The following is a 70,771-nucleotide window of genomic DNA, read 5'->3' as shown; positions in this document are numbered from 1 at the left end:
CCAGAGCGCTTAGCAACGGGCACAACGAAACGTGTCTGTGGGATAGTGACCATTCCCGCCTAGTGCTGGCAATGCGCGAGCACTGCCAAAAGGCAAAGGAAGGCGCTTAGCATCCGGCTTCTGTGCAAAGCTTTCAGACTGCCAGAGGACCGCAGCTGTGGTAAGCCCGCTTGCTCATTTGACGTTACATGTCGCCTGCAAGAACTTCACCCACATCTGGTTTATGCTGCTACCTGTTCTTAGGCGACAACAAGGACACATGTAGCGATATGCTTTTTCCTGCCTCATTTTCCTAGGCCACGCTCTTCTGTGGCTCTTTAGTGCTTGCCAATCTCCTATGTGCGTGCTGCTGGTTCCACCTGACAAGGAGCACAGCCTTCTGACAGCAGCTTTCAACTTGTCTAAGAAAGAGCTTGGCCATTTAGATGTGATGCAAATCTGTGTGTGTCTAAGGTGCAGGTGCAAGCTCCTGACAAAGGTGTTCTCCAGGTTCAGTTTCTCCTTGCCAGACACATTGGAAATGTTTTCCTCTATCATTCGCACCAAGAGTTGCAGATTGCTTAACTCAGGAGCTCTGAGAATGGAACGGCAAGAGGTGTTCCGCTTACGTCATAAACAGTGCTCCAGAGCGCTTAGCAACGGGCACAACGAAATGTGTGTGTGGGATAGTGACCATTCCCTCCTAGTGCTGGCAATGCGCGAGCACTGCCAAAAGGCAAAGGAAGGCTTCTGTGCAAAGCTTTCAGACTGGCAGAGGACCGCAGCTGTGGTAAGCCCGCTTGCTCATTTGACGTTAGATGTCGCCTGCAAGAACTTCACCCGCATCTGGTTTATGCTGCTACCTGTTCTTAGGCGACAACAAGGGAACATGTAGCAAATGCTTTTTCCTGTTTCATTTTGCTAGACCACGCTCTTCTGTGGCTCTTTAGTCTTGCCAAACACCTATGTGCGTGCTGCTGCTTCCATCTGACAAGGAGCACAGCCTTCTGACAGCAGTTTTCATCTTGTCTAAGAAAGAGCTTGGCCATTTAGATGTGATGCAAATCTGTGTGTGTGTAAGGTGCAGGTGCAAGCTCGTGACAAAAGTGTTCTCCAGGTTCAGTTTCTCCTTGCCAGACACATTGGAAATGTTTTCGTCTGGCATTCGCACCCAAAGTCTCAGTTTGATTAACTCAGGAGCTCTGAGAATGGAACGGCAAGAGGTGTTCCGCTTACGTCATACAGTGCTCCAGAGCGCTTAGCAACGGGCACAACGAAACGTGTCTGTGGGATAGTGACCATTCCCGCCTAGTGCTGGCAATGCGCGAGCACTGCCAAAAGGCAAAGGAAGGCGCTTAGCATCCGGCTTCTGTGCAAAGCTTTCAGACTGCCAGAGGACCGCAGCTGTGGTAAGCCCGCTTGCTCATTTGACGTTAGATGTCGCCTGCAAGAACTTCACCCGCATCTGGTTTATGCTGCTACCTGTTCTTAGGCGACAACAAGGGCACATGTAGCGATATGCTTTTTCCTGCCTCATTTTCCTAGACCACGCTCTTCTGTGGCTCTTTAGTGCTTGCCAATCTCCTATGTGCGTGCTGCTGCTTCCACCTGACAAGGAGCACAGCCTTCTGACAGCAGCTTTCAACTTGCCGAAGAAAGAGCTTGGCCATTTAGATGTGATGCAAATCTGTGTGTGTGTAAGGTGCAGGTGCAAGCTCCTGACAAAGGTGTTCTCCAGCTTCAGTTTCTATCTGCCAGACGCATTGGAAATGTTTTCCTCTATCATTTGCACCAAGAGTTGCAGATTGCTTAACTCAGGAGCTCTGAGAATGGAACAGCAAGAGGTGTTCCGCTTACGTCATAAACAGTGCTCCAGAGCGCTTAGCAACGGGGACAACGAAACGTGTGTGTGGGATAGTGACCATTCCCGCCTAGTGCTGGCAATGCGCGAGCACTGCCAAAAGGCAAAGGAAGGCGCTTAGCATCTGGCTTGTGCGCAAAGCTTTCAGACTGGCAGAGGACCGCAGCTGTGGTAAGCCCGCTTGCTCATTTGACGGTAGATGTCGCCTGCAAGAACTTCACCCGCATCTGGTCTATGCTGCTACCTGTTCTTAGGCCACAACAAGGACACATGTAGCAAATGCTTTTTCCTGTTTCATTTTGCTAGACCACGCTCTTCTGTGGCTCTTTAGTGCTTGCCAAACACCTATGTGCGTGCTGCTGCTTCCATCTGACAAGGAGCACAGCCTTCTGACAGCAGCTTTCAACTTGTCTAAGAAAGAGCTTGGCCATTTAGATTTGATGCAAGTCTCTGTGTCTCTAAGGTGCAGGTGCAAGCTCCTGATAAAAGTGTTCTCCAGGTTCACTTTCTATCTGCCAGACGCATTGGAAATGTTTTCCTCTATCATTCGCACCAAGAGTCGCAGATTACTTAACTCAGGGGCTCTGAGAATGGAACGGCAAGAGGTGTTCCGCTTACGTCATAAACAGTGCTCCAGAGCGCTTAGCAACGGGCACAACGAAACGTGTGTGTGGGATAGTGACCATTCCCGCCTAGTGCTGGCAATGCACGAGCACTGCCAAAAGGCAAAGGAAGGCGCTTAGCATCCGGCTTGTGCGCAAAGCTTTCAGTCTGCCAGAGGACCGCAGCTGTGGTAAGCCCGCTTGCTCATTTGACATTAGATGTCGCCTGCAAGAACTTCACCCGCATCTGGTCTATGCTGCTACCTGTTCTTAGGCCACAACAAGGACACATGTAGCAAATGCTTTTTCCTGTTTCATTTTGCTAGACCACGCTCTTCTGTGGCTCTTTAGTCTTGCCAAACACCTATGTGCGTGCTGCTGCTTCCATCTGACAAGGAGCACAGCCTTCTGACAGCAGCTTTCATCTTGTCTAAGAAAGAGCTTGGCCATTTAGATGTGATGCAAATCTGTGTGTGTGTAAGGTGCAGGTGCAAGCTCCTGACAAAGGTGTTCTCCAGGTTCAGTTTCTCCTTGCCAGACACATTGGAAATGTTTTCGTCTGGCATTCGCACCAGAAGTCTCAGTTTGATTAACTCAGGAGCTCTGAGAATGGAACGGCAAGAGGTGTTCCGCTTACGTCATAAACAGTGCTCCAGAGCGCTTAGCAACGGGCACAACGAAACGTGTGTGTGGGATAGTGACCATTCCCGCCTAGTGCTGGCAATGCGCGAGCACTGCCAAAAGGCAAAGGAAGGCGCTTAGCATCCGGCTTCTGTGCAAAGCTTTCAGACTGGCAGAGGACCGCAGCTGTGGTAAGCCCGCTTGCTCATTTGACGTTAGATGTCGCCTGCAAGAACTTCACCCGCATCTGGTTTATGCTGCTACCTGTTCTTAGGTGACAACAAGGGCACATGTAGCGATATGCTTTTTCCTGTTTCATTTTGCTAGACCACGCTCTTCTGTGGCTCTTTAGTGCTTGCCAAACTCCTATGTGCGTGCCGCTGCTTCCATCTGATAAGGAGCACAGCCTTCTGACAGTAGCTTTCAACTTGCCTAAGAAAGAGCTTGGCCATTTAGATGTGATGCAAATCTGTGTGTGTGTAAGGTGCAGGTGCAAGCTCCTGACAAAGGTGTTCTCCAGGTTCAGTTTCTCCTTGCCAGACACATTGGAAATGTTTTCGTCTGGCATTCGCACCCAAAGTCTCAGTTTGATTAACTCAGGAGCTCTGAGAATGGAACGGCAAGAGGTGTTCCGCTTACGTCATAAACAGTGCTCCAGAGCGCTTAGCAACGGGCACAACGAAACGTGTCTGTGGGATAGTGACCATTCCCGCCTAGTGCTGGCAATGCGCGAGCACTGCCAAAAGGCAAAGGAAGGCGCTTAGCATCCGGCTTCTGTGCAAAGCTTTCAGACTGCCAGAGGACCGCAGCTGTGGTAAGCCCGCTTGCTCATTTGACGTTACATGTCGCCTGCAAGAACTTCACCCACATCTGGTTTATGCTGCTACCTGTTCTTAGGCGACAACAAGGACACATGTAGCGATATGCTTTTTCCTGCCTCATTTTCCTAGGCCACGCTCTTCTGTGGCTCTTTAGTGCTTGCCAATCTCCTATGTGCGTGCTGCTGGTTCCACCTGACAAGGAGCACAGCCTTCTGACAGCAGCTTTCAACTTGTCTAAGAAAGAGCTTGGCCATTTAGATGTGATGCAAATCTGTGTGTGTCTAAGGTGCAGGTGCAAGCTCCTGACAAAGGTGTTCTCCAGGTTCAGTTTCTATCTGCCAGACGCATTGGAAATGTTTTCCTCTATCATTCGCACCAAGAGTTGCAGATTGCTTAACTCAGGAGCTCTGAGAATGGAACGGCAAGTGGTGTTCCGCTTACGTCATAAACAGTGCTCCAGAGTGCTTAGCAACGGGGACAACGAAACGTGTGTGTGGGATAGTGACCATTCCCGCCTAGTGCTGGCAATGCACGAGCACTGCCAAAAGGCAAAGGAAGGCGCTTAGCATCCGGCTTGTGCGCAAAGCATTCAGTCTGCCAGAGGACCGCCGCTGTGGTAAGCCCGCTTGCTCATTTGACATTAGATGTCGCCTGCAAGAACTTCACCCGCATCTGGTTTATGCTGCTACCTGTTGTTAGGCGACAACAAGGGCACATGTAGCGATATGCTTTTTCCTGCCTCATTTTCCTAGGCCACGCTCTTCTGTGGCTCTTTAGTGCTTGCCAAACTCCTATGTGCGTGCTGCTGCTTCCACCTGACAAGGAGCACAGCCTTCTGACAGCAGCTTTCAACTTGCCGAAGAAAGAGCTTGGCCATTTAGATGTGATGCAAATCTGTGTGTGTCTAAGGTGCAGGTGCAAGCTCCTGACAAAGGTGTTCTCCAGGTTCAGTTTCTATCTGCCAGACGCATTGGAAATGTTTTCCTCTATCATTCGCACCAAGAGTTGCAGATTGCTTAACTCAGGAGCTCTGAGAATGGAACGGCAAGAGGTGTTCCGCTTACGTCATAAACAGTGTTCCAAAGTGCTTAGCAACGGGGAAACGAAACGTGCGTGTGGGGTAGTGACCATTCCCGCCTAGTGCTGGCAATGCACGAGCACTGCCAAAAGGCAAAGGAAGGCGCTTAGCATCCGGCTTCTGTGCAAAGCTTTCAGACTGGCAGAGGACCGCAGCTGTGGTAAGCCCGCTTGCTCATTTGACGTTACATGTCGCCTGCAAGAACTTCACCCGCATCTGTTTTATGCTGCAACCTGTTCTTAGGCGACAACAAGGGCACATGTAGCGATATGCTTTTTCCTGCCTCATTTTGCTAGACCACGCTCTTCTGTGGCTCTTTAGTGCTTGCCAAACTCCTATGTGCGTGCCGCTGCTTCCATATGATAAGGAGCACAGCCTTCTGACAGCAGCTTTCAACTTGTCTAAGAAAGAGCTTGGCCATTTAGATGTGATGCAAATCTGTGTGTGTGTAAGGTGCAGGTGCAAGTTCCTGACAAAGGTGTTCTCCAGGTTCAGTTTCTATCTGCCAGACGCATTTGAAATGTTTTCCTCTATCATTCACACCATAAGTCTCAGTTTGATTAACTCAGGAGCTCTGAGAAGGGAACGGCAAGTGGTGTTCCGCTTATGTCATAAACAGTGCTCCAGAGCGCTTAGCAACGGGCACAACGAAACGTGTGTGTGGGATAGTGACCATTCCCGCCTAGTGCTGGCAATGCGCGAGCACTGCCAAAAGGCAAAGGAAGGCGTTTAGCATCCGGATTCTGTGCAAAGCTTTCAGACTGGCAGAGGACCGCAGCTGTGGTAAGCCCGCTTGCTCATTTGACGTTACATGTCGCCTGCAAGAACTTCACCCGCATCTGGTTTATGCTGCTACCTGGTCTTAGGCCACAACAAGGGCACATGTAGCGATATGCTTTTTCCTGCCTCATTTTCCTAGGCCACGCTCTTCTGTGGCTCTTTAGTGCTTGCCAATCTCCTATGTGCGTGCTGCTGCTTCCACCTGACAAGGAGCACAGCCTTCTGACAGCAGCTTTCAACTTGCCGAAGAAAGAGCTTGGCCATTTAGATGTGATGCAAATCTGTGTGTGTCTAAGGTGCAGGTGCAAGCTCCTGACAAAGGTGTTCTCCAGGTTCAGTTTCTATCTGCCAGACGCATTTGAAATGTTTTCCTCTATCATTCGCACCAAGAGTTGCAGATTGCTTAACTCAGGAGCTCTGAGAATGGAACGGCAAGTGGTGTTCCGCTTACGTCATAAACAGTGCTCCAGAGTGCTTAGCAACGGGGACAACGAAACGTGTGTGTGGGATAGTGACCTTTCCCGCCTACTGCTGGCAATGCGCGAGCACTGCCAAAAGGCAAAGGAAGGCGCTTAGCATCCGGCTTGTGTGCAAAGCTTTCAGACTGCCAGAGGACCGCCGCTGTGGTAAGCCCGCTTGCTCATTTGACGTTAGATGTCGCCTGCAAGAACTTCACCCGCATCTGGTTTATGCTGCTACCTGTTCTTAGGCGACATCAAGGGCACATGTAGCAAATGCTTTTTCCTGTTTCATTTTGCTAGACCACGCTCTTCTGTGGCTCTTTAGTGCTTGCCAAACACCTATGTGTGTGCTGCTGCTTCCATCTGACAAGGAGCACAGCCTTCTGACAGCAGCTTTCAACTTGTCTAAGAAAGAGCTTGGCCATTTAGATGTGATGCAAATCTGTGTGTGTGTAAGGTGCAGGTGCAAGCTCCTGACAAAGGTGTTCTCCAGGTTCAGTTTCTCCTTGCCAGACACATTGGAAATGTTTTCGTCTGGCATTCGCACCAAAAGTCTCAGTTTGATTAACTCAGGAGCTCTGAGAATGGAACGGCAAGAGGTGTTCCGCTTACGTCATAAACAGTGCTCCAGAGCGCTTAGCAACGGGCACAACGAAACGTGTGTGTGGGATAGTGACCATTCCCGCCTAGTGCTGGCAATGCACGAGCACTGCCAAAAGGCAAAGGAAGGCGCTTAGCATCTGGCTTGTGCGCAAAGCTTTCAGACTGGCAGAGGACCGCAGCTGTGGTAAGCCCGCTTGCTCATTTGACGTTAGATGTCGCCTGCAAGAACTTCACCCGCATCTGGTCTATGCTGCTACCTGTTCTTAGGCCACAACAAGGACACATGTAGCAAATGCTTTTTCCTGTTTCATTTTGCTAGACCACGCTCTTCTGTGGCTCTTTAGTCTTGCCAAACTCCTATGTGCGTGCTGCTGCTTCCATCTGACAAGGAGCACAGCCTTCTGACAGCAGCTTTCATCTTGTCTAAGAAAGAGCTTGGCCATTTAGATGTGATGCAAATCTGTGTGTGTGTAAGGTGCAGGTGCAAGCTCCTGACAAAGGTGTTCTCCAGGTTCAGTTTCTCCTTGCCAGACACATTGGAAATATTTTCGTCTGGCATTCGCACCAAAAGTCTCAGTTTGATTAACTCAGGAGCTCTGAGAATGGAACGGCAAGAGGTGTTCCGCTTACGTCATAAACAGTGCTCCAGAGTGCTTAGCAACGGGGACAACGAAACGCGTCTGTGGGATAGTGACCATTCCCGCCTAGTGCTGGCAATGCACGAGCACTGCCAAAAGGCAAAGGAAGGCGCTTTGCATCTGGCTTGTGCGCAAAGCTTTCAGACTGCCAGAGGACTGCAGCTGTGGTAAGCCCGCTTGCTCATTTGACGTTAGATGTCGCCTGCAAGAACTTCACCCGAATCTGGTTTATGCTGCTACCTGTTGTTAGGCGACAACAAGGGCACATGTAGCGATATGCTTTCTCCTGCCTCAGTTTCCTAGGCCACGCTCTTCTGTGGCTCTTTAGTGCTTGCCAATCTCCTATGTGCATGCTGCTGCTTCCACCTGAGAAGGAGCACAGCCTTCTGACAGCAGCTTTCAACTTGTCTAAGAAAGAGCTTGGCCATTTAGATGTGATGCAAATCTGTGTGTGTCTAAGGTGCAGGTGCAAGCTCCTGATAAATGTGTTCTCCAGGTTCAGTTTCTATCTGCCAGACGCATTGGAAATGTTTTCCTCTATCATTCGCACCAAGAGTTGCAGCTTGATTAACTCAGGAGCTCTGAGAATGGAACGGCAAGTGGTGTTCCGCTTACGTCATAAACAGTGCTCCAGAGCGCTTAGCAACGGGCACAACGAAACGTGTGTGTGGGATAGTGACCATTCCCGCCTAGTGCTGGCAATGCGCGAGCACTGCCAAAAGGCAAAGGAAGGCGTTTAGCATCCGGATTCTGTGCAAAGCTTTCAGACTGGCAGAGGACCGCAGCTGTGGTAAGCCCGCTTGCTCATTTGACGTTACATGTCGCCTGCAAGAACTTCACCCGCATCTGGTTTATGCTGCTACCTGGTCTTAGGCCACAACAAGGGCACATGTAGCGATATGCTTTTTCCTGCCTCATTTTCCTAGGCCACGCTCTTCTGTGGCTCTTTAGTGCTTGCCAATCTCCTATGTGCGTGCTGCTGCTTCCACCTGACAAGGAGCACAGCCTTCTGACAGCAGCTTTCAACTTGTCTAAGAAAGAGCTTGGCCATTTAGATGTGATGCAAATCTGTGTGTGTCTAAGGTGCAGGTGCAAGCTCCTGACAAAGGTGTTCTCCAGGTTCAGTTTCTATCTGCCAGACGCATTTGAAATGTTTTCCTCTATCATTCGCACCAAGAGTTGCAGATTGCTTAACTCAGGAGCTCTGAGAATGGAACGGCAAGAGGTGTTCCGCTTACGTCATAAACAGTGCTCCAGAGTGCTTAGCAACGGGGACAACGAAACGTGTGTGTGGGATAGTGACCTTTCCCGCCTACTGCTGGCAATGCGCGAGCACTGCCAAAAGGCAAAGGAAGGCGCTTAGCATCCGGCTTGTGTGCAAAGCTTTCAGACTGCCAGAGGACCGCCGCTGTGGTAAGCCCGCTTGCTCATTTGACGTTAGATGTCGCCTGCAAGAACTTCACCTGCATCTGGTTTATGCTGCTACCTGTTCTTAGGCGACAACAAGGGCACATGTAGCAAATGCTTTTTCCTGTTTCATTTTGCTAGACCATGCTCTTCTGTGGCTCTTTAGTGCTTGCCAAACACCTATGTGTGTGCTGCTGCTTCCATCTGACAAGGAGCACAGCCTTCTGACAGCAGCTTTCAACTTGCCGAAGAAAGAGCTTGGCCATTTAGATGTGATGCAAATCTGTGTGTGTCTAAGGTGCAGGTGCAAGCTCCTGACAAAGGTGTTCTCCAGGTTCAGTTTCTATCTGCCAGACGCATTGGAAATGTTTTCCTCTATCATTCGCACCAAGAGTTGCAGATTGCTTAACTCAGGAGCTCTGAGAATGGAACGGCAAGAGGTGTTCCGCTTACGTCATAAACAGTGTTCCAAAGTGCTTAGCAACGGGGAAACGAAACGTGCGTGTGGGATAGTGACCATTCCCGCCTAGTGCTGGCAATGCACGAGCACTGCCAAAAGGCAAAGGAAGGCGCTTAGCATCCGGCTTCTGTGCAAAGCTTTCAGACTGGCAGAGGACCGCAGCTGTGGTAAGCCCGCTTGCTCATTTGACGTTACATGTCGCCTGCAAGAACTTCACCCGCATCTGTTTTATGCTGCAACCTGTTCTTAGGCGACAACAAGGGCACATGTAGCGATATGCTTTTTCCTGCCTCATTTTGCTAGACCACGCTCTTCTGTGGCTCTTTAGTGCTTGCCAAACTCCTATGTGCGTGCCGCTGCTTCCATATGATAAGGAGCACAGCCTTCTGACAGCAGCTTTCAACTTGTCTAAGAAAGAGCTTGGCCATTTAGATGTGATGCAAATCTGTGTGTGTGTAAGGTGCAGGTGCAAGTTCCTGACAAAGGTGTTCTCCAGGTTCAGTTTCTATCTGCCAGACGCATTTGAAATGTTTTCCTCTATCATTCACACCATAAGTCTCAGTTTGATTAACTCAGGAGCTCTGAGAAGGGAACGGCAAGTGGTGTTCCGCTTATGTCATAAACAGTGCTCCAGAGCGCTTAGCAACGGGCACAACGAAACGTGTGTGTGGGATAGTGACCATTCCCGCCTAGTGCTGGCAATGCGCGAGCACTGCCAAAAGGCAAAGGAAGGCGTTTAGCATCCGGATTCTGTGCAAAGCTTTCAGACTGGCAGAGGACCGCAGCTGTGGTAAGCCCGCTTGCTCATTTGACGTTACATGTCGCCTGCAAGAACTTCACCCGCATCTGGTTTATGCTGCTACCTGGTCTTAGGCCACAACAAGGGCACATGTAGCGATATGCTTTTTCCTGCCTCATTTTCCTAGGCCACGCTCTTCTGTGGCTCTTTAGTGCTTGCCAATCTCCTATGTGCGTGCTGCTGCTTCCACCTGACAAGGAGCACAGCCTTCTGACAGCAGCTTTCAACTTGCCGAAGAAAGAGCTTGGCCATTTAGATGTGATGCAAATCTGTGTGTGTCTAAGGTGCAGGTGCAAGCTCCTGACAAAGGTGTTCTCCAGGTTCAGTTTCTATCTGCCAGACGCATTTGAAATGTTTTCCTCTATCATTCGCACCAAGAGTTGCAGATTGCTTAACTCAGGAGCTCTGAGAATGGAACGGCAAGTGGTGTTCCGCTTACGTCATAAACAGTGCTCCAGAGTGCTTAGCAACGGGGACAACGAAACGTGTGTGTGGGATAGTGACCTTTCCCGCCTACTGCTGGCAATGCGCGAGCACTGCCAAAAGGCAAAGGAAGGCGCTTAGCATCCGGCTTGTGTGCAAAGCTTTCAGACTGCCAGAGGACCGCCGCTGTGGTAAGCCCGCTTGCTCATTTGACGTTAGATGTCGCCTGCAAGAACTTCACCCGCATCTGGTTTATGCTGCTACCTGTTCTTAGGCGACATCAAGGGCACATGTAGCAAATGCTTTTTCCTGTTTCATTTTGCTAGACCACGCTCTTCTGTGGCTCTTTAGTGCTTGCCAAACACCTATGTGTGTGCTGCTGCTTCCATCTGACAAGGAGCACAGCCTTCTGACAGCAGCTTTCAACTTGTCTAAGAAAGAGCTTGGCCATTTAGATGTGATGCAAATCTGTGTGTGTGTAAGGTGCAGGTGCAAGCTCCTGACAAAGGTGTTCTCCAGGTTCAGTTTCTCCTTGCCAGACACATTGGAAATGTTTTCGTCTGGCATTCGCACCAAAAGTCTCAGTTTGATTAACTCAGGAGCTCTGAGAATGGAACGGCAAGAGGTGTTCCGCTTACGTCATAAACAGTGCTCCAGAGCGCTTAGCAACGGGCACAACGAAACGTGTGTGTGGGATAGTGACCATTCCCGCCTAGTGCTGGCAATGCACGAGCACTGCCAAAAGGCAAAGGAAGGCGCTTAGCATCTGGCTTGTGCGCAAAGCTTTCAGACTGGCAGAGGACCGCAGCTGTGGTAAGCCCGCTTGCTCATTTGACGTTAGATGTCGCCTGCAAGAACTTCACCCGCATCTGGTCTATGCTGCTACCTGTTCTTAGGCCACAACAAGGACACATGTAGCAAATGCTTTTTCCTGTTTCATTTTGCTAGACCACGCTCTTCTGTGGCTCTTTAGTCTTGCCAAACTCCTATGTGCGTGCTGCTGCTTCCATCTGACAAGGAGCACAGCCTTCTGACAGCAGCTTTCATCTTGTCTAAGAAAGAGCTTGGCCATTTAGATGTGATGCAAATCTGTGTGTGTGTAAGGTGCAGGTGCAAGCTCCTGACAAAGGTGTTCTCCAGGTTCAGTTTCTCCTTGCCAGACACATTGGAAATATTTTCGTCTGGCATTCGCACCAAAAGTCTCAGTTTGATTAACTCAGGAGCTCTGAGAATGGAACGGCAAGAGGTGTTCCGCTTACGTCATAAACAGTGCTCCAGAGTGCTTAGCAACGGGGACAACGAAACGTGTCTGTGGGATAGTGAGCATTCCCGCCTAGTGCTGGCAATGCACGAGCACTGCCAAAAGGCAAAGGAAGGCGCTTTGCATCTGGCTTGTGCGCAAAGCTTTCAGACTGCCAGAGGACTGCAGCTGTGGTAAGCCCGCTTGCTCATTTGACGTTAGATGTCGCCTGCAAGAACTTCACCCGAATCTGGTTTATGCTGCTACCTGTTGTTAGGCGACAACAAGGGCACATGTAGCGATATGCTTTCTCCTGCCTCAGTTTCCTAGGCCACGCTCTTCTGTGGCTCTTTAGTGCTTGCCAATCTCCTATGTGCATGCTGCTGCTTCCACCTGAGAAGGAGCACAGCCTTCTGACAGCAGCTTTCAACTTGTCTAAGAAAGAGCTTGGCCATTTAGATGTGATGCAAATCTGTGTGTGTCTAAGGTGCAGGTGCAAGCTCCTGATAAATGTGTTCTCCAGGTTCAGTTTCTATCTGCCAGACGCATTGGAAATGTTTTCCTCTATCATTCGCACCAAGAGTTGCAGCTTGATTAACTCAGGAGCTCTGAGAATGGAACGGCAAGTGGTGTTCCGCTTACGTCATAAACAGTGCTCCAGAGCGCTTAGCAACGGGCACAACGAAACGTGTGTGTGGGATAGTGACCATTCCCGCCTAGTGCTGGCAATGCGCGAGCACTGCCAAAAGGCAAAGGAAGGCGTTTAGCATCCGGATTCTGTGCAAAGCTTTCAGACTGGCAGAGGACCGCAGCTGTGGTAAGCCCGCTTGCTCATTTGACGTTACATGTCGCCTGCAAGAACTTCACCCGCATCTGGTTTATGCTGCTACCTGGTCTTAGGCCACAACAAGGGCACATGTAGCGATATGCTTTTTCCTGCCTCATTTTCCTAGGCCACGCTCTTCTGTGGCTCTTTAGTGCTTGCCAATCTCCTATGTGCGTGCTGCTGCTTCCACCTGACAAGGAGCACAGCCTTCTGACAGCAGCTTTCAACTTGTCTAAGAAAGAGCTTGGCCATTTAGATGTGATGCAAATCTGTGTGTGTCTAAGGTGCAGGTGCAAGCTCCTGACAAAGGTGTTCTCCAGGTTCAGTTTCTATCTGCCAGACGCATTTGAAATGTTTTCCTCTATCATTCGCACCAAGAGTTGCAGATTGCTTAACTCAGGAGCTCTGAGAATGGAACGGCAAGAGGTGTTCCGCTTACGTCATAAACAGTGCTCCAGAGTGCTTAGCAACGGGGACAACGAAACGTGTGTGTGGGATAGTGACCTTTCCCGCCTACTGCTGGCAATGCGCGAGCACTGCCAAAAGGCAAAGGAAGGCGCTTAGCATCCGGCTTGTGTGCAAAGCTTTCAGACTGCCAGAGGACCGCCGCTGTGGTAAGCCCGCTTGCTCATTTGACGTTAGATGTCGCCTGCAAGAACTTCACCTGCATCTGGTTTATGCTGCTACCTGTTCTTAGGCGACAACAAGGGCACATGTAGCAAATGCTTTTTCCTGTTTCATTTTGCTAGACCATGCTCTTCTGTGGCTCTTTAGTGCTTGCCAAACACCTATGTGTGTGCTGCTGCTTCCATCTGACAAGGAGCACAGCCTTCTGACAGCAGCTTTCAACTTGTCTAAGAAAGAGCTTGGCCATTTAGATGTGATGCAAATCTGTGTGTGTGTAAGGTGCAGGTGCAAGCTCCTGACAAAGGTGTTCTCCAGGTTCAGTTTCTCCTTGCCAGACACATTGGAAATGTTTTCGTCTGGCATTTGCACCAAAAGTCTCAGTTTGATTAACTCAGGAGCTCTGAGAATGGAACGGCAAGAGGTGTTCCTCTTACGTCATAAACAGTGCTCCAGAGCGCTTAGCAACGGGCACAACGGAACGTGTCTGTGGGATAGTGAGCATTCCCGCCTAGTGCTGGCAATGCACGAGCACTGCCAAAAGGCAAAGGAAGGCGCTTAGCATCTGGCTTGTGCGCAAAGCTTTCAGACTGCCAGAGGACCGCAGCTGTGGTAAGCCCGCTTGCTCATTTGACGTTAGATGTCGCCTGCAAGAACTTCACCCGCATCTGGTCTATGCTGCTACCTGTTCTTAGGCCACAACAAGGACACATGTAGCAAATGCTTTTTCCTGTTTCATTTTGCTAGACCACGCTCTTCTGTGGCTCTTTAGTCTTGCCAAACTCCTATGTGCGTGCTGCTGCTTCCATCTGACAAGGAGCACAGCCTTCTGACAGCAGCTTTCATCTTGTCTAAGAAAGAGCTTGGCCATTTAGATGTGATGCAAATCTGTGTGTGTGTAAGGTGCAGGTGCAAGCTCCTGACAAAGGTGTTCTCCAGGTTCAGTTTCTCCTTGCCAGACACATTGGAAATGTTTTCCTCTGGCATTCGCACCAAAAGTCTCAGTTTGATTAACTCAGGAGCTCTGAGAATGGAACGGCAAGAGGTGTTCCGCTTACGTCATAAACAGTGCTCCAGAGTGCTTAGCAACGGGGACAACGAAACGTGTGTGTGGGATAGTGACCATTCCCGCCTAGTGCTGGCAATGCACGAGCACTGCCAAAAGGCAAAGGAAGGCGCTTTGCATCTGGCTTGTGCGCAAAGCTTTCAGACTGCCAGAGGACCGCAGCTGTGGTAAGCCCGCTTGCTCATTTGACGTTAGATGTCGCCTGCAAGAACTTCACCTGCATCTGGTTTATGCTGCTACCTGTTGTTAGGCGACAACAAGGGCACATGTAGCGATATGCTTTCTCCTGCCTCATTTTCCTAGGCCACGCTCTTCTGTGGCTCTTTAGTGCTTGCCAATCTCCTATGTGCGTGCTGCTGCTTCCACCTGACAAGGAGCACAGCCTTCTGACAGCAGCTTTCAACTTGTCTAAGAAAGAGCTTGGCCATTTAGATGTGATGCAAATCTGTGTGTGTCTAAGGTGCAGGTGCAAGCTCCTGATAAAAGTGCTCTCCATGTTCACTTTCTATCTGCAAGACGCATTGGAAATGTTTTCCTCTATCATTCGCACCAAGAGTTGCAGATTGATTAACTCAGGAGCTCTGAGAATGGAACGGCAAGTGGTGTTCCGCTTACGTCATAAACAGTGCTCCAGAGTGCTTAGCAACGGGGACAACAAAACGTGTGTGTGGGATAGTGACCATTCCCGCCTAGTGCTGGCAATGCACGAGCACTGCCAAAAGGCAAAGGAAGGCGCTTTGCATCTGGCTTGTGCGCAAAGCTTTCAGACTGCCAGAGGACCGCAGCTGTGGTAAGCCCGCTTGCTCATTTGACGTTAGATGTCGCCTGCAAGAACTTCACCTGCATCTGGTTTATGCTGCTACCTGTTGTTAGGCGACAACAAGGGCACATGTAGCGATATGCTTTCTCCTGCCTCATTTTCCTAGGCCACGCTCTTCTGTGGCTCTTTAGTGCTTGCCAATCTCCTATGTGCGTGCTGCTGCTTCCACCTGAGAAGGAGCACAGCCTTCTGACAGCAGCTTTCAACTTGTCTAAGAAAGAGCTTGGCCATTTAGATGTGATGCAAATCTCTGTGTGTCTAAGGTGCAGGTGCAAGCTCCTGATAAAAGTGTTCTCCAGGTTCAGTTTCTATCTGCCAGACGCATTGGAAATGTTTTCCTCTATCATTCGCACGAAGAGTCGCAGATTACTTAACTCAGGAGCTCTGAGAATGGAACGGCAAGAGGTGTTCCGCTTACGTCATAAACAGTGCTCCAGAGCGCTTAGCAACGGGCACAACGAAACGTGTGTGTGGGATAGTGACCATTCCCGCCTAGTGCTGGCAATGCGCGAGCACTGCCAAAAGGCAAAGGAAGGCGCTTAGCATCCGGCTTCTGTGCAAAGCTTTCAGACTGCCAGAGGACCGCAGCTGTGGTAAGCCCGCTTGCTCATTTGACGTTAGATGTCGCCTGCAAGAACTTCACCCGCATCTGGTTTATGCTGCTACCTGTTCTTAGGCCACAACAAGGGCACATGTAGCGATATGCTTTTTCCTGCCTCATTTTTTTAGGCCACGCTCTTCTGTGGCTCTTTAGTGCTTGCCAAGCTCCTATGTGCGTGCTGCTGCTTCCACCTGACAAGGAGCACAGCCTTCTGACAGCAGGTTTCAACTTGCCGAAGAAAGAGCTTGGCCATTTAGATGTGATGCAAATCTGTGTGTGTCTAAGGTGCAGGTGCAAGCTCCTGACAAAGGTGTTCTCCAGGTTCAGTTTCTATCTGCCAGACGCATTTGAAATGTTTTCCTCTATCATTCGCACCAAGAGTTGCAGATTGCTTAACTCAGGAGCTCTGAGAATGGAACGGCAAGCGGTGTTCCGCTTACGTCATAAACAGTGCTCCAGAGCGCTTAGCAACGGCCACAACGAAACGTGTGTGTGGGATAGTAACCATTCCCGCCTAGTGCTGGCAATGCATGAGCACTGCCAAAAGGCAAAGGAAGGCGCTGTCGTGGTTTAAACCAGTAATTAACAGAAAGGGGAAAAAAAGGAATTATTTATTTCTTGCTGTGAGATATGGATTAAAATAAGAGCAAACCAGGCATAAAACTTAAAGGGAATAAAGAAGAGTTTATTGACAAACTACAAGAATAAGAACACCAGAATAAACTTTTAGAAAAACCTTTTCATTTCTCACTGCTCACTATTCCTTTGTTTACATGACAACAGAGACAAAAACTGTATAATTTTGATGGTTTAAACAGTTCTAATTCTTTCTATAGTCTTTTCCTCAGTTTCTGTAGAGAAACAGAAGTTCCTTTCTGTTAATTTATGGAGTTTGTCACAAGAAAACTATTTTTGTTATAGTTTCTCATTTCTCTGATATCAGCTGCTCAGAGCTACTGTTATTAAAGCCCACCCCTCCCATTCCACATCACTCTGAAAATGTGTTATGGGTCATGAGTTTGAAGATAGCATTTTTAAGGATAAGTTAGTCAAAGGTAAAAAAGTATTCTTCATCTGCTTCTGTGAGCTTCACTAAGAAACAGTTTTTCTCATTGCCTCTCAAGGCTTCAAATTTCTCAGCACTTCACTATACCACAATTACTTCACTTATTACTCAAATTTACACTTTGAACACCTTATTCCTCTCCATACTCTATTATGAATTAAAGGGGTTTTTCTCAAGACTTCATTGTCTATTTCCATAGTTTTAACAGAAAGATATTTCAGCTTAATTAAAGCATCTCCTTAATTCTCTACCTTTCTTGAAGTCTCTTTTCTTTCTTGCCACTAGTAGTTTATAAAGTCTCTTTTCATGTTGATTACTTTCCTTTTCTCTCTCTGGATGAAAAGATTAATCTGCAAGTTTCATCTGGATAAGAAAGAGTTAAAATCTTGCCCAGGCTTTTGTAGATGGTTCTGTGATCTCTGCCGGAGCAGCAGCTGAAGCTGTCTTCGATAGAAGATTCTTCATGGCTGCTCTGCAGTGTAGTTGCTGTCTCAGCCTGCCGCAGGTCCAGAGCTTTTCTTCTTTACTCGGCAGTTTCCTAGTAAATTCTATTACAGCAAAACCTGCAGCTAAGCCAGGAACCGGCCTGGCCCGGCTCAGCCCGGGGCAAGCCCCCGCCGGCCCCCATCTCCCGGCCGGGAGAACGGCAGGCTCAGCCCGGCTCCCCACCCAGGCCGCATGGCCTGGGCAGAGAACAGGAGGCCTGGAGCTCCGCCACCATTTACAGCCAAGAAACAAAGAACAACTACAGACTTCTGGGTGTACACTTTAAGGTGGGGTTCACAAGTTGATTCTACTTTTCAATGGCTAAAACTGCTGTCAATTCTCAGCAATGACCGATAATTGGTCAAGAGAAAAGACTCCCAGGAGACCCCAGCTACTTTAATTTTCTTAAAGGTAAAGGAACTTTATGACAGGCGCTTAGCATCCGGCTTGTGCGCAAAGCTTTCAGTCTGCCAGAGGACCGCAGCTGTGGTAAGCCCGCTTGCTCATTTGATGTTAGATGTCGCCTGCAAGAACTTCACCCGCATCTGGTTTATGCTGCTACCTGTTGTTAGGCGACAACAAGGACACATGTAGCGATATGCTTTTTCCTGCCTCATTTTCCTAGGCCACGCTCTTCTGTGGCTCTTTAGTGCTTGCTAATCTCCTATGTGCGTGCTGCTGCTTCCACCTGACAAGGAGCACAGCCTTCTGACAGCAGCTTTCAACTTGCCGAAGAAAGAGCTTGGCCATTTAGATGTGATGCAAATCTGTGTGTGTCTAAGGTGCAGGTGCAAGCTCCTGACAAAGGTGTTCTCCAGGTTCAGTTTCTATCTGCCAGACGCATTTGAAATGTTTTCCTCTATCATTCGCACCAAGAGTTGCAGATTGCTTAACTCAGGAGCTCTGAGAATGGAACGGCAAGAGGTGTTCCGCTTACGTCATAAACAGTGCTCCAGAGCGCTTAGCAACGGGCACAACGAAACGTGTGTGTGGGATAGTGACCATTCCCGCCTAGTGCTGGCAATGCACGAGCACTGCCAAAAGGCAAAGGAAGGCGCTTAGCATCTGGCTTGTGCGCAAAGCTTTCAGACTGGCAGAGGACCGCAGCTGTGGTAAGCCCGCTTGCTCATTTGACGTTACATGTCGCCTGCAAGAACTTCACTCACATCTGGTTTATGCTGCTACCTGTTGTTAGGCGACAACAAGGGCACATGTAGCGATATGCTTTTTCCTGCCTCATTTTGCTAGACCACGCTCTTCTGTGGCTCTTTAGTGCTTGCCAAACTCCTATGTGAGTGCTGCTGCTTCCATCTGACAAGGAGCACAGCCTTCTGACAGCAGCTTTCAACTTGTCTAAGAAAGAGCTTGGCCATTTAGATGTGATGCAAATCTCTGTGTGTCTAAGGTGCAGGTGCAAGCTACTGATAAAAGTGTTCTCCAGGTTCAGTTTCTATCTGCCAGACGCATTGGAAATGTTTTCCTCTATCATTCGCACCAAGAGTTGCAGATTGATTAACTCAGGAGCTCTGAGAATGGAACGGCAAGAGGTGTTCCGCTTACGTCATAAACAGTGCTCCAGAGCGCTTAGCAACAGGCACAACGAAACGTGTCTCTGGGATAGTGACCATTCCCGCCTAGTGCTGGCAATGCACGAGCACTGCCAAAAGGCAAAGGAAGGCGCTTAGCATCCGGCTTGTGCGCAAAGCTTTCAGTCTGCCAGAGGACCGCCGCTGTGGTAAGCCCGCTTGCTCATTTGACGTTAGATGTCGCCTGCAAGAACTTCAACCGCATCTGGTTTATGCTGCTACCTGTTCTTAGGCCACAACAAGGGCACATGTAGCAAATGCTTTTTCCTGTTTCATTTTGCTAGACCACGCTCTTCTGTGGCTCTTTAGTGCTTGCCAATCTCCTATGTGTGTGCTGCTGCTTCCACCTGACAAGCAGCACAGCCTTCTGACAGCAGCTTTCAACTTGCCGAAGAAAGAGCTTGGCCATTTAGATGTGATGCAAATCTGTGTGTGTGTAAGGTGCAGGTGCAAGCTCCTGACAAAGGTGTTCTCCAGGTTCAGTTTCTATCTGCCAGACGCATTTGAAATGTTTTCCTCTATCATTCGCACCAAGAGTTGCAGATTGATTAACTCAGGAGCTCTGAGAATGGAACGGCAAGTGGTGTTCCGCTTACGTCATAAACAGTGCTCCAGAGTGCTTAGCAACGGGGACAACGAAACGTGTGTGTGGGATAGTGACCATTCCCGCCTAGTGCTGGCAATGCACGAGCACTGCCAAAAGGCAAAGGAAGGCGCTCTAGCATCCGGCTTCTGTGCAAAGCTTTCAGACTGCCAGAGGACCGCAGCTGTGGTAAGCCCGCTTGCTCATTTGACGTTACATGTCGCCTGCAAGAACTTCACCCGCATCTGGTTTATGCTGCTACCTGTTCTTAGGCGACAACAAGGGCACATGTAGCAAATGCTTTTTCCTGTTTCATTTTGCTAGACCACGCTCTTCTGTGGCTCTTTAGTCTTGCCAAACACCTATGTGTGTGCTGCTGCTTCCATCTGACAAGGAGCACAGCCTTCTGACAGCAGCTTTCAACTTGTCTAAGAAAGAGCTTGGCCATTTAGATGTGATGCAAATCTGTGTGTGTGTAAGGTGCAGGTGCAAGCTCCTGACAATGGTGTTCTCCAGGTTCAGTTTCTCCTTGCCAGACACATTGGAAATGTTTTCGTCTGGCATTCGCACCAAAAGTCTCAGTTTGATTAACTCAGGAGCTCTGAGAATGGAACGGCAAGAGGTGTTCCGCTTACGTCATAAACAGTGCTCCAGAGCGCTTAGCAACGGGCACAACGAAACGTGTGTGTGGGATAGTGACCATTCCCGCCTAGTGCTGGCAATGCACGAGCACTGCCAAAAGGCAAAGGAAGGCGCTTTGCATCTGGCTTGTGCGCAAAGCTTTCAGACTGCCAGAGGACCGCAGCTGTGGTAAGCCCGCTTGCTCATTTGACGTTACATGTCGCCTGCAAGAACTTCACCCCCATCTGGTTTATGCTGCTACCTGTTGTTAGGCGACAACAAGTGCACATGTAGCGATATGCTTTTTCCTGCCTCATTTTCCAAGGCCACGCTCTTCTGTGGCTCTTTAGTGCTTGCTAATCTCCTATGTGCGTGCTGCTGCTTCCACCTGACAAGGAGCACAGCCTTCTGACAGCAGCTTTCAACTTGCCGAAGAAAGAGCTTGGCCATTTAGATGTGATGCAACTCTGTGTGTGTCTAAGGTGCAGGTGCAAGCTCCTGACAAAGGTGTTCTCCAGGTTCAGTTTCTATCTGCCAGACGCATTTGAAATATTTTCCTCTATCATTCGCACCAAGAGTTGCAGATTGCTTAACTCAGGAGCTCTGAGAATGGAACGGCAAGTGGTGTTCCGCTTACGTCATAAACAGTGCTCCAGAGTGCTTAGCAACGGGGACAACGAAACGTGTGTGCGGACTAGTGACCATTCCCGCCTAGTGCTGGCAATGCACGAGCACTGCCAAAAGGCAAAGGAAGGCGCTCTAGCATCCGGCTTCTGTGCAAAGCTTTCAGTCTGCCAGAGGACCGCAGCTGTGGTAAGCCCGCTTGCTCATTTGACGTTAGATGTCACCTGCAAGAACTTCACCCGCATCTGGTTTATGCTGCTACCTGTTCTTAGGCGACATCAAGGGCACATGTAGCAAATGCTTTTTCCTGTTTCATTTTGCTAGACCACGCTCTTCTGTGGCTCTTTAGTCTTGCCAAACACCTATGTGTGTGCTGCTGCTTCCATCTGACAAGGAGCACAGCCTTCTGACAGCAGCTTTCATCTTGTCTAAGAAAGAGCTTGGCCATTTAGATGTGATGCAAATCTGTGTGTGTGTAAGGTGCAGGTGCAAGCTCCTGACAAAGGTGTTCTCCAGGTTCAGTTTCTCCTTGCCAGACACATTGGAAATGTTTTCGTCTGGCATTCGCACCAAAAGTCTCAGTTTGATTAACTCAGGAGCTCTGAGAATGGAACGGCAAGAGGTGTTCCGCTTACGTCATAAACAGTGCTCCAGAGTGCTTAGCAACGGGGACAACGAAACGTGTGTGTGGGATAGTGACCTTTCCCGCCTAGTGCTGGCAATGCGCGAGCACTGCCAAAAGGCAAAGGAAGGCGCTTAGCATCCGGCTTGTGCGCAAAGCTTTCAGACTGCCAGAGGACCGCAGCTGTGGTAAGCCCGCTTGCTCATTTGACGTTAGATGTCGCCTGCAAGAACTTCACCCGCATCTGGTTTATGCTGCTACCTGTTCTTAGGCGACAACACGGGCACATGTAGCGATATGCTTTTTCCTGCCTCATTTTGCTAGACCACGCTCTTCTGTGGCTCTTTAGTGCTTGCCAAACTCCTATGTGCGTGCTGCTGCTTCCACCTGACAAGGAGCACAGCCTTCTGACAGCAGCTTTCAACTTGTCTAAGAAAGAGCTTGGCCATTTAGATGTGATGCAAATCTGTGTGTGTGTAAGGTGCAGGTGCAAGCTCCTGACAAAGGTGTTCTCCAGGTTCAGTTTCTCCTTGCCAGACACATTGGAAATGTTTTCGTCTGGCATTCGCACCAAAAGTCTCAGTTTGATTAACTCAGGAGCTCTGAGAATGGAACGGCAAGAGGTGTTCCGCTTACGTCATAAACAGTGCTCCAGAGCGCTTAGCAACGGGGACAACGAAACGTGTGTGTGGGATAGTGACCATTCCCGCCTAGTGCTGGCAATGCGCGAGCACTGCCAAAAGGCAAAGGAAGGCGCTTAGCATCTGGCTTGTGCGCAAAGCTTTCAGACTACCAGAGGACCGCAGCTGTGGTAAGCCCGCTTGCTCATTTGACGTTAGATGTCGCCTGCAAGAACTTCAACCGCATCTGGTTTATGCTGCTACCTGTTCTTAGGCCACAACAAGAACACGTGTAGCAAATGCTTTTTCCTGTTTCATTTTGCTAGACCACGCTCTTCTGTGGCTCTTTAGTGCTTGCCAAACTCCTATGTGTGTGCTGCTGCTTCCATCTGACAAGGAGCACAGCCTTCTGACAGCAGCTTTCAACTTGTCTAAGAAAGAGCTTGGCCATTTAGATGTGATGCAAATCTGTGTGTGTCTAAGGTGCACGTGCAAGCTCCTGACAAAGGTGTTCCCCAGGTACAGTTTCTATCTGCCAGACGCATTGGAAATGTTTTCCTCTATCATTCGCACCAAGAGTTGCAGATTGCTTAACTCAGGAGCTCTGAGAATGGAACGGCAAGTGGTGTTCCGCTTACGTCATAAACAGTGCTCCAGAGTGCTTAGCAACGGGGACAACGAAACGTGTGTGTGGGATAGTGACCTTTCCCGCCTAGTGCTGGCAATGCGCGAGCACTGCCAAAAGGCAAAGGAAGGCGCTTAGCATCCGGCTTGTGCGCAAAGCTTTCAGACTACCAGAGGACCGCAGCTGTGGTAAGCCCGCTTGCTCATTTGACGTTAGATGTCGCCTGCAAGAACTTCACCCGCATCTGGTTTATGCTGCTACCTGTTCTTAGGCGACAACAAGGGCACATGTAGCAAATGCTTTTTCCTGTTTCATTTTGCTAGACCACGCTCTTCTGTGGCTCTTTAGTCTTGCCAAACACCTATGTGTGTGCTGCTGCTTCCATCTGACAAGGAGCACAGCCTTCTGACAGCAGCTTTCAACTTGTCTAAGAAAGAGCTTGGCCATTTAGATGTGATGCAAATCTGTCTGTGTGTAAGGTGCAGGTGCAAGCTCCTGACAAAGGTGTTCTCCAGGTTCAGTTTTTCCTTGCCAGACACATTGGAAATGTTTTCGTCTGGCATTCGCACCAAAAGTCTCAGTTTGATTAACTCAGGAGCTCTGAGAATGGAACGGCAAGAGGTGTTCCGCTTACGTCATAAACAGTGCTCCAGAGCGCTTAGCAACGGGCACAACGAAACGTGTCTGTGGGATAGTGACCATTCCCGCCTAGTGCTGGCAATGCGCGAGCACTGCCAAAAGGCAAAGGAAGGCGCTTAGCATCCGGCTTCTGTGCAAAGCTTTCAGACTGCCAGAGGACCGCAGCTGTGGTAAGCCCGCTTGCTCATTTGACGTTACATGTCGCCAGCAAGAACTTCACCCGCATCTGGTTTATGCTGCTACCTGTTCTTAGGCCACAACAAGGGCACATGTAGCGATATGCTTTTTCCTGCCTCATTTTCCTAGGCCACGCTCTTCTGTGGCTCTTTAGTGCTTGCCAATCTCCTATGTGCGTGCTGCTGCTTCCACCTGACAAGGAGCACAGCCTTCTGACAGCAGCTTTCAACTTGTCTAAGAAAGAGCTTGGCCATTTAGATGTGATGCAAATCTGTGTGTGTCTAAGGTGCAGGTGCAAGCTCCTGACAAAGGTGTTCTCCAGGTTCAGTTTCTATCTGCCAGACGCATTTGAAATGTTTTCCTCTATCATTCGCACCAAGAGTTGCAGATTGCTTAACTCAGGAGCTCTGAGAATGGAACGGCAAGTGGTGTTCCGCTTACGTCATAAACAGTGCTCCAGAGTGCTTAGCAACGGGGACAACGAAACGTGTGTGTGGGATAGTGACCATTCCCGCCTAGTGCTGGCAATGCACGAGCACTGCCAAAAGGCAAAGGGAGGCGCTTAGCATCTGGCTTGTGCGCAAAGCTTTCAGACTGGCAGAGGACCGCAGCTGTGGTAAGCCCGCTTGCTCATTTGACCTTAGATGTCGCCTGCAAGAACTTCACCCGCATCTGGTTTATGCTGCTACCTGTTCTTAGGCGACAACAAGGGCACATGTAGCAAATGCTTTTTCCTGTTTCATTTTGCTAGACCACGCTCTTCTGTGGCTCTTTAGTCTTGCCAAACACCTATGTGTGTGCTGCTGCTTCCATCTGACAAGGAGCACAGCCTTCTGACAGCAGCTTTCAACTTGCCGAAGAAAGAGCTTGGCCATTTAGATGTGATGCAAATCTGTGTGTGTCTAAGGTGCAGGTGCAAGCTCCTGACAAAGGTGTTCTCCAGGTTCAGTTTCTATCTGCCAGACGCATTTGAAATGTTTTCCTCTATCATTTGCACCAAGAGTTGCAGATTGATTAACTCAGGAGCTCTGAGAATGGAACGGCAAGAGGTGTTCCGCTTACGTCATAAACAGTGCTCCAGAGTGCTTAGCAACGGGGACAACGAAACGTGTGTGTGGGATAGTGACCATTCCCGCCTAGTGCTGGCAATGCACGAGCACTGCCAAAAGGCAAAGGAAGGCGCTTTGCATCTGGCTTGTGCGCAAAGCTTTCAGACTGGCAGAGGACCGCAGCTGTGGTAATCCCGCTTGCTCATTTGACGTTAGATGTCGCCTGCAAGAACTTCACCCCCATCTGGTTTATGCTGCTACCTGTTGTTAGGCGACAACAAGGGCACATGTAGCGATATGCTTTCTCCTGCCTCATTTTCCTAGGCCACTCTCTTCTGTGGCTCTTTAGTGCTTGCCAATCTCCTATGTGCGTGCTGCTGCTTCCACCTGAGAAGGAGCACAGCCTTCTGACAGCAGCTTTCAACTTGTCTAAGAAAGAGCTTGGCCATTTAGATGTGATGCAAATCTGTGTGTGTCTAAGGTGCAGGTGCAAGCTCCTGACAAAGGTGTTCTCCAGGTTCAGTTTCTATCTGCCAGACGCATTTGAAATGTTTTCCTCTATCATTCGCACCAAGAGTTGCAGATTGATTAACTCAGGAGCTCTGAGAATGGAACGGCAAGAGGTGTTCCGCTTACGTCATAAACAGTGCTCCAGAGTGCTTAGCAACGGGGACAACGAAACGTGTGTGTGGGATAGTGACCATTCCCGCCTAGTGCTGGCAATGCACGAGCACTGCCAAAAGGCAAAGGAAGGCGCTTAGCATCTGGCTTGTGCGCAAAGCTTTCAGACTGCCAGAGGACCGCAGCTGTGGTAAGCCCGCTTGCTCATTTGACGTTACATGTCGCCTGCAAGAACTTCACCTGCATCTGGTTTATGCTGCTACCTGTTGTTAGGCGACAACAAGGGCACATGTAGCAAATGCTTTTTCCTGTTTCATTTTGCTAGACCACGCTCTTCTGTGGCTCTTTAGTCTTGCCAAACACCTATGTGTGTGCTGCTGCTTCCATCTGACAAGGAGCACAGCCTTCTGACAGCAGCTTTCAACTTGTCTAAGAAAGAGCTTGGCCATTTAGATGTGATGCAAATCTGTGTGTGTGTAAGGTGCAGGTGCAAGCTCCTGACAAAGGTGTTCTCCAGGTTCAGTTTCTCCTTGCCAGACACATTGGAAATGTTTTCGTCTGGCATTCGCACCAAAAGTCTCAGTTTGATTAACTCAGGAGCTCTGAGAATGGAACGGCAAGAGGTGTTCCGCTTACGTCATAAACAGTGCTCCAGAGCGCTTAGCAACGGGCACAACGAAACGTGTCTGTGGGATAGTGACCATTCCCGCCTAGTGCTGGCAATGCGCGAGCACTGCCAAAAGGCAAAGGAAGGCGCTTAGCATCCGGCTTCTGTGCAAAGCTTTCAGACTGCCAGAGGACCGCAGCTGTGGTAAGCCCGCTTGCTCATTTGACGTTAGATGTCGCCTGCAAGAACTTCACCTGCATCTGGTTTATGCTGCTACCTGTTCTTAGGCGACAACAAGGGCACGTGTAGCAAATGCTTTTTCCTGTTTCATTTTGCTAGACCACGCTCTTCTGTGGCTCTTTAGTCTTGCCAAACACCTATGTGTGTGCTGCTGCTTCCATCTGACAAGGAGCACAGCCTTCTGACAGCAGCTTTCAACTTGCCGAAGAAAGAGCTTGGCCATTTAGATGTGATGCAAATCTGTGTGTGTCTAAGGTGCAGGTGCAAGCTCCTGACAAAGGTGTTCTCCAGGTTCAGTTTCTATCTGCCAGACGCATTTGAAATGTTTTCCTCTATCATTCGCACCAAGAGTTGCAGATTGCTTAACTCAGGAGCTCTGAGAATGGAACGGCAAGTGGTGTTCCGCTTACGTCATAAACAGTGCTCCAGAGTGCTTAGCAACGGGGACAACGAAACGTGTGTGTGGGATAGTGACCATTCCCGCCTAGTGCTGGCAATGCACGAGCACTGCCAAAAGGCAAAGGAAGGCGCTTAGCATCCGGCTTGTGCGCAAAGCTTTCAGACTGCCAGAGGACCGCAGCTGTGGTAAGCCCGCTTGCTCATTTGACGTTACATGTCGCCTGCAAGAACTTCACCCGCATCTGGTTTATGCTGCTACCTGTTTTTAGGCCACAACAAGGACACATGTAGCAAATGCTTTTTCCTGTTTCATTTTGCTAGACCACGCTCTTCTGTGGCTCTTTAGTCTTGCCAAACACCTATGTGTGTGCTGCTGCTTCCATCTGACAAGGAGCACAGCCTTCTGACAGCAGCTTTCAACTTGTCTAAGAAAGAGCTTGGCCATTTAGATGTGATGCAAATCTGTGTGTGTCTAAGGTGCAGGTGCAAGCTCCTGACAAAGGTGTTCTCCAGGTTCAGTTTCTATCTGCCAGACGCATTGGAAATGTTTTCCTCTATCATTCGCACCAAGAGTTGCAGATTGCTTAACTCAGGAGCTCTGAGAATGGAACGGCAAGTGGTGTTCCGCTTACGTCATAAACAGTGCTCCAGAGTGCTTAGCAATGGGGACAACGAAACGTGTGTGTGGGATAGTGAGCATTCCCGCCTAGTGCTGGCAATGCACGAGCACTGCCAAAAGGCAAAGGAAGGCGCTTTGCATCTGGCTTGTGCGCAAAGCTTTCAGACTGGCAGAGGACCGCAGCTGTGGTAATCCCGCTTGCTCATTTGACGTTAGATGTCGCCTGCAAGAACTTCACCTGCATCTGGTTTATGCTGCTACCTGTTGTTAGGCGACAACAAGGGCACATGTAGCGATATGCTTTCTCCTGCCTCATTTTCCTAGGCCACTCTCTTCTGTGGCTCTTTAGTGCTTGCCAATCTCCTATGTGCGTGCTGCTGCTTCCACCTGAGAAGGAGCACAGCCTTCTGACAGCAGCTTTCAACTTGTCTAAGAAAGAGCTTGGCCATTTAGATGTGATGCAAATCTGTGTGTGTCTAAGGTGCAGGTGCAAGCTCCTGACAAAGGTGTTCTCCAGGTTCAGTTTCTATCTGCCAGACGCATTTGAAATGTTTTCCTCTATCATTCGCACCAAGAGTTGCAGATTGATTAACTCAGGAGCTCTGAGAATGGAACGGCAAGAGGTGTTCCGCTTACGTCATAAACAGTGCTCCAGAGTGCTTAGCAACGGGGACAACGAAACGTGTGTGTGGGATAGTGACCATTCCCGCCTAGTACTGGCAATGCACGAGCACTGCCAAAAGGCAAAGGAAGGCGCTTTGCATCTGGCTTGTGCGCAAAGCTTTCAGACTGCCAGAGGACCGCAGCTGTGGTAATCCCGCTTGCTCATTTGACGTTTATGTCGCCTGCAAGAACTTCACCTGCATCTGGTTTATGCTGCTACCTGTTCTTAGGCGACATCAAGGGCACATGTAGCAAATGCTTTTTCCTGTTTCATTTTGCTAGACCACGCTCTTCTGTGGCTCTTTAGTCTTGCCAAACTCCTATGTGTGTGCTGCTGCTTCCATCTGACAAGGAGCACAGCCTTCTGACAGCAGCTTTCAACTTGTCTAAGAAAGAGCTTGGCCATTTAGATGAGATGCAAATCTGTGTGTGTGTAAGGTGCAGGTGCAAGCTCCTGACAAAGGTGTTCTCCAGGTTCAGTTTCTATCTGCCAGACGCATTGGAAATGTTTTCCTCTATCATTCGCACCAAGAGTTGCAGATTGCTTAACTCAGGAGCTCTGAGAATGGAACGGCAAGTGGTGTTTCGCTTACGTCATAAACAGTGCTCCAGAGTGCTTAGCAACGGGGACAACGAAACGTGTGTGTGGGATAGTGACCATTCCCGCCTAGTGCTGGCAATGCACGAGCACTGCCAAAAGGCAAAGGAAGGCGCTTAGCATCCGGCTTGTGCGCAAAGCTTTCAGACTGCCAGAGGACCGCAGCTGTGGTAAGCCCGCTTGCTCATTTGACGTTACATGTCGCCTGCAAGAACTTCACCTGCATCTGGTTTATGCTGCTACCTGTTGTTAGGCGACAACAAGGGCACATGTAGCAAATGCTTTTTCCTGTTTCATTTTGCTAGACCACGCTCTTCTGTGGCTCTTTAGTCTTGCCAAACACCTATGTGTGTGCTGCTGCTTCCATCTGACAAGGAGCACAGCCTTCTGACAGCAGCTTTCAACTTGTCTAAGAAAGAGCTTGGCCATTTAGATGTGATGCAAATCTGTGTGTGTGTAAGGTGCAGGTGCAAGCTCCTGACAAAGGTGTTCTCCAGGTTCAGTTTCTCCTTGCCAGACACATTGGAAATGTTTTCGTCTGGCATTCGCACCAAAAGTCTCAGTTTGATTAACTCAGGAGCTCTGAGAATGGAACGGCAAGAGGTGTTCCGCTTACGTCATAAACAGTGCTCCAGAGCGCTTAGCAACGGGCACAACGAAACGTGTCTGTGGGATAGTGACCATTCCCGCCTAGTGCTGGCAATGCGCGAGCACTGCCAAAAGGCAAAGGAAGGCGCTTAGCTTCCGGCTTCTGTGCAAAGCTTTCAGACTGCCAGAGGACCGCAGCTGTGGTAAGCCCGCTTGCTCATTTGACGTTAGATGTCGCCTGCAAGAACTTCACCTGCATCTGGTTTATGCTGCTACCTGTTCTTAGGCCACAACAAGGACACGTGTAGCAAATGCTTTTTCCTGTTTCATTTTGCTAGACCACGCTCTTCTGTGGCTCTTTAGTCTTGCCAAACACCTATGTGTGTGCTGCTGCTTCCATCTGACAAGGAGCACAGCCTTCTGACAGCAGCTTTCAACTTGCCGAAGAAAGAGCTTGGCCATTTAGATGTGATGCAAATCTGTGTGTGTCTAAGGTGCAGGTGCAAGCTCCTGACAAAGGTGTTCTCCAGGTTCAGTTTCTATCTGCCAGACGCATTTGAAATGTTTTCCTCTATCATTCGCACCAAGAGTTGCAGATTGCTTAACTCAGGAGCTCTGAGAATGGAACGGCAAGTGGTGTTCCGCTTACGTCATAAACAGTGCTCCAGAGTGCTTAGCAACGGGGACAACGAAACGTGTGTGTGGGATAGTGACCATTCCCGCCTAGTGCTGGCAATGCACGAGCACTGCCAAAAGGCAAAGGAAGGCGCTTAGCATCCGGCTTGTGCGCAAAGCTTTCAGACTGCCAGAGGACCGCAGCTGTGGTAAGCCCGCTTGCTCATTTGACGTTAGATGTCGCCTGCAAGAACTTCACCCGCATCTGGTTTATGCTGCTACCTGTTTTTAGGCCACAACAAGGACACATGTAGCAAATGCTTTTTCCTGTTTCATTTTGCTAGACCACGCTCTTCTGTGGCTCTTTAGTCTTGCCAAACACCTATGTGTGTGCTGCTGCTTCCATCTGACAAGGAGCACAGCCTTCTGACAGCAGCTTTCAACTTGTCTAAGAAAGAGCTTGGCCATTTAGATGTGATGCAAATCTGTGTGTGTGTAAGGTGCAGGTGCAAGCTCCTGACAAAGGTGTTCTCCAGGTTCAGTTTCTCCTTGCCAGACACATTGGAAATGTTTTCGTCTGGCATTCGCACCAAAAGTCTCAGTTTGATTAACTCAGGAGCTCTGAGAATGGAACGGCAAGAGGTGTTCCGCTTACGTCATAAACAGTGCTCCAGAGCGCTTAGCAACGGGCACAACGAAACGTGTCTGCGGGATAGTGACCATTCCCGCCTAGTGCTGGCAATGCGCGAGCACTGCCAAAAGGCAAAGGAAGGCGCTTAGCATCCGGCTTGTGTGCAAAGCTTTCAGACTGCCAGAGGACCGCAGCTGTGGTAAGCCCGCTTGCTCATTTGACGTTAGATGTCGCCTGCAAGAACTTCACCCGCATCTGGTTTATGCTGCTACCTGTTCTTAGGCCACAACAAGGACACGTGTAGCAAATGCTTTTTCCTGCCTCATTTTGCTAGACCACGCTCTTCTGTGGCTCTTTAGTCTTGCCAAACACCTATGTGTGTGCTGCTGCTTCCATCTGACAAGGAGCACAGCCTTCTGACAGCAGCTTTCAACTTGTCTAAGAAAGAGCTTGGCCATTTAGATGTGATGCAAATCTGTGTGTGTGTAAGGTGCACGTGCAAGCTCCTGACAAAGGTGTTCTCCAGGTTCAGTTTCTATCTGCCAGACGCATTGGAAATGTTTTCCTCTATCATTCGCACCAAGAGTTGCAGATTGCTTAACTCAGGAGCTCTGAGAATGGAACGGCAAGTGGTGTTCCGCTTACGTCATAAACAGTGCTCCAGAGTGCTTAGCAACGGGGACAACGAAACGTGTGTGTGGGATAGTGAGCATTCCCGCCTAGTGCTGGCAATGCACGAGCACTGCCAAAAGGCAAAGGAAGGCGCTTAGCATCTGGCTTGTGCGCAAAGCTTTCAGACTGCCAGAGAACCGCAGCTGTGGTAAGCCCGCTTGCTCATTTGATGTTAGATGTCGCCTGCAAGAACTTCACCCGCATCTGGTTTATGCTGCTACCTGTTGTTAGGCCACAACAAGGGCACATGTAGCAAATGCTTTTTCCTGTTTCATTTTGCTAGACCACGCTCTTCTGTGGCTCTTTAGTCTTGCCAAACACCTATGTGTGTGCTGCTGCTTCCATCTGACAAGGAGCACAGCCTTCTGACAGCAGCTTTCAACTTGTCTAAGAAAGAGCTTGGCCATTTAGATGTGATGCAAATCTGTGTGTGTGTAAGGTGCAGGTGCAAGCTCCTGACAAAGGTGTTCTCCAGGTTCAGTTTCTCCTTGCCAGACACATTGGAAATGTTTTCGTCTGGCATTCGCACCAAAAGTCTCAGTTTGATTAACTCAGGAGCTCTGAGAATGGAACGGCAAGAGGTGTTCCGCTTACGTCATAAACAGTGCTCCAGAGTGCTTAGCAACGGGGACAACGAAACGTGTGTGTGGGATAGTGACCATTCCCGCCTAGTGCTGGCAATGCACGAGCACTGCCAAAAGGCAAAGGAAGGCGCTTAGCATCCGGCTTGTGTGCAAAGCTTTCAGACTGCCAGAGGACCGCAGCTGTGGTAAGCCCGCTTGCTCATTTGACGTTAGATGTCACCTGCAAGAACTTCACCCGCATCTGGTTTATGCTGCTACCTGTTGTTAGGCGACAACAAGGGCACATGTAGCGATATGCTTTTTCCTGCCTCATTTTCCTAGGCCACGCTCTTCTGTGGCTCTTTAGTGCTTGCCAATCTCCTATGTGCGTGCTGCTGCTTCCACCTGACAAGGAGCACAGCCTTCTGACAGCAGCTTTCAACTTGCCGAAGAAAGAGCTTGGCCATTTAGATGTGATGCAAATCTGTGTGTGTCTAAGGTGCAGGTGCAAGCTCCTGACAAAGGTGTTCTCCAGGTTCAGTTTCTATCTGCCAGACACATTGGAAATGTTTTCCTCTATCATTCGCACCAAGAGTTGCAGATTGCTTAACTCAGGAGCTCTGAGAATGGAACGGCAAGTGGTGTTCCGCTTACGTCATAAACAGTGCTCCAGAGTGCTTAGCAACGGGGACAACGAAACGTGTGTGTGGGATAGTGACCTTTCCCGCCTAGTGCTGGCAATGCGCGAGCACTGCCAAAAGGCAAAGGAAGGCGCTTAGCATCCGGCTTGTGCGCAAAGCTTTCAGACTGCCAGAGGACCGCAGCTGTGGTAAGCCCGCTTGCTCATTTGACGTTAGATGTCGCCTGCAAGAACTTCACCCGCATCTGGTTTATGCTGCTACCTGTTCTTAGGCCACAACAAGGACACGTGTAGCAAATGCTTTTTCCTGTTTCATTTTGCTAGACCACGCTCTTCTGTGGCTCTTTAGTCTTGCCAAACACCTATGTGTGTGCTGCTGCTTCCATCTGACAAGGAGCACAGCCTTCTGACAGCAGCTTTCAACTTGTCTAAGAAAGAGCTTGGCCATTTAGATGTGATGCAAATCTGTGTGTGTGTAAGGTGCAGGTGCAAGCTCCTGACAAAGGTGTTCTCCAGGTTCAGTTTCTCCTTGCCAGACACATTGGAAATGTTTTCGTCTGGCATTCGCACCAAAAGTCTCAGTTTGATTAACTCAGGAGCTCTGAGAATGGAACGGCAAGAGGTGTTCCGCTTACGTCATAAACAGTGCTCCAGAGCGCTTAGCAACGGGCACAACGAAACGTGTCTGTGGGATAGTGACCATTCCCGCCTAGTGCTGGCAATGCGCGAGCACTGCCAAAAGGCAAAGGAAGGCGCTTAGCTTCCGGCTTCTGTGCAAAGCTTTCAGACTGCCAGAGGACCGCAGCTGTGGTAAGCCCGCTTGCTCATTTGACGTTAGATGTCGCCTGCAAGAACTTCACCTGCATCTGGTTTATGCTGCTACCTGTTGTTAGGCGACAACAAGGACACGTGTAGCAAATGCTTTTTCCTGTTTCATTTTGCTAGACCACGCTCTTCTGTGGCACTTTAGTCTTGCCAAACACCTATGTGTGTGCTGCTGCTTCCATCTGACAAGGAGCACAGCCTTCTGACAGCAGCTTTCAACTTGCCGAAGAAAGAGCTTGGCCATTTAGATGTGATGCAAATCTGTGTGTGTCTAAGGTGCAGGTGCAAGCTCCTGACAAAGGTGTTCTCCAGGTTCAGTTTCTATCTGCCAGACGCATTGGAAATGTTTTCCTCTATCATTCGCACCAAGAGTTGCAGATTGCTTAACTCAGGAGCTCTGAGAATGGAACGGCAAGTGGTGTTCCGCTTACGTCATAAACAGTGCTCCAGAGTGCTTAGCAACGGGGACAACGAAACGTGTGTGTGGGATAGTGACCATTCCCGCCTAGTGCTGGCAATGCACGAGCACTGCCAAAAGGCAAAGGAAGGCGCTTAGCATCCGGCTTGTGCGCAAAGCTTTCAGACTGCCAGAGGACCGCAGCTGTGGTAAGCCCGCTTGCTCATTTGACGTTAGATGTCGCCTGCAAGAACTTCACCCGCATCTGGTTTATGCTGCTACCTGTTTTTAGGCCACAACAAGGACACATGTAGCAAATGCTTTTTCCTGTTTCATTTTGCTAGACCACGCTCTTCTGTGGCTCTTTAGTCTTGCCAAACACCTATGTGTGTGCTGCTGCTTCCATCTGACAAGGAGCACAGCCTTCTGACAGCAGCTTTCAACTTGTCGAAGAAAGAGCTTGGCCATTTAGATGTGATGCAAATCTGTGTGTGTGTAAGGTGCAGGTGCAAGCTCCTGACAAAGGTGTTCTCCAGGTTCAGTTTCTCCTTGCCAGACACATTGGAAATGTTTTCGTCTGGCATTCGCACCAAAAGTCTCAGTTTGATTAACTCAGGAGCTCTGAGAATGGAACGGCAAGAGGTGTTCCGCTTACGTCATAAACAGTGCTCCAGAGCGCTTAGCAACGGGGACAACGAAACGTGTCTGTGGGATAGTGACCATTCCCGCCTAGTGCTGGCAATGCGCGAGCACTGCCAAAAGGCAAAGGAAGGCGCTTAGCATCCGGCTTCTGTGCAAAGCTTTCAGACTGCCAGAGGACCGCAGCTGTGGTAAGCCCGCTTGCTCATTTGACGTTAGATGTCGCCTGCAAGAACTTCACCCGCATCTGGTTTATGCTGCTACCTGTTCTTAGGCCAGAACAAGGACACGTGTAGCAAATGCTTTTTCCTGCCTCATTTTGCTAGACCACGCTCTTCTGTGGCTCTTTAGTCTTGCCAAACTCCTATGTGTGTGCTGCTGCTTCCATCTGACAAGGAGCACAGCCTTCTGACAGCAGCTTTCAACTTGCCGAAGAAAGAGCTTGGCCATTTAGATGTGATGCAAATCTGTGTGTGTCTAAGGTGCAGGTGCAAGCTCCTGACAAAGGTGTTCTCCAGGTTCAGTTTCTATCTGCCAGACGCATTTGAAATGTTTTCCTCTATCATTCGCACCAAGAGTTGCAGATTGCTTAACTCAGGAGCTCTGAGAATGGAACGGCAAGTGGTGTTCCGCTTACGTCATAAACAGTGCTCCAGAGTGCTTAGCAACGGGGACAACGAAACGTGTGTGTGGGATAGTGACCATTCCCGCCTAGTGCTGGCAATGCACGAGCACTGCCAAAAGGCAAAGGAAGGCGCTTAGCATCCGGCTTGTGCGCAAAGCTTTCAGACTGCCAGAGGACCGCAGCTGTGGTAAGCCCGCTTGCTCATTTGACGTTAGATGTCGCCTGCAAGAACTTCACCCGCATCTGGTTTATGCTGCTACCTGTTTTTAGGCCACAACAAGGACACATGTAGCAAATGCTTTTTCCTGTTTCATTTTGCTAGACCACGCTCTTCTGTGGCTCTTTAGTCTTGCCAAACACCTATGTGTGTGCTGCTGCTTCCATCTGACAAGGAGCACAGCCTTCTGACAGCAGCTTTCAACTTGTCTAAGAAAGAGCTTGGCCATTTAGATGTGATGCAAATCTGTGTGTGTGTAAGGTGCAGGTGCAAGCTCCTGACAAAGGTGTTCTCCAGGTTCAGTTTCTCCTTGCCAGACACATTGGAAATGTTTTCGTCTGGCATTCGCACCAAAAGTCTCAGTTTGATTAACTCAGGAGCTCTGAGAATGGAACGGCAAGAGGTGTTCCGCTTACGTCATAAACAGTGCTCCAGAGTGCTTAGCAACGGGGACAACGAAACGTGTGTGTGGGATAGTGACCATTCCCGCCTAGTGCTGGCAATGCACGAGCACTGCCAAAAGGCAAAGGAAGGCGCTTAGCATCCGGCTTGTGTGCAAAGCTTTCAGACTGCCAGAGGACCGCAGCTGTGGTAAGCCCGCTTGCTCATTTGACGTTAGATGTCACCTGCAAGAACTTCACCCGCATCTGGTTTATGCTGCTACCTGTTGTTAGGCGACAACAAGGGCACATGTAGCGATATGCTTTTTCCTGCCTCATTTTCCTAGGCCACGCTCTTCTGTGGCTCTTTAGTGCTTGCCAATCTCCTATGTGCGTGCTGCTGCTTCCACCTGACAAGGAGCACAGCCTTCTGACAGCAGCTTTCAACTTGCCGAAGAAAGAGCTTGGCCATTTAGATGTGATGCAAATCTGTGTGTGTCTAAGGTGCAGGTGCAAGCTCCTGACAAAGGTGTTCTCCAGGTTCAGTTTCTATCTGCCAGACACATTGGAAATGTTTTCCTCTATCATTCGCACCAAGAGTTGCAGATTGCTTAACTCAGGAGCTCTGAGAATGGAACGGCAAGTGGTGTTCCGCTTACGTCATAAACAGTGCTCCAGAGTGCTTAGCAACGGGGACAACGAAACGTGTGTGTGGGATAGTGACCTTTCCCGCCTAGTGCTGGCAATGCGCGAGCACTGCCAAAAGGCAAAGGAAGGCGCTTAGCATCCGGCTTGTGCGCAAAGCTTTCAGACTGCCAGAGGACCGCAGCTGTGGTAAGCCCGCTTGCTCATTTGACGTTAGATGTCGCCTGCAAGAACTTCACCCGCATCTGGTTTATGCTGCTACCTGTTCTTAGGCCACAACAAGGACACGTGTAGCAAATGCTTTTTCCTGTTTCATTTTGCTAGACCACGCTCTTCTGTGGCTCTTTAGTCTTGCCAAACACCTATGTGTGTGCTGCTGCTTCCATCTGACAAGGAGCACAGCCTTCTGACAGCAGCTTTCAACTTGTCTAAGAAAGAGCTTGGCCATTTAAATGTGATGCAAATCTGTGTGTGTGTAAGGTGCAGGTGCAAGCTCCTGACAAAGGTGTTCTCCAGGTTCAGTTTCTCCTTGCCAGACACATTGGAAATGTTTTCGTCTGGCATTCGCACCAAAAGTCTCAGTTTGATTAACTCAGGAGCTCTGAGAATGGAACGGCAAGAGGTGTTCCGCTTACGTCATAAACAGTGCTCCAGAGCGCTTAGCAACGGGCACAACGAAACGTGTCTGTGGGATAGTGACCATTCCCGCCTAGTGCTGGCAATGCGCGAGCACTGCCAAAAGGCAAAGGAAGGCGCTTAGCTTCCGGCTTCTGTGCAAAGCTTTCAGACTGCCAGAGGACCGCAGCTGTGGTAAGCCCGCTTGCTCATTTGACGTTAGATGTCGCCTGCAAGAACTTCACCTGCATCTGGTTTATGCTGCTACCTGTTGTTAGGCGACAACAAGGACACGTGTAGCAAATGCTTTTTCCTGTTTCATTTTGCTAGACCACGCTCTTCTGTGGCACTTTAGTCTTGCCAAACACCTATGTGTGTGCTGCTGCTTCCATCTGACAAGGAGCACAGCCTTCTGACAGCAGCTTTCAACTTGCCGAAGAAAGAGCTTGGCCATTTAGATGTGATGCAAATCTGTGTGTGTCTAAGGTGCAGGTGCAAGCTCCTGACAAAGGTGTTCTCCAGGTTCAGTTTCTATCTGCCAGACGCATTGGAAATGTTTTCCTCTATCATTCGCACCAAGAGTTGCAGATTGCTTAACTCAGGAGCTCTGAGAATGGAACGGCAAGTGGTGTTCCGCTTACGTCATAAACAGTGCTCCAGAGTGCTTAGCAACGGGGACAACGAAACGTGTGTGTGGGATAGTGACCATTCCCGCCTAGTGCTGGCAATGCACGAGCACTGCCAAAAGGCAAAGGAAGGCGCTTAGCATCCGGCTTGTGCGCAAAGCTTTCAGACTGCCAGAGGACCGCAGCTGTGGTAAGCCCGCTTGCTCATTTGACGTTAGATGTCGCCTGCAAGAACTTCACCCGCATCTGGTTTATGCTGCTACCTGTTTTTAGGCCACAACAAGGACACATGTAGCAAATGCTTTTTCCTGTTTCATTTTGCTAGACCACGCTCTTCTGTGGCTCTTTAGTCTTGCCAAACACCTATGTGTGTGCTGCTGCTTCCATCTGACAAGGAGCACAGCCTTCTGACAGCAGCTTTCAACTTGTCGAAGAAAGAGCTTGGCCATTTAGATGTGATGCAAATCTGTGTGTGTGTAAGGTGCAGGTGCAAGCTCCTGACAAAGGTGTTCTCCAGGTTCAGTTTCTCCTTGCCAGACACATTGGAAATGTTTTCGTCTGGCATTCGCACCAAAAGTCTCAGTTTGATTAACTCAGGAGCTCTGAGAATGGAACGGCAAGAGGTGTTCCGCTTACGTCATAAACAGTGCTCCAGAGCGCTTAGCAACGGGCACAACGAAACGTGTCTGTGGGATAGTGACCATTCCCGCCTAGTGCTGGCAATGCGCGAGCACTGCCAAAAGGCAAAGGAAGGCGCTTAGCATCCGGCTTCTGTGCAAAGCTTTCAGACTGCCAGAGGACCGCAGCTGTGGTAAGCCCGCTTGCTCATTTGACGTTAGATGTCGCCTGCAAGAACTTCACCCGCATCTGGTTTATGCTGCTACCTGTTCTTAGGCCAGAACAAGGACACGTGTAGCAAATGCTTTTTCCTGCCTCATTTTGCTAGACCACGCTCTTCTGTGGCTCTTTAGTCTTGCCAAACTCCTATGTGTGTGCTGCTGCTTCCATCTGACAAGGAGCACAGCCTTCTGACAGCAGCTTTCAACTTGTCTAAGAAAGAGCTTGGCCATTTAGATGTGATGCAAATCTGTGTGTGTGTAAGGTGCACGTGCAAGCTCCTGACAAAGGTGTTCTCCAGGTTCAGTTTCTATCTGCCAGACGCATTGGAAATGTTTTCCTCTATCATTCGCACCAAGAGTTGCAGATTGCTTAACTCAGGAGCTCTGAGAATGGAACGGCAAGTGGTGTTCCGCTTACGTCATAAACAGTGCTCCAGAGTGCTTAGCAACGGGGACAACGAAACGTGTGTGTGGGATAGTGAGCATTCCCGCCTAGTGCTGGCAATGCACGAGCACTGCCAAAAGGCAAAGGAAGGCGCTTAGCATCTGGCTTCTGTGCAAAGCTTTCAGACTGCCAGAGGACCGCAGCTGTGGTAAGCCCGCTTGCTCATTTGACGTTAGATGTCGCCTGCAAGAACTTCACCCGCATCTGGTTTATGCTGCTACCTGTTGTTAGGCGACAACAAGGGCACATGTAGCAAATGCTTTTTCCTGTTTCATTTTGCTAGACCACGCTCTTCTGTGGCTCTTTAGTCTTGCCAAACACCTATGTGTGTGCTGCTGCTTCCATCTGACAAGGAGCACAGCCTTCTGACAGCAGCTTTCAACTTGTCTAAGAAAGAGCTTGGCCATTTAGATGTGATGCAAATCTGTGTGTGTGTAAGGTGCAGGTGCAAGCTCCTGACAAAGGTGTTCTCCAGGTTCAGTTTCTCCTTGCCAGACACATTGGAAATGTTTTCGTCTGGCATTCGCACCAAAAGTCTCAGTTTGATTAACTCAGGAGCTCTGAGAATGGAACGGCAAGAGGTGTTCCGCTTACGTCATAAACAGTGCTCCAGAGTGCTTAGCAACGGGGACAACGAAACGTGTGTGTGGGATAGTGACCATTCCCGCCTAGTGCTGGCAATGCACGAGCACTGCCAAAAGGCAAAGGAAGGCGCTTAGCATCCGGCTTGTGTGCAAAGCTTTCAGACTGGCAGAGGACCGCAGCTGTGGTAAGCCCGCTTGCTCATTTGACGTTAGATGTCACCTGCAAGAACTTCACCCGCATCTGGTTTATGCTGCTACCTGTTGTTAGGCGACAACAAGGGCACATGTAGCGATATGCTTTTTCCTGCCTCATTTTCCTAGGCCACGCTCTTCTGTGGCTCTTTAGTGCTTGCCAATCTCCTATGTGCGTGCTGCTGCTTCCACCTGACAAGGAGCACAGCCTTCTGACAGCAGCTTTCAACTTGCCGAAGAAAGAGCTTGGCCATTTAGATGTGATGCAAATCTGTGTGTGTCTAAGGTGCAGGTGCAAGCTCCTGACAAAGGTGTTCTCCAGGTTCAGTTTCTATCTGCCAGACGCATTTGAAATGTTTTCCTCTATCATTCGCACCAAGAGTTGCAGATTGCTTAACTCAGGAGCTCTGAGAATGGAACGGCAAGTGGTGTTCCGCTTACGTCATAAACAGTGCTCCAGAGTGCTTAGCAACGGGGACAACGAAACGTGTGTGTGGGATAGTGACCTTTCCCGCCTAGTGCTGGCAATGCGCGAGCACTGCCAAAAGGCAAAGGAAGGCGCTTAGCATCCGGCTTGTGCGCAAAGCTTTCAGACTGCCAGAGGACCGCAGCTGTGGTAAGCCCGCTTGCTCATTTGACGTTACATGTCGCCTGCAAGAACTTCACCCGCATCTGGTTTATGCTGCTACCTGTTGTTAGGCGACAACAAGGGCACATGTAGCAAATGCTTTTTCCTGTTTCATTTTGCTAGACCACGCTCTTCTGTGGCTCTTTAGTCTTGCCAAACACCTATGTGTGTGCTGCTGCTTCCATCTGACAAGGAGCACAGCCTTCTGACAGCAGCTTTCAACTTGTCTAAGAAAGAGCTTGGCCATTTAGATGTGATGCAAATCTGTGTGTGTGTAAGGTGCAGGTGCAAGCTCCTGACAAAGGTGTTCTCCAGGTTCAGTTTCTCCTTGCCAGACACATTGGAAATGTTTTCGTCTGGCATTCGCACCAAAAGTCTCAGTTTGATTAACTCAGGAGCTCTGAGAATGGAACGGCAAGTGGTGTTCCGCTTACGTCATAAACAGTGCTCCAGAGCGCTTAGCAACGGGCACAACGAAACGTGTCTGTGGGATAGTGACCATTCCCGCCTAGTGCTGGCAATGCACGAGCACTGCCAAAAGGCAAAGGAAGGCGCTTAGCATCCGGCTTGTGCGCAAAGCTTTCAGACTGGCAGAGGACCGCAGCTGTGGTAAGCCCGCTTGCTCATTTGACGTTAGATGTCGCCTGCAAGAACTTCACCCGCATCTGGTTTATGCTGCTACCTGTTGTTAGGCGACAACAAGGACACGTGTAGCAAATGCTTTTTCCTGTTTCATTTTGCTAGACCACGCTCTTCTGTGGCTCTTTAGTCTTGCCAAACACCTATGTGTGCGCTGCTGCTTCCATCTGACAAGGAGCACAGCCTTCTGACAGCAGCTTTCAACTTGCCGAAGAAAGAGCTTGGCCATTTAGATGTGATGCAAATCTGTGTGTGTCTAAGGTGCAGGTGCAAGCTCCTGACAAAGGTGTTCTCCAGGTTCAGTTTCTCCTTGCCAGACACATTGGAAATGTTTTCGTCTGGCATTCGCACCAAAAGTCTCAGTTTGATTAACTCAGGAGCTCTGAGAATGGAACGGCAAGAGGTGTTCCGCTTACGTCATAAACAGTGCTCCAGAGCGCTTAGCAACGGGCACAACGAAACGTGTCTGTGGGATAGTGACCATTCCCGCCTAGTGCTGGCAATGCGCGAGCACTGCCAAAAGGCAAAGGAAGGCGCTTAGCATCCGGCTTGTGTGCAAAGCTTTCAGACGGGCAGAGGACCGCAGCTGTGGTAAGCCCGCTTGCTCATTTGACGTTACATGTCGCCTGCAAGAACTTCACCCGCATCTGGTTTATGCTGCTACCTGTTGTTAGGCGACAACAAGGGCACATGTAGCGATATGCTTTTTCCTGCCTCATTTTCCTAGGCCACGCTCTTCTGTGGCTCTTTAGTGCTTGCCAATCTCCTATGTGCGTGCTGCTGCTTCCACCTGACAAGGAGCACAGCCTTCTGACAGCAGCTTTCAACTTGTCTAAGAAAGAGCTTGGCCATTTAGATGTGATGCAAATCTGTGTGTGTCTAAGGTGCAGGTGCAAGCTCCTGACAAAGGTGTTCTCCAGGTTCAGTTTCTCCTTGCCAGACACATTGGAAATGTTTTCGTCTGGCATTCGCACCAAAAGTCTCAGTTTGATTAACTCAGGAGCTCTGAGAATGGAACGGCAAGAGGTGTTCCGCTTACGTCATAAACAGTGCTCCAGAGTGCTTAGCAACGGGGACAACGAAACGTGTCTGTGGGATAGTGACCATTCCCGCCTAGTGCTGGCAATGCGCGAGCACTGCCAAAAGGCAAAGGAAGGCGCTTAGCATCCGGCTTCTGTGCAAAGCTTTCAGACTGCCAGAGGACCGCAGCTGTGGTAAGCCCGCTTGCTCATTTGACGTTACATGTCGCCTGCAAGAACTTCACCCGCATCTGGTTTATGCTGCTACCTGTTCTTAGGCGACAACAAGGGCACATGTAGCAAATGCTTCTTCCTGTTTCATTTTGCTAGACCACGCTCTTCTGTGGCTCTTTAGTCTTGCCAAACACCTATGTGTGTGCTGCTGCTTCCATCTGACAAGGAGCACAGCCTTCTGACAGCAGCTTTCAACTTGTCTAAGAAAGAGCTTGGCCATTTAGATGTGATGCAAATCTGTGTGTGTCTAAGGTGCACGTGCAAGCTCCTGACAAAGGTGTTCTCCAGGTTCAGTTTCTATCTGCCAGACGCATTTGAAATGTTTTCCTCTATCATTCGCACCAAGAGTTGCAGATTGCTTAACTCAGGAGCTCTGAGAATGGAACGGCAAGTGGTGTTTCGCTTACGTCATAAACAGTGCTCCAGAGTGCTTAGCAACGGGGACAACGAAACGTGTGTGTGGGATAGTGAGCATTCCCGCCTAGTGCTGGCAATGCACGAGCACTGCCAAAAGGCAAAGGAAGGCGCTTAGAATCTGGCTTGTGCGCAAAGCTTTCAGACTGGCAGAGGACCGCAGCTGTGGTAAGCCCGCTTGCTCATTTGACGTTACATGTCGCCTGCAAGAACTTCACCCGCATCTGGTTTATGCTGCTACCTGTTGTTAGGCAACAACAAGGGCACATGTAGCAAATGCTTTTTCCTGTTTCATTTTGCTAGACCACGCTCTTCTGTGGATCTTTAGTGCTTGCCAAACTCCTCTGTGCCTGCTGCTGCTTCCATCTGACAAGGAGCACAACCTTCTGACAGCAGCTTTCAACTTGCCTAAGAAAGAGCTTGGCCATTTAGATGTGATGCAAATGTGTGTATGGTGCAGGTGCAAGCTCCTGACAAAGGTGTTCTCCAGGTTCAGTTTCTCCCTGCCAGACACATTGGAAATGTTTTTTTCTGGCATTTGCACGAAGAGTCGCAGATTGCTTAACTCAGGAGCTCTGATAATGGAACGGCAAGAGGTGTTCCGCTTTCGTCATAAACAGTGCTCCAGAGCGCTTAGCAACAGGCACAACGAAACGTGTCTGTGGGACAGTGACCATTCACGCCTAGTGCTGGCAAAGCACGAGCACTGCCAAAAGGCAAAGGAAGGCGCTTAGCATCCGGCTTGTGCGCAAAGCTTTCAGACTACCAGAGAACCGCAGCTGTGGTAAGCCCGCTTGCTCATTTGACGTTAGATGTCGCCTGCAAGAACTTCACCCGCATCTGGTTTATGCTGCTACCTGTTGTTAGGCGACAACAAGGGCACTTGTAGCAAATGCTTTTTCCTGCCCCGTTTTGCTAGACCACGCTCTTCTGTGGATCTTTAGTGCTTGCCAAACTCCTCTGTGCCTGCTGCTGCTTCCATCTGACAAGGAGCACAACCTTCTGACAGCAGCTTTCAACTTGCCTAAGAAAGAGCTTGGCCATTTAGATGTGATGCAAATGTGTGTATGGTGCAGGTGCAAGCTCCTGACAAAGGTGTTCTCCAGGTTCAGTTTCTCCCTGCCAGACACATTGGAAATGTTTTTTTCTGGCATTTGCACGAAGAGTCGCAGATTGCTTAACTCAGGAGCTCTGATAATGGAACGGCAAGAGGTGTTCCGCTTTCGTCATAAACAGTGCTCCAGAGCGCTTAGCAACAGGCACAACGAAACGTGTCTGTGGGACAGTGACCATTCACGCCTAGTGCTGGCAAAGCACGAGCACTGCCAAAAGGCAAAGGAAGGCGCTTAGCATCCGGCTTGTGCGCAAAGCTTTCAGACTGCCAGAGGACCGCAGCTGTGGTAAGCCCGCTTGCTCATTTGACGTTACATGTCGCCTGCAAGAACTTCACCCGCATCTGGTTTATGCTGCTACCTGTTCTTAGGCCACAACAAGGGCACATGTAGCGATATGCTTTTTCCTGCCTCATTTTCCTAGGCCACGCTCTTCTGTGGCTCTTCAGTGCTTGCCAAGCTCCTATGTGCGTGCTGCTGCTTCCACCTGACAAGGAGCACAGCCTTCTGACAGCAGCTTTCAACTTGCCGAAGAAAGAGCTTGGCCATTTAGATGTGATGCAAATCTGTGTGTGTGTAAGGTGCAGGTGCAAGCTCCTGACAAAGGTGTTCTCCAGGTTCAGTTTCTCCTTGCCAGACGCATTTGAAATGTTTTCCTCTATCATTCGCACCAAGAGTTGCAGATTGCTTAACTCAGGAGCTCTGAGAATGGAACGGCAAGTGGTGTTCCGCTTACGTCATAAACAGTGCTCCAGAGCGCTTAGCAACGGGGACAACGAAACGTGTGTGTGGGATAGTGACCATTCCCGCCTAGTGCTGGCAATGCACGAGCACTGCCAAAAGGCAAAGGAAGGCGCTTAGCATCCAGCTTGTGCGCAAAGCTTTCAGACTGCCAGAGGACCGCAGCTGTGGTAAGCCCGCTTGCTCATTTGACGTTAGATGTCGCCTGCAAGAACTTCACCCGCATCTGGTTTATGCTGCTACCTGTTCTTAGGCGACATCAAGGGCACATGTAGCAAATGCTTTTTCCTGTTTCATTTTGCTAGACCACGCTCTTCTGTGGCTCTTTAGTCTTGCCAAACACCTATGTGTGTGCTGCTGCTTCCATCTGACAAGGAGCACAGCCTTCTGACAGCAGCTTTCAACTTGTCTAAGAAAGAGCTTGGCCATTTAGATGTGATGCAAATCTGTGTGTGTGTAAGGTGCAGGTGCAAGCTCCTGACAAAGGTGTTCTCCAGGTTCAGTTTCTCCTTGCCAGACACATTGGAAATGTTTTCGTCTGGCATTCGCACCAAAAGTCTCAGTTTGATTAACTCAGGAGCTCTGAGAATGGAACGGCAAGAGGTGTTCCGCTTACGTCATAAACAGTGCTCCAGAGCGCTTAGCAACGGGCACAACGAAACGTGTGTGTGGGATAGTGACCATTCCCGCCTAGTGCTGGCAATGCACGAGCACTGCCAAAAGGCAAAGGAAGGCGCTTTGCATCTGGCTTGTGCGCAAAGCTTTCAGACTGGCAGAGGACCGCAGCTGTGGTAATCCCGCTTGCTCATTTGACGTTAGATGTCGCCTGCAAGAACTTCACCCCCATCTGGTTTATGCTGCTACCTGTTGTTAGGCGACAACAAGGGCACATGTAGCGATATGCTTTCTCCTGCCTCATTTTCCTAGGCCACTCTCTTCTGTGGCTCTTTAGTGCTTGCCAATCTCCTATGTGCGTGCTGCTGCTTCCACCTGAGAAGGAGCACAGCCTTCTGACAGCAGCTTTCAACTTGTCTAAGAAAGAGCTTGGCCATTTAGATGTGATGCAAATCTGTGTGTGTCTAAGGTGCAGGTGCAAGCTCCTGACAAAGGTGTTCTCCAGGTTCAGTTTCTATCTGCCAGACGCATTTGAAATGTTTTCCTCTATCATTCGCACCAAGAGTTGCAGATTGATTAACTCAGGAGCTCTGAGAATGGAACGGCAAGAGGTGTTCCGCTTACGTCATAAACAGTGCTCCAGAGTGCTTAGCAACGGGGACAACGAAACGTGTGTGTGGGATAGTGACCATTCCCGCCTAGTGCTGGCAATGCACGAGCACTGCCAAAAGGCAAAGGAAGGCGCTTAGCATCTGGCTTGTGCGCAAAGCTTTCAGACTGCCAGAGGACCGCAGCTGTGGTAAGCCCGCTTGCTCATTTGACGTTACATGTCGCCTGCAAGAACTTCACCCGCATCTGGTTTATGCTGCTACCTGTTGTTAGGCGACAACAAGGGCACATGTAGCAAATGCTTTTTCCTGTTTCATTTTGCTAGACCACGCTCTTCTGTGGCTCTTTAGTCTTGCCAAACACCTATGTGTGTGCTGCTGCTTCCATCTGACAAGGAGCACAGCCTTCTGACAGCAGCTTTCAACTTGTCTAAGAAAGAGCTTGGCCATTTAGATGTGATGCAAATCTGTGTGTGTGTAAGGTGCAGGTGCAAGCTCCTGACAAAGGTGTTCTCCAGGTTCAGTTTCTCCTTGCCAGACACATTGGAAATGTTTTCGTCTGGCATTCGCACCAAAAGTCTCAGTTTGATTAACTCAGGAGCTCTGAGAATGGAACGGCAAGAGGTGTTCCGCTTACGTCATAAACAGTGCTCCAGAGCGCTTAGCAACGGGCACAACGAAACGTGTCTGTGGGATAGTGACCATTCCCGCCTAGTGCTGGCAATGCGCGAGCACTGCCAAAAGGCAAAGGAAGGCGCTTAGCATCCGGCTTCTGTGCAAAGCTTTCAGACTGCCAGAGGACCGCAGCTGTGGTAAGCCCGCTTGCTCATTTGACGTTAGATGTCGCCTGCAAGAACTTCACCTGCATCTGGTTTATGCTGCTACCTGTTCTTAGGCGACAACAAGGGCACGTGTAGCAAATGCTTTTTCCTGTTTCATTTTGCTAGACCACGCTCTTCTGTGGCTCTTTAGTCTTGCCAAACACCTATGTGTGTGCTGCTGCTTCCATCTGACAAGGAGCACAGCCTTCTGACAGCAGCTTTCAACTTGCCGAAGAAAGAGCTTGGCCATTTAGATGTGATGCAAATCTGTGTGTGTCTAAGGTGCAGGTGCAAGCTCCTGACAAAGGTGTTCTCCAGGTTCAGTTTCTATCTGCCAGACGCATTTGAAATGTTTTCCTCTATCATTCGCACCAAGAGTTGCAGATTGCTTAACTCAGGAGCTCTGAGAATGGAACGGCAAGTGGTGTTCCGCTTACGTCATAAACAGTGCTCCAGAGTGCTTAGCAACGGGGACAACGAAACGTGTGTGTGGGATAGTGACCATTCCCGCCTAGTGCTGGCAATGCACGAGCACTGCCAAAAGGCAAAGGAAGGCGCTTAGCATCCGGCTTGTGCGCAAAGCTTTCAGACTGCCAGAGGACCGCAGCTGTGGTAAGCCCGCTTGCTCATTTGACGTTACATGTCGCCTGCAAGAACTTCACCCGCATCTGGTTTATGCTGCTACCTGTTTTTAGGCCACAACAAGGACACATGTAGCAAATGCTTTTTCCTGTTTCATTTTGCTAGACCACGCTCTTCTGTGGCTCTTTAGTCTTGCCAAACACCTATGTGTGTGCTGCTGCTTCCATCTGACAAGGAGCACAGCCTTCTGACAGCAGCTTTCAACTTGTCTAAGAAAGAGCTTGGCCATTTAGATGTGATGCAAATCTGTGTGTGTGTAAGGTGCAGGTGCAAGCTCCTGACAAAGGTGTTCTCCAGGTTCAGTTTCTCCTTGCCAGACACATTGGAAATGTTTTCGTCTGGCATTCGCACCAAAAGTCTCAGTTTGATTAACTCAGGAGCTCTGAGAATGGAACGGCAAGAGGTGTTCCGCTTACGTCATAAACAGTGCTCCAGAGCGCTTAGCAACGGGCACAACGAAACGTGTCTGCGGGATAGTGACCATTCCCGCCTAGTGCTGGCAATGCGCGAGCACTGCCAAAAGGCAAAGGAAGGCGCTTAGCATCCGGCTTCTGTGCAAAGCTTTCAGACTGCCAGAGGACCGCAGCTGTGGTAAGCCCGCTTGCTCATTTGACGTTAGATGTCGCCTGCAAGAACTTCACCCGCATCTGGTTTATGCTGCTACCTGTTCTTAGGCCACAACAAGGACACGTGTAGCAAATGCTTTTTCCTGCCTCATTTTGCTAGACCACGCTCTGCTGTGGCTCTTTAGTCTTGCCAAACACCTATGTGTGTGCTGCTGCTTCCATCTGACAAGGAGCACAGCCTTCTGACAGCAGCTTTCAACTTGTCTAAGAAAGAGCTTGGCCATTTAGATGTGATGCAAATCTGTGTGTGTGTAAGGTGCACGTGCAAGCTCCTGACAAAGGTGTTCTCCAGGTTCAGTTTCTATCTGCCAGACGCATTGGAAATGTTTTCCTCTATCATTCGCACCAAGAGTTGCAGATTGCTTAACTCAGGAGCTCTGAGAATGGAACGGCAAGTGGTGTTCCGCTTACGTCATAAACAGTGCTCCAGAGTGCTTAGCAACGGGGACAACGAAACGTGTGTGTGGGATAGTGAGCATTCCCGCCTAGTGCTGGCAATGCACGAGCACTGCCAAAAGGCAAAGGAAGGCGCTTAGCATCTGGCTTGTGCGCAAAGCTTTCAGACTGCCAGAGAACCGCAGCTGTGGTAAGCCCGCTTGCTCATTTGACGTTAGATGTCGCCTGCAAGAACTTCACCCGCATCTGGTTTATGCTGCTACCTGTTGTTAGGCGACAACAAGGGCACATGTAGCAAATGCTTTTTCCTGTTTCATTTTGCTAGACCACGCTCTTCTGTGGCTCTTTAGTCTTGCCAAACACCTATGTGTGTGCTGCTGCTTCCATCTGACAAGGAGCACAGCCTTCTGACAGCAGCTTTCAACTTGTCTAAGAAAGAGCTTGGCCATTTAGATGTGATGCAAATCTGTGTGTGTCTAAGGTGCAGGTGCAAGCTCCTGACAAAGGTGTTCTCCAGGTTCAGTTTCTATCTGCCAGACGCATTGGAAATGTTTTCCTCTATCATTCGCACCAAGAGTTGCAGATTGCTTAACTCAGGAGCTCTGAGAATGGAACGGCAAGTGGTGTTCCGCTTACGTCATAAACAGTGCTCCAGAGTGCTTAGCAACGGGGACAACGAAACGTGTGTGTGGGATAGTGAGCATTCCCGCCTAGTGCTGGCAATGCACGAGCACTGCCAAAAGGCAAAGGAAGGCGCTTTGCATCTGGCTTGTGCGCAAAGCTTTCAGACTGGCAGAGGACCGCAGCTGTGGTAATCCCGCTTGCTCATTTGACGTTAGATGTCGCCTGCAAGAACTTCACCTGCATCTGGTTTATGCTGCTACCTGTTGTTAGGCGACAACAAGGGCACATGTAGCGATATGCTTTCTCCTGCCTCATTTTCCTAGGCCACTCTCTTCTGTGGCTCTTTAGTGCTTGCCAATCTCCTATGTGCGTGCTGCTGCTTCCACCTGAGAAGGAGCACAGCCTTCTGACAGCAGCTTTCAACTTGTCTAAGAAAGAGCTTGGCCATTTAGATGTGATGCAAATCTGTGTGTGTCTAAGGTGCAGGTGCAAGCTCCTGACAAAGGTGTTCTCCAGGTTCAGTTTCTATCTGCCAGACGCATTTGAAATGTTTTCCTCTATCATTCGCACCAAGAGTTGCAGATTGATTAACTCAGGAGCTCTGAGAATGGAACGGCAAGAGGTGTTCCGCTTACGTCATAAACAGTGCTCCAGAGTGCTTAGCAACGGGGACAACGAAACGTGTGTGTGGGATAGTGACCATTCCCGCCTAGTGCTGGCAATGCACGAGCACTGCCAAAAGGCAAAGGAAGGCGCTTTGCATCTGGCTTGTGCGCAAAGCTTTCAGACTGCCAGAGGACCGCAGCTGTGGTAATCCCGCTTGCTCATTTGACGTTTATGTCGCCTGCAAGAACTTCACCTGCATCTGGTTTATGCTGCTACCTGTTCTTAGGCGACATCAAGGGCACATGTAGCAAATGCTTTTTCCTGTTTCATTTTGCTAGACCACGCTCTTCTGTGGCTCTTTAGTCTTGCCAAACTCCTATGTGTGTGCTGCTGCTTCCATCTGACAAGGAGCACAGCCTTCTGACAGCAGCTTTCAACTTGTCTAAGAAAGAGCTTGGCCATTTAGATGAGATGCAAATCTGTGTGTGTGTAAGGTGCAGGTGCAAGCTCCTGACAAAGGTGTTCTCCAGGTTCAGTTTCTATCTGCCAGACGCATTTGAAATGTTTTCCTCTATCATTCGCACCAAGAGTTGCAGATTGCTTAACTCAGGAGCTCTGAGAATGGAACGGCAAGTGGTGTTCCGCTTACGTCATAAACAGTGCTCCAGAGTGCTTAGCAACGGGGACAACGAAACGTGTGTGTGGGATAGTGACCTTTCCCGCCTAGTGCTGGCAATGCGCGAGCACTGCCAAAAGGCAAAGGAAGGCGCTTAGCATCCGGCTTGTGCGCAAAGCTTTCAGACTGCCAGAGGACCGCAGCTGTGGTAAGCCCGCTTGCTCATTTGACGTTAGATGTCGCCTGCAAGAACTTCACCCGCATCTGGTTTATGCTGCTACCTGTTCTTAGGCCACAACAAGGACACGTGTAGCAAATGCTTTTTCCTGTTTCATTTTGCTAGACCACGCTCTTCTGTGGCTCTTTAGTCTTGCCAAACACCTATGTGTGTGCTGCTGCTTCCATCTGACAAGGAGCACAGCCTTCTGACAGCAGCTTTCAACTTGTCTAAGAAAGAGCTTGGCCATTTAGATGTGATGCAAATCTGTGTGTGTGTAAGGTGCAGGTGCAAGCTCCTGACAAAGGTGTTCTCCAGGTTCAGTTTCTCCTTGCCAGACACATTGGAAATGTTTTCGTCTGGCATTCGCACCAAAAGTCTCAGTTTGATTAACTCAGGAGCTCTGAGAATGGAACGGCAAGAGGTGTTCCGCTTACGTCATAAACAGTGCTCCAGAGCGCTTAGCAACGGGCACAACGAAACGTGTCTGTGGGATAGTGACCATTCCCGCCTAGTGCTGGCAATGCGCGAGCACTGCCAAAAGGCAAAGGAAGGCGCTTAGCATCCGGCTTGTGTGCAAAGCTTTCAGACTGCCAGAGGACCGCAGCTGTGGTAAGCCCGCTTGCTCATTTGACGTTAGATGTCGCCTGCAAGAACTTCACCCGCATCTGGTTTATGCTGCTACCTGTTCTTAGGCTACAACAAGGAAACGTGTAGCAAATGCTTTTTCCTGTTTCATTTTGCTAGACCACGCTCTTCTGTGGCACTTTAGTCTTGCCAAACACCTATGTGTGTGCTGCTGCTTCCATCTGACAAGGAGCACAGCCTTCTGACAGCAGCTTTCAACTTGCCGAAGAAAGAGCTTGGCCATTTAGATGTGATGCAAATCTGTGTGTGTCTAAGGTGCAGGTGCAAGCTCCTGACAAAGGTGTTCTCCAGGTTCAGTTTCTATCTGCCAGACGCATTGGAAATGTTTTCCTCTATCATTCGCACCAAGAGTTGCAGATTGCTTAACTCAGGAGCTCTGAGAATGGAACGGCAAGTGGTGTTCCGCTTACGTCATAAACAGTGCTCCAGAGTGCTTAGCAACGGGGACAACGAAACGTGTGTGTGGGATAGTGACCATTCCCGCCTAGTGCTGGCAATGCACGAGCACTGCCAAAAGGCAAAGGAAGGCGCTTAGCTTCCGGCTTGTGCGCAAAGCTTTCAGACTGCCAGAGGACCGCAGCTGTGGTAAGCCCGCTTGCTCATTTGACGTTAGATGTCGCCTGCAAGAACTTCACCCGCATCTGGTTTATGCTGCTACCTGTTTTTAGGCCACAACAAGGACACATGTAGCAAATGCTTTTTCCTGTTTCATTTTGCTAGACCACGCTCTTCTGTGGCTCTTTAGTCTTGCCAAACACCTATGTGTGTGCTGCTGCTTCCATCTGACAAGGAGCACAGCCTTCTGACAGCAGCTTTCAACTTGTCGAAGAAAGAGCTTGGCCATTTAGATGTGATGCAAATCTGTGTGTGTGTAAGGTGCAGGTGCAAGCTCCTGACAAAGGTGTTCTCCAGGTTCAGTTTCTCCTTGCCAGACACATTGGAAATGTTTTCGTCTGGCATTCGCACCAAAAGTCTCAGTTTGATTAACTCAGGAGCTCTGAGAATGGAACGGCAAGAGGTGTTCCGCTTACGTCATAAACAGTGCTCCAGAGCGCTTAGCAACGGGCACAACGAAACGTGTCTGTGGGATAGTGACCATTCCCGCCTAGTGCTGGCAATGCGCGAGCACTGCCAAAAGGCAAAGGAAGGCGCTTAGCATCCGGCTTCTGTGCAAAGCTTTCAGACTGCCAGAGGACCGCAGCTGTGGTAAGCCCGCTTGCTCATTTGACGTTAGATGTCGCCTGCAAGAACTTCACCCGCATCTGGTTTATGCTGCTACCTGTTCTTAGGCCAGAACAAGGACACGTGTAGCAAATGCTTTTTCCTGCCTCATTTTGCTAGACCACGCTCTTCTGTGGCTCTTTAGTCTTGCCAAACTCCTATGTGTGTGCTGCTGCTTCCATCTGACAAGGAGCACAGCCTTCTGACAGCAGCTTTCAACTTGTCTAAGAAAGAGCTTGGCCATTTAGATGTGATGCAAATCTGTGTGTGTGTAAGGTGCACGTGCAAGCTCCTGACAAAGGTGTTCTCCAGGTTCAGTTTCTATCTGCCAGACGCATTGGAAATGTTTTCCTCTATCATTCGCACCAAGAGTTGCAGATTGCTTAACTCAGGAGCTCTGAGAATGGAACGGCAAGTGGTGTTCCGCTTACGTCATAAACAGTGCTCCAGAGTGCTTAGCAACGGGGACAACGAAACGTGTGTGTGGGATAGTGAGCATTCCCGCCTAGTGCTGGCAATGCACGAGCACTGCCAAAAGGCAAAGGAAGGCGCTTAGCATCTGGCTTGTGCGCAAAGCTTTCAGACTGCCAGAGGACCGCAGCTGTGGTAAGCCCGCTTGCTCATTTGACGTTAGATGTCGCCTGCAAGAACTTCACCCGCATCTGGTTTATGCTGCTACCTGTTGTTAGGCGACAACAAGGGCACATGTAGCAAATGCTTTTTCCTGTTTCATTTTGCTAGACCACGCTCTTCTGTGGCTCTTTAGTCTTGCCAAACACCTATGTGTGTGCTGCTGCTTCCATCTGACAAGGAGCACAGCCTTCTGACAGCAGCTTTCAACTTGTCTAAGAAAGAGCTTGGCCATTTAGATGTGATGCAAATCTGTGTGTGTGTAAGGTGCAGGTGCAAGCTCCTGACAAAGGTGTTCTCCAGGTTCAGTTTCTCCTTGCCAGACACATTGGAAATGTTTTCGTCTGGCATTCGCACCAAAAGTCTCAGTTTGATTAACTCAGGAGCTCTGAGAATGGAACGGCAAGAGGTGTTCCGCTTACGTCATAAACAGTGCTCCAGAGTGCTTAGCAACGGGGACAACGAAACGTGTGTGTGGGATAGTGACCATTCCCGCCTAGTGCTGGCAATGCACGTGCACTGCCAAAAGGCAAAGGAAGGCGCTTAGCATCCGGCTTGTGTGCAAAGCTTTCAGACTGGCAGAGGACCGCAGCTGTGGTAAGCCCGCTTGCTCATTTGACGTTAGATGTCACCTGCAAGAACTTCACCCGCATCTGGTTTATGCTGCTACCTGTTGTTAGGCGACAACAAGGGCACATGTAGCGATATGCTTTTTCCTGCCTCATTTTCCTAGGCCACGCTCTTCTGTGGCTCTTTAGTGCTTGCCAATCTCCTATGTGCGTGCTGCTGCTTCCACCTGACAAGGAGCACAGCCTTCTGACAGCAGCTTTCAACTTGCCGAAGAAAGAGCTTGGCCATTTAGATGTGATGCAAATCTGTGTGTGTCTAAGGTGCAGGTGCAAGCTCCTGACAAAGGTGTTCTCCAGGTTCAGTTTCTATCTGCCAGACGCATTTGAAATGTTTTCCTCTATCATTCGCACCAAGAGTTGCAGATTGCTTAACTCAGGAGCTCTGAGAATGGAACGGCAAGTGGTGTTCCGCTTACGTCATAAACAGTGCTCCAGAGTGCTTAGCAACGGGGACAACGAAACGTGTGTGTGGGATAGTGACCTTTCCCGCCTAGTGCTGGCAATGCGCGAGCACTGCCAAAAGGCAAAGGAAGGCGCTTAGCATCCGGCTTGTGCGCAAAGCTTTCAGACTGCCAGAGGACCGCAGCTGTGGTAAGCCCGCTTGCTCATTTGACGTTACATGTCGCCTGCAAGAACTTCACCCGCATCTGGTTTATGCTGCTACCTGTTGTTAGGCGACAACAAGGGCACATGTAGCAAATGCTTTTTCCTGTTTCATTTTGCTAGACCACGCTCTTCTGTGGCTCTTTAGTCTTGCCAAACACCTATGTGTGTGCTGCTGCTTCCATCTGACAAGGAGCACAGCCTTCTGACAGCAGCTTTCAACTTGTCTAAGAAAGAGCTTGGCCATTTAGATGTGATGCAAATCTGTGTGTGTGTAAGGTGCAGGTGCAAGCTCCTGACAAAGGTGTTCTCCAGGTTCAGTTTCTCCTTGCCAGACACATTGGAAATGTTTTCGTCTGGCATTCGCACCAAAAGTCTCAGTTTGATTAACTCAGGAGCTCTGAGAATGGAACGGCAAGAGGTGTTCCGCTTACGTCATAAACAGTGCTCCAGAGCGCTTAGCAACGGGCACAAGGAAACGTGTGTGTGGGATAGTGACCATTCCCGCCTAGTGCTGGCAATGCACGAGCACTGCCAAAAGGCAAAGGAAGGCGCTTAGCATCCGGCTTGTGCGCAAAGCTTTCAGACTGGCAGAGGACCGCAGCTGTGGTAAGCCCGCTTGCTCATTTGACGTTAGATGTCGCCTGCAAGAACTTCACCCGCATCTGGTTTATGCTGCTACCTGTTGTTAGGCGACAACAAGGACACGTGTAGCAAATGCTTTTTCCTGTTTCATTTTGCTAGACCACGCTCTTCTGTGGCTCTTTAGTCTTGCCAAACACCTATGTGTGTGCTGCTGCTTCCATCTGACAAGGAGCACAGCCTTCTGACAGCAGCTTTCAACTTGCCGAAGAAAGAGCTTGGCCATTTAGATGTGATGCAAATCTGTGTGTGTCTAAGGTGCAGGTGCAAGCTCCTGACAAAGGTGTTCTCCAGGTTCAGTTTCTATCTGCCAGACGCATTGGAAATGTTTTCCTCTATCATTCGCACCAAGAGTTGCAGATTGCTTAACTCAGGAGCTCTGAGAATGGAACGGCAAGTGGTGTTCCGCTTACGTCATAAACAGTGCTCCAGAGTGCTTAGCAACGGGGACAATGAAACGTGTGTGTGGGATAGTGAGCATTCCCGCCTAGTGCTGGCAATGCACGAGCACTGCCAAAAGGCAAAGGAAGGCGCTTAGCATCTGGCTTGTGCGCAAAGCTTTCAGACTGCCAGAGGACCGCAGCTGTGGTAAGCCCGCTTGCTCATTTGACGTTAGATGTCGCCTGCAAGAACTTCACCCGCATCTGGTTTATGCTGCTACCTGTTGTTAGGCGACAACAAGGGCACATGTAGCGATATGCTTTTTCCTGCCTCATTTTCCTAGGCCACGCTCTTCTGTGGCTCTTTAGTGCTTGCCAATCTCCTATGTGCGTGCTGCTGCTTCCACCTGACAAGGAGCACAGCCTTCTGACAGCAGCTTTCAACTTGTCTAAGAAAGAGCTTGGCCATTTAGATGTGATGCAAATCTGTGTGTGTCTAAGGTGCAGGTGCAAGCTCCTGACAAAGGTGTTCTCCAGGTTCAGTTTCTCCTTGCCAGACACATTGGAAATGTTTTCGTCTGGCATTCGCACCAAAAGTCTCAGTTTGATTAACTCAGGAGCTCTGAGAATGGAACGGCAAGAGGTGTTCCGCTTACGTCATAAACAGTGCTCCAGAGTGCTTAGCAACGGGGACAACGAAACGTGTCTGTGGGATAGTGACCATTCCCGCCTAGTGCTGGCAATGCGCGAGCACTGCCAAAAGGCAAAGGAAGGCGCTTAGCATCCGGCTTCTGTGCAAAGCTTTCAGACTGCCAGAGGACCGCAGCTGTGGTAAGCCCGCTTGCTCATTTGACGTTACATGTCGCCTGCAAGAACTTCACCCGCATCTGGTTTATGCTGCTACCTGTTCTTAGGCGACAACAAGGGCACATGTAGCAAATGCTTCTTCCTGTTTCATTTTGCTAGACCACGCTCTTCTGTGGCTCTTTAGTCTTGCCAAACACCTATGTGTGTGCTGCTGCTTCCATCTGACAAGGAGCACAGCCTTCTGACAGCAGCTTTCAACTTGTCTAAGAAAGAGCTTGGCCATTTAGATGTGATGCAAATCTGTGTGTGTCTAAGGTGCACGTGCAAGCTCCTGACAAAGGTGTTCTCCAGGTTCAGTTTCTATCTGCCAGACGCATTTGAAATGTTTTCCTCTATCATTCGCACCAAGAGTTGCAGATTGCTTAACTCAGGAGCTCTGAGAATGGAACGGCAAGTGGTGTTTCGCTTACGTCATAAACAGTGCTCCAGAGTGCTTAGCAACGGGGACAACGAAACGTGTGTGTGGGATAGTGAGCATTCCCGCCTAGTGCTGGCAATGCACGAGCACTGCCAAAAGGCAAAGGAAGGCGCTTAGAATCTGGCTTGTGCGCAAAGCTTTCAGACTACCAGAGAACCGCAGCTGTGGTAAGCCCGCTTGCTCATTTGACGTTAGATGTCGCCTGCAAGAACTTCACCCGCATCTGGTTTATGCTGCTACCTGTTGTTAGGCGACAACAAGGGCACTTGTAGCAAATGCTTTTTCCTGCCCCGTTTTGCTAGACCACGCTCTTCTGTGGATCTTTAGTGCTTGCCAAACTCCTCTGTGCCTGCTGCTGCTTCCATCTGACAAGGAGCACAACCTTCTGACAGCAGCTTTCAACTTGCCTAAGAAAGACCTTGGCCATTTAGATGTGCTGCAAATGTGTGTATGGTGCAGGTGCAAGCTCCTGACAAAGGTGTTCTCCAGGTTCAGTTTCTCCCTGCCAGACACATTGGAAATGTTTTTTTCTGGCATTTGCACGAAGAGTCGCAGATTGCTTAACTCAGGAGCTCTGATAATGGAACGGCAAGAGGTGTTCCGCTTTCGTCATAAACAGTGCTCCAGAGCGCTTAGCAACAGGCACAACGAAACGTGTCTGTGGGACAGTGACCATTCACGCCTAGTGCTGGCAAAGCACGAGCACTGCCAAAAGGCAAAGGAAGGCGCTTAGCATCCGGCTTGTGCGCAAAGCTTTCAGACTGCCAGAGGACCGCAGCTGTGGTAAGCCCGCTTGCTCATTTGACGTTACATGTCGCCTGCAAGAACTTCACCCGCATCTGGTTTATGCTGCTACCTGTTCTTAGGCCACAACAAGGGCACATGTAGCGATATGCTTTTTCCTGCCTCATTTTCCTAGGCCACGCTCTTCTGTGGCTCTTCAGTGCTTGCCAAGCTCCTATGTGCGTGCTGCTGCTTCCACCTGACAAGGAGCACAGCCTTCTGACAGCAGCTTTCAACTTGCCGAAGAAAGAGCTTGGCCATTTAGATGTGATGCAAATCTGTGTGTGTCTAAGGTGCAGGTGCAAGCTCCTGACAAAGGTGTTCTCCAGGTTCAGTTTCTCCTTGCCAGACGCATTTGAAATGTTTTCCTCTATCATTCGCACCAAGAGTTGCAGATTGCTTAACTCAGGAGCTCTGAGAATGGAACGGCAAGAGGTGTTCCGCTTACGTCATAAACAGTGCTCCAGAGCGCTTAGCAACGGGCACAACGAAACGTGTTTGTGGGATAGTGACCATTCCCGCCTAGTGCTGGCAATGCGCGAGCACTGCCAAAAGGCAAAGGAAGGCGCTTAGCATCCGGCTTGTGCGCAAAGCTTTCAGACTGCCAGAGGACCGCAGCTGTGGTAAGCCCGCTTGCTCATTTGACGTTAGATGTCGCCTGCAAGAACTTCACCCGCATCTGGTTTATGCTGCTACCTGTTCTTAGGCCACAACAAGGACACGTGTAGCAAATGCTTTTTCCTGTTTCATTTTGCTAGACCACGCTCTTCTGTGGCTCTTTAGTCTTGCCAAACTCCTATGTGTGTGCTGCTGCTTCCATCTGACAAGGAGCACAGCCTTCTGACAGCAGCTTTCAACTTGTCTAAGAAAGAGCTTGGCCATTTAGATGTGATGCAAATCTGTGTGTGTGTAAGGTGCACGTGCAAGCTCCTGACAAAGGTGTTCTCCAGGTTCAGTTTCTATCTGCCAGACGCATTGGAAATGTTTTCCTCTATCATTCGCACCAAGAGTTGCAGATTGCTTAACTCAGGAGCTCTGAGAATGGAACGGCCAGAGGTGTTCCGCTTACGTCATAAACAGTGCTCCAGAGTGCTTAGCAACGGGGACAACGAAACGTGTGTGTGGGATAGTGAGCATTCCCGCCTAGTTCTGGCAATGCACGAGCACTGCCAAAAGGCAAAGGAAGGCGCTTAGCATCTGGCTTGTGCGCAAAGCTTTCAGACTGCCAGAGGACCGCAGCTGTGGTAAGCCCGCTTGCTCATTTGACGTTACATGTCGCCTGCAAGAACTTCACCCGCATCTGGTTTATGCTGCTACCTGTTGTTAGGCGACAACAAGGGCACATGTAGCAAATGCTTTTTCCTGTTTCATTTTGCTAGACCACGCTCTTCTGTGGCTCTTTAGTCTTGCCAAACACCTATGTGTGTGCTGCTGCTTCCATCTGACAAGGAGCACAGCCTTCTGACAGCAGCTTTCAACTTGTCTAAGAAAGAGCTTGGCCATTTAGATGTGATGCAAATCTGTGTGTGTGTAAGGTGCAGGTGCGAGCTCCTGACAAAGGTGTTCTCCAGGTTCAGTTTCTCCCTTCCAGACACATTGGAAATGTTTTCCTCTGGCATTCGCACCAAGAGTCGCACATTGCTTAACCCAGGAGCTCTGAGAGCGGAGCGGCAAGACGAGTTGCGCTTTTGTCATAAACAATGCTCCAGAGCGCTTGGTAACGGGCACAACGAATCGTGTGTGCGGGATAGTGACCATTCACGCCTAGTGCTGGCAATGCACGAGCACTGCCAAAAGGCAAAGGAAAGCGCTTAGCATGCGGCTTGTGCGCAAAGATTTCAGACTGCCAGAGGACCGTAGCTGTGGAAACCGGCTTGCTCATTTGACGTTAGATGTCACCTGCAAGAACTTCACCCGCATCTGGTTTATGCTGCTACCTGTTGTTAGGGGACAACAAGAGCACATGTAGCAAATGCTTTATCCTGCCCCGTTTTGCAGGACTACGCTCTTCTGTGGATCTTTAGTGCTTGCCAAACTCCTCTGTGCCTGCTGCTGCTTCCATCTGACAAGGAGCACAGCCTTCTGACAGCAGCTTTCAACTTGCCCAAGAAAGCGTTTGGCCATTTAAATGTGATGCAAATCTGTGTGTGTGTAAGGTGCAGGTGCAAGCTCCTGACAAAGGTTTTCTCCAGGTTCAGTTTCTCCCTGCCAGACACATTGGAAATGTTTTCTTCTGGCATTCGCATCAAGAGTTGCCGATTGCTTAACTCTGGAGCTCTGAAAATGGAGCGGCAAGATATGTTCCGCTTTCGTCATAAACTGTGCTCCTGAACGTTTGGTAACGGGCACAACGAATCGTGTGTGCGGGATAGTGACCATTCCCGCCTAGTGCTGGCAATGCACGAGCACTGCCAAAAGGCAAAGGAAGGCGCTTAGCATCTGGCTTGTGCGCAAAGCTTTCAGACTGCCAGAGGACCGCAGCTGTGGTAAGCCCGCTTGCTCATTTGACGTTACATGTCGCCTGCAAGAACTTCACCCGCATCTGGTTTATGCTGCTACCTGTTCTTAGGCCACAACAAGGGCACATGTAGCGATATGCTTTTTCCTGCCTCATTTTCCTAGGCCACGCTCTTCTGTGGCTCTTCAGTGCTTGCCAAGCTCCTATGTGCGTGCTGCTGCTTCCACCTGACAAGGAGCACAGCCTTCTGACAGCAGCTTTCAACTTGCCGAAGAAAGAGCTTGGCCATTTAGATGTGATGCAAATCTGTGTGTGTCTAAGGTGCAGGTGCAAGCTCCTGACAAAGGTGTTCTCCAGGTTCAGTTTCTATCTGCCAGACGCATTTGAAATATTTTCCTCTATCATTCGCACCAAGAGTTGCAGATTGCTTAACTCAGGAGCTCTGAGAATGGAACGGCAAGTGGTGTTCCGCTTACGTCATAAACAGTGCTCCAGAGTGCTTAGCAACGGGGACAACGAAACGTGTGTGTGGGATAGTGACCATTCCCGCCTAGTGCTGGCAATGCACGAGCACTGCCAAAAGGCAAAGGAAGGCGCTTAGCATCCGGCTTGTGCGCAAAGCTTTCAGACTGGCAGAGGACCGCAGCTGTGGTAAGCCCGCTTGCTCATTTGACGTTACATGTCGCCTGCAAGAACTTCACCCGCATCTGGTTTATGCTGCTACCTGTTCTTAGGCCACAACAAGGACACGTGTAGCAAATGCTTTTTCCTGTTTCATTTTGCTAGACCACGCTCTTCTGTGGCTCTTTAGTCTTGCCAAACACCTATGTGTGTGCTGCTGCTTCCATCTGACAAGGAGCACAGCCTTCTGACAGCAGCTTTCAACTTGTCTAAGAAAGAGCTTGGCCATTTAGATGTGATGCAAATCTGTGTGTGTGTAAGGTGCAGGTGCAAGCTCCTGACAAAGGTGTTCTCCAGGTTCAGTTTCTCCTTGCCAGACACATTGGAAATGTTTTCGTCTGGCATTCGCACCAAAAGTCTCAGTTTGATTAACTCAGGAGCTCTGAGAATGGAACGGCAAGAGGTGTTCCGCTTACGTCATAAACAGTGCTCCAGAGCGCTTAGCAACGGGCACAACGAAACGTGTGTGTGGGATAGTGACCATTCCCGCCTAGTGCTGGCAATGCACGAGCACTGCCAAAAGGCAAAGGAAGGCGCTTAGCATCCAGCTTGTGCGCAAAGCTTTCAGACTGCCAGAGGACCGCAGCTGTGGTAAGCCCGCTTGCTCATTTGACGTTACATGTCGCCTGCAAGAACTTCACCCGCATCTGGTTTATGCTGCTACCTGTTCTTAGGCCACAACAAGGACACATGTAGCAAATGCTTTTTCCTGTTTCATTTTGCTAGACCACGCTCTTCTGTGGCTCTTTAGTCTTGCCAAACACCTATGTGTGTGCTGCTGCTTCCATCTGACAAGGAGCACAGCCTTCTGACAGCAGCTTTCAACTTGTCTAAGAAAGAGCTTGGCCATTTAGATGTGATGCAAATCTGTGTGTGTCTAAGGTGCAGGTGCAAGCTCCTGACAAAGGTGTTCTCCAGGTTCAGTTTCTCCTTGCCAGACACATTGGAAATGTTTTCGTCTGGCATTCGCACCAAAAGTCTCAGTTTGATTAACTCAGGAGCTCTGAGAATGGAACGGCAAGAGGTGTTCCGCTTACGTCATAAACAGTGCTCCAGAGCGCTTAGCAACGGGCACAACGAAACGTGTCTGTGGGATAGTGACCATTCCCGCCTAGTGCTGGCAATGCGCGAGCACTGCCAAAAGGCAAAGGAAGGCGCTTAGCATCCGGCTTGTGCGCAAAGCTTTCAGACTGCCAGAGGACCGCAGCTGTGGTAAGCCCGCTTGCTCATTTGACGTTAGATGTCGCCTGCAAGAACTTCACCCGCATCTGGTTTATGCTGCTACCTGTTCTTAGGCCACAACAAGGACACGTGTAGCAAATGCTTTTTCCTGTTTCATTTTGCTAGACCACGCTCTTCTGTGGCTCTTTAGTCTTGCCAAACTCCTATGTGTGTGCTGCTGCTTCCATCTGACAAGGAGCACAGCCTTCTGACAGCAGCTTTCAACTTGTCTAAGAAAGAGCTTGGCCATTTAGATGTGATGCAAATCTGTGTGTGTGTAAGGTGCACGTGCAAGCTCCTGACAAAGGTGTTCTCCAGGTTCAGTTTCTCCTTGCCAGACACATTGGAAATGTTTTCGTCTGGCATTCGCACCAAAAGTCTCAGTTTGATTAACTCAGGAGCTCTGAGAATGGAACGGCAAGAGGTGTTCCGCTTACGTCATAAACAGTGCTCCAGAGCGCTTAGCAACGGGCACAACGAAACGTGTCTGTGGGATAGTGACCATTCCCGCCTAGTGCTGGCAATGCGCGAGCACTGCCAAAAGGCAAAGGAAGGCGCTTAGCATCCGGCTTCTGTGCAAAGCTTTCAGACTGCCAGAGGACCGCAGCTGTGGTAAGCCCGCTTGCTCATTTGACGTTAGATGTCGCCTGCAAGAACTTCACCCGCATCTGGTTTATGCTGCTACCTGTTCTTAGGCCACAACAAGGGCACATGTAGCGATATGCTTTTTCCTGCCTCATTTTCCTAGGCCACGCTCTTCTGTGGCTCTTCAGTGCTTGCCAAGCTCCTATGTGCGTGCTGCTGCTTCCACCTGACAAGGAGCACAGCCTTCTGACAGCAGCTTTCAACTTGCCGAAGAAAGAGCTTGGCCATTTAGATGTGATGCAAATCTGTGTGTGTCTAAGGTGCAGGTGCAAGCTCCTGACAAAGGTGTTCTCCAGGTTCAGTTTCTATCTGCCAGACGCATTTGAAATATTTTCCTCTATCATTCGCACCAAGAGTTGCAGATTGCTTAACTCAGGAGCTCTGAGAATGGAACGGCAAGTGGTGTTCCGCTTACGTCATAAACAGTGCTCCAGAGTGCTTAGCAACGGGGACAACGAAACGTGTGTGTGGGATAGTGACCATTCCCGCCTAGTGCTGGCAATGCACGAGCACTGCCAAAAGGCAAAGGAAGGCGCTTAGCAGCCAGCTTGTGCGCAAAGCTTTCAGACTGCCAGAGGACCGCAGCTGTGGTAAGCCCGCTTGCTCATTTGACGTTACATGTCGCCTGCAAGAACTTCACCCGCATCTGGTTTATGCTGCTACCTGTTCTTAGGCCACAACAAGGACACATGTAGCAAATGCTTTTTCCTGTTTCATTTTGCTAGACCACGCTCTTCTGTGGCTCTTTAGTCTTGCCAAACACCTATGTGTGTGCTGCTGCTTCCATCTGACAAGGAGCACAGCCTTCTGACAGCAGCTTTCAACTTGTCTAAGAAAGAGCTTGGCCATTTAGATGTGATGCAAATCTGTGTGTGTCTAAGGTGCAGGTGCAAGCTCCTGACAAAGGTGTTCTCCAGGTTCAGTTTCTCCTTGCCAGACACATTGGAAATGTTTTCGTCTGGCATTCGCACCAAAAGTCTCAGTTTGATTAACTCAGGAGCTCTGAGAATGGAACGGCAAGAGGTGTTCCGCTTACGTCATAAACAGTGCTCCAGAGCGCTTAGCAACGGGCACAACGAAACGTGTCTGTGGGATAGTGACCATTCCCGCCTAGTGCTGGCAATGCGCGAGCACTGCCAAAAGGCAAAGGAAGGCGCTTAGCATCTGGCTTGTGCGCAAAGCTTTCAGACTGCCAGAGGACCGCAGCTGTGGTAAGCCCGCTTGCTCATTTGACGTTAGATGTCGCCTGCAAGAACTTCACCCGCATCTGGTTTATGCTGCTACCTGTTCTTAGGCCACAACAAGGACACGTGTAGCAAATGCTTTTTCCTGTTTCATTTTGCTAGACCACGCTCTTCTGTGGCTCTTTAGTCTTGCCAAACTCCTATGTGTGTGCTGCTGCTTCCATCTGACAAGGAGCACAGCCTTCTGACAGCAGCTTTCAACTTGTCTAAGAAAGAGCTTGGCCATTTAGATGTGATGCAAATCTGTGTGTGTGTAAGGTGCACGTGCAAGCTCCTGACAAAGGTGTTCTCCAGGTTCAGTTTCTATCTGCCAGACGCATTGGAAATGTTTTCCTCTATCATTCGCACCAAGAGTTGCAGATTGCTTAACTCAGGAGCTCTGAGAATGGAACGGCAAGTGGTGTTCCGCTTACGTCATAAACAGTGCTCCAGAGTGCTTAGCAACGGGGACAACGAAACGTGTGTGTGGGATAGTGAGCATTCCCGCCTAGTGCTGGCAATGCACGAGCACTGCCAAAAGGCAAAGGAAGGCGCTTAGCATCTGGCTTGTGCGCAAAGCTTTCAGACTGCCAGAGGACCGCAGCTGTGGTAAGCCCGCTTGCTCATTTGACGTTAGATGTCGCCTGCAAGAACTTCACCCGCATCTGGTTTATGCTGCTACCTGTTGTTAGGCGACAACAAGGGCACATGTAGCAAATGCTTTTTCCTGTTTCATTTTGCTAGACCACGCTCTTCTGTGGCTCTTTAGTCTTGCCAAACTCCTATGTGTGTGCTGCTGCTTCCATCTGACAAGGAGCACAGCCTTCTGACAGCAGCTTTCAACTTGTCTAAGAAAGAGCTTGGCCATTTAGATGTGATGCAAATCTGTGTGTGTGTAAGGTGCAGGTGCAAGCTCCTGACAAAGGTGTTCTCCAGGTTCAGTTTCTCCTTGCCAGACACATTGGAAATGTTTTCGTCTGGCATTCGCACCAAAAGTCTCAGTTTGATTAACTCAGGAGCTCTGAGAATGGAACGGCAAGAGGTGTTCCGCTTACGTCATAAACAGTGCTCCAGAGCGCTTAGCAACGGGCACAAGGAAACGTGTCTGTGGGATAGTGACCATTCCCGCCTAGTGCTGGCAATGCACGAGCACTGCCAAAAGGCAAAGGAAGGCGCTTAGCATCTGGCTTGTGCGCAAAGCTTTCAGACTGCCAGAGGACCGCAGCTGTGGTAAGCCCGCTTGCTCATTTGACGTTAGATGTCGCCTGCAAGAACTTCACCCGCATCTGGTTTATGCTGCTACCTGTTCTTAGGCGACATCAAGGGCACATGTAGCAAATGCTTTTTCCTGTTTCATTTTGCTAGACCACGCTCTTCTGTGGCTCTTTAGTCTTGCCAAACACCTATGTGTGTGCTGCTGCTTCCATCTGACAAGGAGCACAGCCTTCTGACAGCAGCTTTCAACTTGTCTAAGAAAGAGCTTGGCCATTTAGATGTGATGCAAATCTGTGTGTGTGTAAGGTGCAGGTGCAAGCTCCTGACAAAGGTGTTCTCCAGGTTCAGTTTCTCCTTGCCAGACACATTGGAAATGTTTTCGTCTGGCATTCGCACCAAAAGTCTCAGTTTGATTAACTCAGGAGCTCTGAGAATGGAACGGCAAGAGGTGTTCCGCTTACGTCATAAACAGTGCTCCAGAGCGCTTAGCAACGGGGACAACGAAACGTGTGTGTGGGATAGTGAGCATTCCCGCCTAGTGCTGGCAATGCACGAGCACTGCCAAAAGGCAAAGGAAGGCGCTTAGCATCTGGCTTGTGCGCAAAGCTTTCAGACTGCCAGAGGACCGCAGCTGTGGTAAGCCCGCTTGCTCATTTGACGTTACATGTCGCCTGCAAGAACTTCATCCGCATCTGGTCTATGCTGCTACCTGTTCTTAGGCCACAACAAGGACACGTGTAGCAAATGCTTTTTCCTGTTTCATTTTGCTAGACCACGCTCTTCTGTGGCTCTTTAGTCTTGCCAAACTCCTATGTGCGTGCTGCTGCTTCCACCTGACAAGGAGCACAGCCTTCTGACAGCAGCTTTCATCTTGCCGAAGAAAGAGCTTGGCCATTTAGATGTGATGCAAATCTGTGTCTGTGTAAGGTGCAGGTGCAAGCTCCTGACAAAGGTGTTCTCCAGGTTCAGTTTCTCCTTGCCAGACACATTGGAAATATTTTCGTCTGGCATTCGCACCAAAAGTCTCAGTTTGATTAACTCAGGAGCTCTGAGAATGGAACGGCAAGAGGTGTTCCGCTTACGTCATAAACAGTGCTCCAGAGCGCTTAGCAACGGGCACAACGAAACGTGTGTGCGGGATAGTGACCATTCCCGCCTAGTGCTGGCAATGCGCGAGCACTGCCAAAAGGCTAAGGAAGGCGCTTAGCATCTGGCTTCTGTGCAAAGCTTTCAGACTGCCAGAGGACCGCAGCTGTGGTAAGCCCGCTTGCTCATTTGATGTTACATGTCGCCTGCAAGAACTTCACCCGCATCTGGTTTATGCTGCTACCTGTTCTTAGACGACAACAAGGGCACATATAGCAAATGCTTCTTCCTGTTTCATTTTGCTAGACCACGCTCTTCTGTGGCTCTTTAGTCTTGCCAAACACCTATGTGCGTGCTGCTGCTTCCATCTGACAAGGAGCACAGCCTTCTGACAGCAGCTTTCAACTTGTCTAAGAAAGAGCTTGGCCATTTAGATGTGATGTAAATCTGTGTGTGTCTAAGGTGCAGGTGCAAGCTCCTGACAAAAGTGTTCTCCAGGTTCAGTTTCTCCTTGCCAGACACATTGGAAATGTTTTCGTCTGGCATTCGCACCAAAAGTCTCAGTTTGATTAACTCAGGAGCTCTGAGAATGGAACGGCAAGAGGTGTTCCGCTTACGTCATAAATAGTGCTCCAGAGCGCTTAGCAACGGGCACAACGAAACGTGTCTGTGGGATAGTGACCATTCCCGCCTAGTGCTGGCAATGCACGAGCACTGCCAAAAGGCAAAGGAAGGTGCTTAGCATCCGACTTGTGCGCAAAGCTTTCAGTCTGCCAGAGGACCGCCGCTGTGGTAAGCCCGCTTGCTCATTGGACGTTAGATGTCGCCTGCAAGAACTTCACCCGCATCTGGTTTATGCTGCTACCTGTTCTTAGGCCACAACAAGGGCACATGTAGCGATATGCTTTTTCCTGCCTCATTTTCCTAGGCCACGCTCTTCTGTGGCTCTTCAGTGCTTGCCAAGCTCCTATGTGCGTGCTGCTGCTTCCACCTGACAAGGAGCACAGCCTTCTGACAGCAGCTTTCAACTTGCCGAAGAAAGAGCTTGGCCATTTAGATGTGATGCAAATCTGTGTGTGTCTAAGGTGCAGGTGCAAGCTCCTGACAAAGGTGTTCTCCAGGTTCAGTTTCTATCTGCCAGACGCATTTGAAATATTTTCCTCTATCATTCGCACCAAGAGTTGCAGATTGCTTAACTCAGGAGCTCTGAGAATGGAACGGCAAGTGGTGTTCCGCTTACGTCATAAACAGTGCTCCAGAGTGCTTAGCAACGGGGACAACGAAACGTGTGTGTGGGATAGTGACCATTCCCGCCTAGTGCTGGCAATGCACGAGCACTGCCAAAAGGCAAAGGAAGGCGCTTAGCATCCGGCTTGTGCGCAATGCTTTCAGACTGGCAGAGGACCGCAGCTGTGGTAAGCCGGCTTGCTCATTTGACGTTACATGTCGCCTGCAAGAACTTCACCCGCATCTGGTTTATGCTGCTACCTGTTCTTAGGCCACAACAAGGACACGTGTAGCAAATGCTTTTTCCTGTTTCATTTTGCTAGACCACGCTCTTCTGTGGCTCTTTAGTCTTGCCAAACACCTATGTGTGTGCTGCTGCTTCCATCTGACAAGGAGCACAGCCTTCTGACAGCAGCTTTCAACTTGTCTAAGAAAGAGCTTGGCCATTTAGATGTGATGCAAATCTGTGTGTGTGTAAGGTGCAGGTGCAAGCTCCTGACAAAGGTGTTCTCCAGGTTCAGTTTCTCCTTGCCAGACACATTGGAAATGTTTTCGTCTGGCATTCGCACCAAAAGTCTCAGTTTGATTAACTCAGGAGCTCTGAGAATGGAACGGCAAGAGGTGTTCCGCTTACGTCATAAACAGTGCTCCAGAGCGCTTAGCAACGGGCACAACGAAACGTGTGTGTGGGATAGTGACCATTCCCGCCTAGTGCTGGCAATGCGCGAGCACTGCCAAAAGGCAAAGGAAGGCGCTTAGCATCCGGCTTGTGTGCAAAGCTTTCAGACTGCCAGAGGACCGCAGCTGTGGTAAGCCCGCTTGCTCATTTGACGTTAGATGTCGCCTGCAAGAACTTCACCCGCATCTGGTTTATGCTGCTACCTGTTCTTAGGCTACAACAAGGAAACGTGTAGCAAATGCTTTTTCCTGTTTCATTTTGCTAGACCACGCTCTTCTGTGGCTCTTTAGTCTTGCCAAACTCCTATGTGTGTGCTGCTGCTTCCATCTGACAAGGAGCACAGCCTTCTGACAGCAGCTTTCAACTTGTCTAAGAAAGAGCTTGGCCATTTAGATGTGATGCAAATCTGTGTGTGTGTAAGGTGCAGGTGCAAGCTCCTGACAAAGGTGTTCTCCAGGTTCAGTTTCTCCTTGCCAGACATATTGGAAATGTTTTCGTCTGGCATTCGCACCAAAAGTCTCAGTTTGATTAACTCAGGAGCTCTGAGAATGGAACGGCAAGAGGTGTTCCGCTTACGTCATAAATAGTGCTCCAGAGCGCTTAGCAACGGGCACAACGAAACGTGTGTGTGGGATAGTGACCATTCCCGCCTAGTGCTGGCAATGCACGAGCACTGCCAAAAGGCAAAGGAAGGTGCTTAGCATCCGACTTGTGCGCAAAGCTTTCAGTCTGCCAGAGGACCGCCGCTGTGGTAAGCCCGCTTGCTCATTGGACGTTAGATGTCGCCTGCAAGAACTTCACCCGCATCTGGTTTATGCTGCTACCTCTTCTTAGGCCACAACAAGGGCACATGTAGCGATATGCTTTTTCCTGCCTCATTTTCCTAGGCCACGCTCTTCTGTGGCTCTTCAGTGCTTGCCAAGCTCCTATGTGCGTGCTGCTGCTTCCACCTGACAAGGAGCACAGCCTTCTGACAGCAGCTTTCAACTTGCCGAAGAAAGAGCTTGGCCATTTAGATGTGATGCAAATCTCTGTGTGTCTAAGGTGCAGGTGCAAGCTCCTGACAAAGGTGTTCTCCAGGTTCAGTTTCTATCTGCCAGACGCATTTGAAATATTTTCCTCTATCATTCGCACCAAGAGTTGCAGATTGCTTAACTCAGGAGCTCTGAGAATGGAACGGCAAGTGGTGTTCCGCTTACGTCATAAACAGTGCTCCAGAGTGCTTAGCAACGGGGACAACGAAACGTGTGTGTGGGATAGTGACCATTCCCGCCTAGTGCTGGCAATGCACGAGCACTGCCAAAAGGCAAAGGAAGGCGCTTAGCATCCGGCTTGTGCGCAAAGCTTTCAGACTGGCAGAGGACCGCAGCTGTGGTAAGCCCGCTTGCTCATTTGACGTTACATGTCGCCTGCAAGAACTTCACCCGCATCTGGTTTATGCTGCTACCTGTTCTTAGGCCACAACAAGGACACGTGTAGCAAATGCTTTTTCCTGTTTCATTTTGCTAGACCACGCTCTTCTGTGGCTCTTTAGTCTTGCCAAACACCTATGTGTGTGCTGCTGCTTCCATCTGACAAGGAGCACAGCCTTCTGACAGCAGCTTTCAACTTGTCTAAGAAAGAGCTTGGCCATTTAGATGTGATGCAAATCTGTGTGTGTGTAAGGTGCAGGTGCAAGCTCCTGACAAAGGTGTTCTCCAGGTTCAGTTTCTCCTTGCCAGACACATTGGAAATGTTTTCGTCTGGCATTCGCACCAAAAGTCTCAGTTTGATTAACTCAGGAGCTCTGAGAATGGAACGGCAAGAGGTGTTCCGCTTACGTCATAAACAGTGCTCCAGAGCGCTTAGCAACGGGCACAACGAAACGTGTCTGTGGGATAGTGACCATTCCCGCCTAGTGCTGGCAATGCGCGAGCACTGCCAAAAGGCAAAGGAAGGCGCTTAGCATCCGGCTTCTGTGCAAAGCTTTCAGACTGCCAGAGGACCGCAGCTGTGGTAAGCCCGCTTGCTCATTTGACGTTAGATGTCGCCTGCAAGAACTTCACCCGCATCTGGTTTATGCTGCTACCTGTTCTTAGGCTACAACAAGGAAACGTGTAGCAAATGCTTTTTCCTGTTTCATTTTGCTAGACCACGCTCTTCTGTGGCTCTTTAGTCTTGCCAAACTCCTATGTGTGTGCTGCTGCTTCCATCTGACAAGGAGCACAGCCTTCTGACAGCAGCTTTCAACTTGTCTAAGAAAGAGCTTGGCCATTTAGATGTGATGCAAATCTGTGTGTGTGTAAGGTGCACGTGCAAGCTCCTGACAAAGGTGTTCTCCAGGTTCAGTTTCTATCTGCCAGACGCATTGGAAATGTTTTCCTCTATCATTCGCACCAAGAGTTGCAGATTGCTTAACTCAGGAGCTCTGAGAATGGAACGGCAAGTGGTGTTCCGCTTACGTCATAAACAGTGCTCCAGAGTGCTTAGCAACGGGGACAACGAAACGTGTGTGTGGGATAGTGAGCATTCCCGCCTAGTGCTGGCAATGCACGAGCACTGCCAAAAGGCAAAGGAAGGCGCTTAGCATCTGGCTTGTGCGCAAAGCTTTCAGACTGCCAGAGGACCGCAGCTGTGGTAAGCCCGCTTGCTCATTTGACGTTACATGTCGCCTGCAAGAACTTCACCCGCATCTGGTTTATGCTGCTACCTGTTCTTAGGCCACAACAAGGGCACATGTAGCGATATGCTTTTTCCTGCCTCATTTTCCTAGGCCACGCTCTTCTGTGGCTCTTCAGTGCTTGCCAATCTCCTATGTGCGTGCTGCTGCTTCCACCTGACAAGGAGCACAGCCTTCTGACAGCAGCTTTCAACTTGCCGAAGAAAGAGCTTGGCCATTTAGATGTGATGCAAATCTGTGTGTGTCTAAGGTGCAGGTGCAAGCTCCTGACAAAGGTGTTCTCCAGGTTCAGTTTCTATCTGCCAGACGCATTTGAAATATTTTCCTCTATCATTCGCACCAAGAGTTGCAGATTGCTTAACTCAGGAGCTCTGAGAATGGAACGGCAAGTGGTGTTCCGCTTACGTCATAAACAGTGCTCCAGAGTGCTTAGCAACGGGGACAACGAAACGTGTGTGTGGGATAGTGACCATTCCCGCCTAGTGCTGGCAATGCACGAGCACTGCCAAAAGGCAAAGGAAGGCGCTTAGCATCCGGCTTGTGCGCAAAGCTTTCAGACTGCCAGAGGACCGCAGCTGTGGTAAGCCCGCTTGCTCATTTGACGTTACATGTCGCCTGCAAGAACTTCACCCGCATCTGGTTTATGCTGCTACCTGTTCTTAGGCCACAACAAGGACACGTGTAGCAAATGCTTTTTCCTGTTTCATTTTGCTAGACCACGCTCTTCTGTGGCTCTTTAGTCTTGCCAAACACCTATGTGTGTGCTGCTGCTTCCATCTGACAAGGAGCACAGCCTTCTGACAGCAGCTTTCAACTTGTCTAAGAAAGAGCTTGGCCATTTAGATGTGATGCAAATCTGTGTGTGTCTAAGGTGCAGGTGCAAGCTCCTGACAAAGGTGTTCTCCAGGTTCAGTTTCTCCTTGCCAGACACATTGGAAATGTTTTCGTCTGGCATTCGCACCAAAAGTCTCAGTTTGATTAACTCAGGAGCTCTGAGAATGGAACGGCAAGAGGTGTTCCGCTTACGTCATAAACAGTGCTCCAGAGCGCTTAGCAACGGGCACAACGAAACGTGTGTGTGGGATAGTGACCATTCCCGCCTAGTGCTGGCAATGCGCGAGCACTGCCAAAAGGCAAAGGAAGGCGCTTAGCATCCGGCTTGTGCGCAAAGCTTTCAGACTGCCAGAGGACCGCAGCTGTGGTAAGCCCGCTTGCTCATTTGACGTTAGATGTCGCCTGCAAGAACTTCACCCGCATCTGGTTTATGCTGCTACCTGTTCTTAGGCCACAACAAGGACACGTGTAGCAAATGCTTTTTCCTGTTTCATTTTGCTAGACCACGCTCTTCTGTGGCTCTTTAGTCTTGCCAAACACCTATGTGTGTGCTGCTGCTTCCATCTGACAA

The sequence above is a fragment of the Poecile atricapillus genome, chromosome 4 (assembly GCF_030490865.1).
Source record: "Poecile atricapillus isolate bPoeAtr1 chromosome 4, bPoeAtr1.hap1, whole genome shotgun sequence".
NCBI lineage: Eukaryota > Metazoa > Chordata > Aves > Passeriformes > Paridae > Poecile > Poecile atricapillus.
The sequence above is the reverse complement of the archived record's forward strand: the minus strand, read 5'-3'. Positions refer to the sequence as shown.